At 43.1% G+C, this 72,089-nt stretch overlaps 1 protein-coding gene across 1 annotated transcript; it reads left to right on the plus strand.

Moving 5' to 3' along the window:
* Positions 1-31,936: 31,936 nt before the first annotated feature.
* On the plus strand, positions 31,937-55,819 carry RP1L1 (RP1 like 1). The gene is made up of 5 exons (XM_049865491.1): positions 31,937-32,545; positions 48,711-48,852; positions 50,502-52,091; positions 52,467-52,583; positions 52,776-55,819. The coding sequence occupies exons 1-5, from the start codon at positions 31,937-31,939 to the stop codon at positions 55,817-55,819; spliced, it is 5,502 nt and encodes a 1,833-aa protein (XP_049721448.1).
* The last annotated feature ends 16,270 nt before the right edge of the window (positions 55,820-72,089 follow it).

Here is a 72,089-nt window from a genome sequence, read left to right on the forward strand (position 1 = left end):
AGAAATTTATGGCATACTAATTGAGATGTTTTAACAAACTGTGCAGCACTGGAAGCCCTCACTGGTCTATGCCAAGAAATTTGGAAGATAGCTACCTGGCCAACTGACTGGAAGAGATCTATGTATATGCCTATTCCAAAGAAAGGTGATCCAATAGAATGCAGAAATTATTGAACAGTATCATTAAAATCACGCACAAGTAAAATATGCTGAAGATAATTAAAAAATGGATGCAGCAGTACATCAACAGGGAGCTGCTAGACATTCAAGCCAGATTCAAAAGAGGACATGGAACAAGGGATATTACTGCTGATGTCAAATGGATCTTGGATGAAAGCAGAGAATACCAGAAAGAGGTATAAATGTGTTTTATTGACTATGCAAAGGCACTCAGCTGTGTGGATCATAACAATTTATGGGTAACATGGTGAAGAATAGGAATTCCAGAACATTTAATTGTGTTCATGAAGAACCTGTACATAGGCCAAGAGGCAGTTGTTCAAACAGAACAAGGGGCGGTGCATGGTTTAAAATCAGGAAAGGTTTGGGTCAGGGTTTTATCCTTTCACCATACTCATTCAGTGTGTATGCTGAAAAAATAATCCAAGAAGCTGGACTATATGAAGAAGAATGTGGCATCAGGATTGGTGGAAGACTCATTAACAATCTTCGATGTGCAGATGACACATCCTTGCTTGCTGAAAGTGAAGAGGACTTGAAACTCATGCTGATTAAGATCCAAGACTACATGCTTCAGTATGGATTTCACTTCAACATAAAACAAAAATCCTCACAACTGGACCAGTAAGCAACATAATGATAAATGGAGAAAATATTGAAGTTGTCAAGGACTTCATTTTACTTGGATCCATAATCAATGCCCATGGAAGCAGCAGTCAAGAAGTCAAATGACAAGTTGCATTTGGCAAATCTGCAGCAAAGTTGGAAAGCAAAGATGTCACTTTAAGGATTATGGTGTGCCTGACCCTAGCCATGATATTTTTAATCACCTAATATGCATGTGAAAGCTGGACAATGAATAAGGAAGACTGAAGAAGAATTGATGCATTTGAATTATGGTGTTGGTAAAGAATATTGACTATACCATGGACTGTCAGAAGAATGAAGACATCTGTCTTGTAAGAAGTATGGCTAGAATGCTCATTAGAAGCAAGTGTGGCAAGACTACATCTCACTTACTTTGGACGTATTATCAGGAGGGACCAGTCCCTAGAGAAGGATATCTTCCTTGGTAAAGTAGAGGGCCAGCCGAAAAGAGGAAGACCCTCAACGATATGGATTGACACAGTGGTTGCAACAATGGGCTCAAACATAGCAATGATTGTTAGGATGGGGTAGGACACGGCAGTCTCTTTTGTTCTTTTGGACATAGGGTCATTATGAGTTGGAATCGACTTGAGGGTACCCAACAACAACAGGGATCCAGGCTGCTGTAATGTCTTGACTCTGCCCTCCCAACCTGAAACCTCCCTATTCCCTGGTCACCTGGCCCCACCTAACTTCAAGGGACTCAAAAGTGTGGTCTTTCATGTACCCGTGAAGGAGGACTATGGCACAGGATTTAGTGAGCCATGGCGTTAGATCTGCTCCATACTGTTTGAAAAATGTTGAATTCTACTATTATAGTTTAATATCATAGCATAAAAGGGACCTGCTTGGCTGCTAATGGAATGGTTGGTGGTTAAAACCCACCCAGTGGCTCTAGTAGTGAAAAGACCTGATGATCTGCTCCCATAAAGATTATAGCCTAGAAATTCCTATGGGATAGTCCTACTCTTTTATGTGGAGTCACTATGAGTCAGAATTGACTTGATGGCACTCAACAACAACCACATTATAGCATAAACTCTTCTCTACTTCCTACAGACTTCAAAACAAATTTTAAAATGATTTGTAGCATAGAAAAAAATCTTGGTATTTTATGAAGTAAAATTTCCATTACTTGGAAAGTTCACGTATATAAAAAGGGCTCAATCTCCAACTACATGAGGTATATGAGTCCTGTGAGAATGGTATCATTGCTCTTATGAAAGATAAAAGGAGCAATCTGAGGCCAGCAGCTTTACCTCTTGGGCCATTGTAAGGTTCCTGTTAGTTTCACTCTAAAATCTTCCAGCCAGCTTCCATAATAGTACCTATGCTTTGCTTCTTTTTTTACAGCAAGTGTCATTTTGAAGTAGCTTTGTCTTTCTTTTTTTTTTTTTAGCTAAAACAAATAGAATGGGCACAATTGAAGAGCAAATTAAAAAAGATCTAGAAATTAAGGAAAGCAAAAACACAAAGTGTTGGGCAAGCGAGAGCTAATAATTACGAATTTTATCTAAAAACAAAACAAACATAAGTAGAACAAAAAGGCAAGCAAACAAAAAAACTTCTTTGGACCATTCAAAGCACGGAATAAATACATCCCACGCAACATTCTGCCAACACCATCTCCTGAAAGGAGAGAAATGCCACAGTGACTTTGCCCATGCTTTCTTCTAATTGAAATTCTTCTCATTCTTTTTTCTTGGCTTTAAAGAACTGAAATTTATTTTCTCATAGTTTAGGAGGCTAGAAATTCAAATTTAGGGCACAGGCTATAGGGGAAGGCTCTCTGTCTGTTGGTGTTAGGGGAAGACTGTTGTCTCATCTTTTGAGGCCCAGTATTCCTTGGTTCCTTGGCAATCTTCACGTGGCATCTATCTTCCCCCTATTTGTGCTTGTTAGTCTCTGAGTCTATACAGCTTTTTATAACTCAGAAGTGATTAGGTATAGGACACACCTTATTCTTATAAGGTCTCAATAACATAACAAAGAAAACCCCATTTCCAAATTAGATTATATCCAAGGGTATAGGGGTTAGGATCCCGACACATATTTTGGGTGGACACAATTCAACCCATAACAGGATCATTGACCAAAAATGAATTGAAAGACCCAGCCCTGTCTTTAAATTGCTTACAATTCACCTGGAGAAAGGTGATGAATTCTTTCTTTTTTAAAACATTTTATTGTTTTGGAGAAAAGTTGCATACCAAATTAACAATTTCTATACACGTTATTCAGTGACATCAGATACACAACGTGTCAGCATTCTCATTGTTTCCACTCTGGTTGCTCTGTTCCCATTAATTTACCATCCTCATCCCCCCTTACCATCTCATCTTTGGTCTAGAGTAAATGTTGACCGTTAGGTCTCATTCAGACGATTGTTTAGAGGAGCACAGTACTCACGGGTGATATTATTTATTTTATGAGCCACTCAGAGTTTTGGCTGATAAGGTGACACTTCTCATTCTTTTTTTTGCCAAGTTAAATGCCATTCACATTTCAGATTTGTTGTGTGGGCTACCTTATACGCAATGGTGGTCTCTAACTATTTACAATTCATTCAAGCTTTTCCTAGGGTCATGGAACAGAAAGCTTCGTAATAAATAAGATACTTAAACATGGTTTGTTACATAAATTTTAAACATCATCAAGAAGCAAAGGGAAAGAGTTGGGACAGATTAACTCATTTAGGGTAGAGCTGCATTAGCTGAATCCTGGGCTACACAATGCTCATATGTCCTATATCTCTCTGCTGGATCAGCCTTCCCCACTGATGATGGAGTTGTCATGACTAGAATTGAGGGTGATCAAAGCACCTCAGCAGAAGCCAATGCAAATTTGTGCTATCAAAGAACAAGGGCAAGAACACCAGCCCCAGCACCCAGCTGTAGCCCCTCAATTTGCTGAGCAGTTAATGGGTTCTATCTGTGTCCTTCGGCACTGGGATCTGGGTATCTTCGTCCTTATGTCTGATGAGCCCCTTTTTTTGTCCTTAGCTCTGGTCCCAATAATTCCAGCCCTTGAACAATTAGAGAAGAAATTTTAATCTAGTTTTCTGAGAAAAAAAAAATCAGGAGAATGAAGTATTGGAATTCTTCCTTCAATTTTTTCTTTTTTTCCAACGTGGAACAATCTCAAATTCCTGCTTCAGTCCCAGCAGCCATGGGGAGTTCCTATTTCATGCATCTGTTCTACTTTTACTGTCAAGGCTAAACAAATTGTTTTACTGTTTGGTTAGACGTTGGTGGGAATCACAAGTGCCTGTGAATAAATGAAAATGTGTTTGCATGTGTATTTAATTTGCCTGGGCAAGCTTAGCCAGTATTGTTGTGTTCACATATGTCACCAGCATAAGCCTGAGGAAATGTAAACAAAGCCAAGTGTTTTCCAATTGTTATCTCCTGCAGTGGACTCAGGGCTGTTGTGCTGGTCTGTGGCTGTCCCTTGTAAGCTGCTGCGGCCTCTTAGGCAACCAACCCCAGGGCTGTAAGCTCTCTCCTACTCTTGCTGCGGAGGACACAGCTCTCGGGCTGCAGGCGGGAAGGTGGGGCCATCTCCAAGGATTCTTCCTTATCAGGAGGATACAGAGTCCTGAAAATTGCCCCCCTTCCCCCCTCCCCAATGTGTGTTTCCTTTTGGATCTCCGAGCATCTTTTGATCTTGAAACTAATCCATTTCTTCCTCTCTCCTTTCCTATCCCCTACCCCCATCTCAACCAAATTAGGGAAATAAACTCCTATGTGGGAGAAAAGTTACCACAAATAACAGTAAATTAATTCTCTCTTTGCAGGAAAGTTCAGCTCAGTCAATATTAACTAGAGCATTTACGTCAAGCAAGTCAATCGACTATAAATGGAGAGTTCTTTTTACTATATTTTTATTGATACGTTTATTCCTCCATTTAATGCCAAAAAGGTGTTAGAGGTGTCTCTGCATGACATCACACAACAAAACAAAAAAATTCATTGCTGTCAAGTTGATTCCGACCCATAACAACCCTATTTGGTTAGCTTACACACAGTAGGTGCTTATTGGCACCACCCTCTGTCAGTTCATTAAGCTGTGGTGGCTTGCATGTTGCTATGATGCTGGAACCTATGCCACTGGTATCCCAAATACCAGCAGGATCACCCATGGTGGACAGGTTTCAGTGGAGCTTCCAGACTAAGACAGACTAGGAAGAAAAGCCTGGTGATTTACTTCCAAAAATCAGCCAATAAGAACTTTATGGACCACCACAGAACATTGTCAGATGTGGTACTGGAAGATGAGCCCCTCGGGTTGGAAGGCAGGCAACGATGGACTCAAACATACCAACCATCATGGAGATGGCAAGGACCCAGCAATGTTTGTACATAAGGTCTCCATAAGCCAGAGACTACTCGATGCCAACTAACAACAAGGTGCTCACTAAATTTATTGCTAGTTTGCCTAGTTTTGGTGATTTAGATAAACAGTGAGTTCTACTCAGGAGCAAGTGGGCCTCTGCCAGGCAGAGGATTCTGTGACTGAGACTGGAGGGTTGGGGAATGTGCAGGTGATGCTTCTGACCACTCAGGGGAGGGAGACTTGCTTCAAGCATTGACTTTGGGTCCAGACACCTGACTCAGAAGGCTCTGCTCTCTCCCTTGGTCTGCAGGCCCTGAGTGGGCCTTTCCCCTCTCTGGGCCTCATTTTCTTTTTCTCTAAGTACACCATCTATCTCCCTCACAAGGTTGCTATGTGGATCCACTGAGAGAGTGGGTGGAAGTGTTTTGTATACTGCCAAGAGCCATGTAGAGGCCTCTTTTTTTTTTTTGATGACTCAGGTCAGTCAAGGCTCTCAGACTGGGCAGGGCCTGGGCACTGTCTCAGGGAGCCCTGCAGTAGGCTGACCCTCACCCTGATAACTCCTGCTTCACCCAGGTGGTTTGGCAGCTTTCCAAGTGCCTCTGAGCCCAGGCAGCCTCAGCGGTAGTGAGGATGGAGCCAGTTCTGACCTGCTGCGGGCATCAGGCCCAGCTCTGAATGACCTAATCCCAGCTACAAGCATTTCTGATTGCTTGACCGCTGACCTCCTGCAGCTGGATTATCAGATGTGGCTTTGGGGAATATGCTTGTTTATAATGCCAGAGACAAAGGGAGGAAATGGAGAGCAGTTAAAACAACAGTACTTCCTGTTGCCCCAGTGCCTTTCATCCGAGAAGGCCGTTACAAAGCAGGGCTCCTTGGATTGACCTAGGCCTGGAGAATGGGGCAGCAGCCCTGAGGTGTGATTTGAGGGGAAAGGGGAAAAGGAAGGGCATCCACTCTACAGGAAGAACTCACTTAATCCCCATCACAACCTCGCAGTGCAGGTGTGGATGTCTCCATTTACAGAAGAGGAGTGACCAGGTTCAGAGAGGTTAATTAGTTTGCCAGTGTCTCACAGCAGCTAAATGATAGCACTGGGACTTGGAGTGAAGTCTTACTGACTCCAAACCTTGATGTCTTCTGTTTGCCTCATATTGCCATCTTCTTGCTGGACAAAGTAAGGGCTCCTACTCCAAATGCTCCCAGCACCCTTCTTCAAGGCTAAGACATTCAGTGTCCTGGAGTCCTTGTTACACACTCAGAAAATGTGAGCATTGGACAGACTCTTAAGTATCATTGAGTCCAAACAAATTGTTTTATAGATGGGGAAAATGCGGCCCAGAGAGGTGAAATGACTTGTCCATACCCACACAGCACTTAACATGGTACTTTGAAGAAGGTAGGTCATCAATACAGAGTAGCTTGGTAAGTGATGGAATTAATGGCACAGCTGAACATGAACACAAGCGCCATCTCTTCCAGTCTAGTCCACTTGGACCTGCGCTGGTCTTTTAGATGAGGATGGTCTTATCCATAGGTCAATGCCATAACTTGATCTGAGGGGCTTCTAGTATGCAGTGCCTCAAGGCAATCTGCTGCAGTGACTGCCAGCTGATCCTGAGTCCCCACTATTTGCGGTTTTGAAGTAACTTTTGTTTTGAAACAGTTCCTAGCCTCCTGGGAAGCTGCAAGAACAGTACAAAGAATTCCCACATGGTTTCAACTATTTCCACTGGCTCCACAAGCACTCCCCATTGCCCTTACCACCTTGCTTCCTTGGACACCAATAGCTCTGTGTCAGGAGGGGGAAGGGAAGGAAAGAGTAGAGAAGATGGGAAGCTCTATTAGTGTTGTTTAGATCAAGGGTTTTTCCTTTTCCCAATTTCATAGTTTCCTGGAAAGTAAACCATTAAAGAACTTCTCTGTCTTAATAAAGTTACCTAGTCTTCTTTCTTGACAGTGTTCAGTACTTAGTAAATATTCAATAGGTGTTTCTGAAATGGAGGGATGATTTGTCTTGTATCAAAAAAAATGAGTTTTATTAGTTATGTTCCTTCAGGATGCTCAAGACAGAACAAAAAGTATAAAAGGCATTGGGTCTGTTTTGGTTGGTTGGGAATAACAAGGCATGGAAGGATGAAGAAGAGCCAGGGAGTGATTTAGGGCATTGCTGGATGCCCATAAGAGTCTTTGTTGGAGGAGGTAACAGAATCATGGGTTACTGGGACTAAAAGCTCACTTGGAGAGCACCTGGGCCTCCATCTCCACCCTCATTTTCAGATGAGAAAACCAGGTCCCAGTGAGGTAAAAATGACTTCCTCAAGGAAGTGGTTCAGAAGCAGAATTAGGGTGAAGACCTGGGTCTTCTGACTTCCAGGCCTTTGCTTTTTTTTTTTCTCAGTTTAATTGCCTTATGCATTTGTTATTATTAGCCAGTATTAATATAGCAAAGAGGAGGCAAGAAGCTCACGAATAATCTATACATTTTTCCACAAGCTGTGTTGAAAGAAAAACGTGACTAAGAAGGCACAACATTATCCTAGGGACTTGGTGGATGCATTCCTGGAGGAGTTGGGCCTCTAATTCCTGGTGAAAAATATCTCATGGATACCAGAGAGGCCATGCCTACTGGTGTCTCTTGAGGAGGGGGAATTCCAGTTGGTGGGCTTATGGATGGTCTCATGTCAAGTAGAGGAGCCATAATAACTGGAGGTGGATTTTGTCTGTCCACAGGTAGAATGGAGTACCCTGGTCTGGTGGGTTTTTCTGTGGGGGCTCTGGTAATACTGGCAGTAGCAGTTGCCACAGGGGTTCGTCCCTGTACAGTTGTTTCCTGTTGGGATGTCCCACCAACCCCTTGGATAGAGGAACTGGTACTCTTCTTCAAGTTGTCCTGCCAAACCCAGAGCCTTCGGCAGCTCCAGCAAGCAGCACCCAAGCAACGCCAGCAACCTTGGGAGGTGGACCCTCCACAGTAATGGAAAATAAGTTGTATCCGTGCAGCAACACCAGACCAGCGCCCACATTTTTCAAGCTCTGGCTGTTTTACATTCTTTGTTTTGATATTTCTGAGCTCACCACAATTGCAAAGAGTCAGTTCATATGCTTGTCAAAAGCCTTAAAGATGCCAACGAAGGGTGCATTTCATAGATGAGCCTATTGTTTTGCCCAAAGTCACGGTTGCTACTCTACCAGCTCCAGTGTTCCATACTAAAATTTCTGGATCCTTGAGACCTGGTTTTCACTAGGAATCAGCTAACTCAATGCTCTGATACTTTTTTTTTTTTAATTTTTATTATGTTTTAAGTGAAAGTTTACAAATCAAGTAAGTCTCTCACACAAAAACTTATATACACCTTGCTACGTACTCCCAATTGCTCTCCCCCTAATGAGACAGCCCACTCCCTCCCTTCACTCTCTCTTTTTGTGTCGATTTCGCCAGCTTCTAGCCCTCTCTACACTCTTATCTCCCCTCCAGAGAAGAGATGCCAACATAGTCTCAAGTGTCCACCTGATCCAAGAAGCTCACTCCACACCATCATCCCTCTCTAACCTATTGCCCAGTCTAATCCCAGTCTGAAGAGTTGGCTTTGGGAATGATTCCTGTCCTGGGCCAACAGAAGGTCTGGGGGGCATGACCACCAGGGCCCTTCTAGTCTCAGGCAGACCATTAAGTCTGGTCTTTTTAGAGAATTTGGAGTCTGCATCCCATTGCTCAGGGGTTCTCTGTTGTGTTCCCTGTCAGGGCAGTCATAGGTTGTAGCCGGGCACCATCTAGCTCTTCTAGTCTCAGGCTAATGCAATCTCTGCTTTATGTGGCCATTTCTATCTCTTGGGCTCGTAATTACCTTGTGTCCTTGGTGTTCTTCATTCTCCTTTGATCCAGGTGGGCTGAGACCAATTGGTGCATCTTAGATGGCCACTTGCTAGTGTTTAAGACCCCAGATGCTACTCTCCAAAGTGGGATGCTGAAGGTTTTCTTAGTAGATTTTATTGTGCCAACTGATTAGATGTTCCCTGAAACCATGGTCCCCAAACCCCCGCCCCTGCTATGCTGGCCTTCGAAGCATTCAGTTTATTCAGGAAACTTCTTTGCTTTTGGTTTAGTCCTGTTGTGCTGACCTCGCCTGTATTGTGTGTTGTCTTTCGCGTCACCTAAAGTAGTTCTTATCTACTATCTAATTAATGAATACCCCTCTCCCCCCTACCCTCCCTCCTCATTCTCATAACCATCAAAGAATATTTTCTTCTCTGTTTAAATCATTTCTCGAGTTCTTATAGTAGTAGTCTTATACAATATTTGTCCTTTTGCAACTGACTAATTTCACTCAGCATAATGCCTTCCAGATTCCTCCATGTTATGACATGTTTCACAGATTCCTCACTGTTCTTTGTTGATGCATAGTATTCTACCATGTGACTATACCATAATTTATTTATCCATTTATCCATCGATGGGCACCATGGTTGCTTCCATCTTCTTGCTATTTTAAACAGTGCTGCAGTGAACATGGGTGTGCATATATCTGTTCCTGTAAAGGCTCTGATTTCTCTAGGATATATTCCAAGGAGTGGGATTCCTGGATCGTATGGTAGTTCTATTTCTAGCTTTTTAAAAAAAAAACGCCAAATCAATTTCCAAAGTGGTTGTACCACTTTACATTCCCACCAGCAGTATATAAGTGTTCCACTCTCTCCACAGCCTCTCCAACATTTATTGTTTTGTGTTTTTTGGATTAATGCTAGCCTTGTTGGAGTGAGATGAAATCTCATTGTAGTTTTGATTTGCATTTCTCTAATGGCTAATGACCGTGAGCATCTCCTACTGTATCTGTTAGCTACCTGAATGTCTCCTTTAGTGAAGTGTCTGTTCATATCTTTTGCCCATTTTTTAATTGGGCTATTTGCCTTTTTGTAGTCGAGTTTTTGCAGTATCATGTAGATTTTAGAGATCAGGTGCTGGTCGGAGATGTTGTAGCTAAATACTTTTTCCCAGTCTGTAGGTAATCTTTTTACTCTTTTGGTGAAGTCTTTAGATGAGCATAGGTGTTTGATTTTTAGGAGCTCCCAGTTATCTAGTTTTTCTTCTGCATTGTTAGTAATGTTTTGTATACTGATTATCCCATGTATTTGGGCTCCTAATGTAGTCCCTATTTTTTTCTTCCATGATCTTTATGGTTTTAGATGTTATATTTAGGTCTTTGATCCATTTTGAGCTCGTTTTTGTACATGGAGTAAGGTATGGGTCTTGTTTCATTTTTTTGCGGATGGATATCCAGTTATGCCAGCACCATTTGTTAAAAAGACTGTCTTTTCCCCATTTAACCGATGTGGGGCCTTTGTCAAATATCAGCTGCTCATATGTGGATGCATTTATGCCTGGATTCTCAGTTTTGTTCCATTGGTCTATGTATCTGTTGTTGTACCAGTACCAGGCTGTTTTGACTACTGTGGTGGTATAATAGGTTCTAAAATTAGGTAGAGTAAGTTCTCCCACTCTGTTCTTCTTTTTCAGTAATGCTTTACTTATCCCGGGCCTCTTTCCCTTCCATATGAAGTTGGTGATTTGTCTCTCCATCTCATTAAAGAATGTCGTCGGAATTGGAATCAGAATTGCATTAAATCTGTAGATTACTTTTGGTAGAATAGACACTTTTATAATGTGAAGTCTTCCTATCCATGAGCAAGATGTGTTTTTCCACTTGTGTAGGTCTCTTTTGTTTTCTTGCAGAAGCGTTTTGTAGTTTTCTTTGTATAAGTCTTTTATATCTCTGGTAAGATTTATTCCTAAGTATTTTATCTTCTTGGGGGCTACTGTAAATGGCATTGATTTGGTGATTTCCTCTTGGATGTTCTTTTTGTTCGAGTAGAGTAATCCAACTGATTTTTGTATGTTTATCTTGTATCCCAATACTCTGCTGAACTCTTCTATTAGTTTCAGTAGTTTTCTGGAGGATTCCTTAGGGTTTTCTGTGTATAAGATCATGTCATCTGTACATAGGGATAATTTTACTCCTTCCTTGCCAATCTGGATGCCCTTTATTTCTTTATCTAGCCTAATTGCTCTGGCTAGGACCTCCAGCACAATGTTGAATAACAGCAGTGATAAAAAGCATCCTTGTTTGGTTCCTGATCTCAAGGGAAATGCTTTCAGGCTCTCTCTGTTTAGGATGATGTTGGCTATTGGCTTTGTATAAATGGACTTTATTATGTTGAGGAATTTTCCTTCTATTTTGTTGAGAGTTTTTGTCATGAGTGAATGTTGAACTTTGTCAAATGCCTTTTCTGCATCAATTGATAAAATCATGTGATTCTTGTCTTTTGTGTTATTTATATGATGGATTACATTAATTGTTTTTCTTATGTTGAACCATCCCTGCATACCTGGTATGAATCCCACTTGGTCATGGTGAATTACTTTTTCATATATTGTTGAATTCTATTGGGTAAAATTTTGTTGAGGATTTTTGCATCTAAGTTCATGAGGGATATAGGTTTGTAATTCTCTTTTTCAGTGGTGTCTTTACCTGGTTTTGGTATCAGGGATAAGCTGGCTTCATAGAATGAGTTTGGGAGTATTCCATCCCTTTCTATGCTCTGAAATACCTTTAGTAGTGGTGGTGTTAACTCTTCTCTGAAAGTTTGGTAGAACTCTACAGTGAAGCCGTCCAGGTCTGGGCTTTTTTTTTGTTGGGAGTTTTTTGATTACCTTTTCAATCTCTTCTTTTGTTATGGGTCTATTTAGTTGTTCTACCTCCATTTGTGTTAGTTTTAGGTAGGTAGTATGTTTTTAGAAATTCATCCATTTCTTCTAGGTTTTCAAATTTGTTAGAGTACAATTTTTCATAGTAATCTGATATGATTCTTTTAATTTCAGTTGGGTCTGTTGTAATATCACCCATCTCATTTCTTATTTTGGTTATTTGCTTCCTCTCCTGTTTTCCAGTTTGTCAGTTTGGCCAATAATTTATCAATTTTTTGATTGTTTCAAAGAACCAACTTTTGGTCTTGTTAATTCTTTCAATTATTTTTCTGTTTTCTATTTCATTTAGTTCAGCTCTAATTTTCATTATTTGTTTTCTTCTGGTGCCTGAGGGTTTCTTTTGTTGCTCTGTATTTGTTCAAGTTATAGGGATAATTCTCTGATTTTGGCCCTTTCTCCTCCTGGTATGTGTGCATTTATTGCTGTAAATTTACCTCTGAGCACTGCTTTTGCTGTGTCCCAAAGTTTCTGATAGGAAGTGTTTTCATTCTCACTGGATTCTATGAATTTCTTTATTCCATCTTTAATGTCTTCTATAATCCAGTCTTTTTTTGAGCAGGGTATTGTTTAGTTTCCACGTGTTTGATTTTTTTCCGTGCTTTTTCTGTTGTTGATTTCCAGTTTTATGGCCTTATGGTCAGAGAAGATGCTTTGTAATATTTCTATGTTTTGGATTCTGCTAAGGCTTGCTTTATGACCTAATATGTGGTCTATTCTAGAGAATGTTCCATGTGCACTAGAAAAGAAAGTACACTTGGTTGCTGTTGGGTGGAGTGTTCTGTATATGTCTATGAGGTCAAGTTGGTTGATTGTGGCATTTAGATCTTCCATGTCTTTATTGAGCTTCTTTCTGGATTTCCTGTCCTTCACTGAAAGTGGTGTGTTGAAGTCTCTTACTATTATTGTGAAGGTGCCCTTCTCACTTTTCAATGCTGATAGAGTTTGTTTTCTGTATCTTGCAGCCATGTCATTGGGTGCATAAATACTTAATATGGTTATATCTTCTTGGTATATTGTCCCTTTAATCATTGCATAGTGTCCTTCCTGATCCTTTCTGATGGATTTAACTTTAAAGTCTATTTTGTTGACATTAATATTGCCACTCCTACTCTTTTTTGATTGTTGTTTGTTGGATATATTTTTTTCCATCCTTCGAGTTTTAATTTGTTTGTGTCTGTAAGTCTAAGGTGTGTCTCTTGTAGGCAGCATATAGATAAATCCTGTTTTTAATCCATTCTTCCACTCTCTGTCTCTTAATTGATGCATTTAGTCCCTTTACGTTCAGGGTAATTATGGGTAAGTATGAATTTAGTGCTATCATTTTGATGTCCTTTTTTGTGTACTGTTGACAGTTTTTTCCCACTTAATTTTATGTGCTGAGTAGATTATCTTTAAATATCATCCTTTCCTCATATTCGTTGTTTTTGATTTTGTTTCTGCTGAGTCTCTGTTTTTTTCTTTTATTTTATTTTGATGTGTAGGACAGTTTGTCTCCTTTGTTGTTACCTTATTATTTACCCCTATTTTTCTAAATTTAAACCTAACTTTTATTTCTTTGTATCACTTTATCTTCCTCTCCTTATGGAAGGTCTGTGACTACATTTCTTAGTCCCTCTTTATTGTTTTAATATTGTCTTCTTTTACATAATAACATCACTGTTTCCCTGTTTTGAGCATTTTTTCTTTTTTTAATCTTGCTTGTTTTATTTTTTATTTCCCTGTCTGGGTTTACTTCTGATTGCTCTGCCCAGTGTTCTAGTCTTGGGTTGGTACCTGATATTATTGATTTTCTAACCAAAGATCTCCCTTTAGTATTTCTTATAGTTTTGGTTTGTTTTTTTTGTATTCCCTAAACTTCTGTTTATCTGGGAATGTCCTAATTTCATGTTCATATTTGAGAGACAGTTTTGCTGGATATATGATTCTTGGCTGGCAATTTTTTTCCTTCCATTTTTTAAATATGTCATCCCATTGCCTTCTTGCCTGCATGGTTTCTGCCAAGTAGTCTGAGCTCATTGTTATTGGCTCTCCTTTGTAGGTGACTTTTTGTTTATCCTAGCATCTTTTAAAATTCTGTCTTTATCTTTGGTTTTGGCAGGTTTCATTATAATATGTCTTGGTGACTTTCTTTTAAGATCTACCTTATGTGGAGCTCGATAAGCAACTTGGATAGATATCTTCTCATCTTTCATGATATCAGAGAAGTTTTTCGCCAACAAATCTTCAACAATTCTCTCTGTATTTTCTGTTATTCCTCCCTGTTCTGGTACTCCAATCACTCATAGGTTATTTCTTTTGATAGAGTCCCACATGATTCTTAAGGTTTCTTCATTTTTTTTTTTTTAATTCTTTTATCTGATTTTCTTCATATATATTACTGCCAAGTGATTTATCTTCAAGTTCAGAAATTCTGGCTTCTACTTGCTCAATTCTGCTCCTCTGACTTTCTATTGAGTTGTCTACTGTAATTTTATTGTTAATCTGAAGTTCTGATTGCTGTTTGTGTATGGATTTTTCCAGCTTATTCAACTTCTCATTATGTTCCTGAACAATCTTTCTTATTTCTTCAGTTGCTTTATCTGTGTGTTCCTTGGCTTGCTCTGTGTATTGCCTCATTTCCTTCCTGATGTCTTGAAGGGTTCTGTGTATTAATCTTTTGTATTCTGCCTCTGGCAATTCAAGGAATGCACTTTCATCTAGAAGATCCCTTGATTCTTTGTTTTGTGAGCTTGTTGAGGTGATCATGGTGTGTTTGTTTATGTGACTTGATATTGACTGTTGTCTATAAGCCATCTATAAGTTGTTGTATTAGTTTATTTTATGCTTGCTTACTGTGTCATAGCTTCTTGCTTTGTTTTGTTTTGTTATGCCCAAATGGGTTTCTTGAGTGAGCTAGCTTGATTATTTTCACGTTTGGAGCTCTGATGTTCTGTTCCCAGATGGGTAGAGCTGTTATCAATTGTATCAGTCTAGGAGTCCATTCACTTTTATTGTATGAATTCAGCTCAGGTGTCCAGGTAGGTGATCATCAAGTGTGTGGTACAGGCTCTGTCCTACAGTCTTAGAGGGGCAGGTCTGATTGGTGTAGGTACCTGTATCTGGTCGCAGCAGGGGGTCACACTCTGAACAAGGCACAGGGCTGAGAATCGTCCCCCATGTGTCTCTGAAGAGAGTGTGTCCCTGCTCCCTAAAGTATACAAGTGGGTGGGTTCTGCAGACGGACCATAGGCACCCAATGTTTTTGGTTGTAAGGACTGGGAGGTACAAGTTTTCCTTGGACCCCTGTCACAGGTGGCTGGGTGACCCAAGTAGAGCTACCAGTCCTTAGGCTCCTGATGTGGGTAGGTGAAAACCCTGTTTAATAGGCAAAGCAATGTCAATCATCAAACACCCAACTCTCCGCCACACAGCTGAAACGGTTGGTGTCTGCCACCAAAGGCCTATTCTCCTGAAATAGGCCCACACATGTCCACGCAGAGGTGAAAGGTACTCAAAGTTCATGGACCATTTATGCCTGAACAGGAGTTGCTTCTGTCCTGAGCTCCCCCGGTTAGTGGAACTGCCAAATTATCTATTTCCCGAATTGCAAACTTTTTCCTTCTCCAAGGCCAGGAAGATGGCTCTAGGTGCTCAACAGGGCCTATCTCAGGCCCAGGGAATTCAGCCACTGAAGCCGGCTTGGGTGGTGGGGGGCATGGTAAAATATACGCAGGTACTTAGCTTTTGCCGAGAGTGCCGTTCTTCTCTGGCTCCAGAGGTGTGAGAAGGCTGTGTGGCTGGCTGCTTTTCCCTGATGAAACAGTGGCCAAAGGCTAGTACCAGCCCACCGACACTGCTCCTAGGAATCATGCCTGAGGGCTTCCAGTTATTCAGGTCCAGTAACTCCTCTCCCCTTCTGAACCGCCTCTTCCTCCTCCTGCCTCTCAGTTCATTTTCTAAGCTTGCCTTTGATGCTCAGGGCTCCAAGCTTGTCATAAATATACTAGTTTCAGTTATTTTTTCTGGCCTTTGTTGTAAAGAGGGCTCACCAGAAGTGTCTGTCTATTCCGCCATCTTGGCTTCTCCTCCCTTTTTCACTCTGATACTTTTTTAACCACCTCATGGTGGCTCAGCCAAGAATGCCTGTCTCATCTCTGCCTGGAAACCCATCACAGGTACCTCCTGCTTTGTTAATAATCACTTTGGCAATTAATGGAATTGTTGGTTGTTCTGCGAGGCAGTCCTTCTATGCTGGGTTTGACCTTCAGCCTTGAGTGTGTGCTGACACTCTCAGAGTGAAACTTGAGGCATGCATGAAAGCGTCTGCATGCATTGAGTTTCTGGGGTACCCAGCCAAACATAATGGATAAGCAAGGGCAGTGGCTGGGGACACCAAGCATTACAGCCTCAAGGCAGAGTGAGTAGAAATTGATGAATATGACTGACTGGCTCAACAGTCTCAAAAGGGCAGGTCATTCTTTTTTGTAGACAGTGTCAGAGCCATCAAATTGTTCTCAAAGTCTTTAAAAATCCTTACATTGACCCTCACTGACCCTGTATCAGGTCACCCTCAGACTGAAAATCATATAACTCACATGACATCCATTTATTTATTCAGTCAGTCAACAGACATATCTTGAGAATCTATAATGTGCAGGCACTGTGCTAGGCATTGGATACTCCAAAATAAATGGCCTAGTCCTAGCCCTTTACTATCTGCTAGCCCAGCAGGATAAATAAGGCATGCACACATATACATATACAAGCAGCAAGTCAGCATGTCATGAGACGGGCAGAGAGAGAGCGCTGCAGGATTTCAGGGAGAAAGAGGAAATCAAGGAAGCTACCTTAAGGTCGTAGTATCTATTTGGGTCTGGAGGGATGGGAATAATTCTGATATGCACAGATGAGACAGAGCATCTCTCTCCTGAATTCTAGGTGAAGGGAACCGCATGAGTTAATAAATTGGATTATATAACCAGGAACTTGTTGTTTAACAATGAGGTAAACCCAAAGGTAGACCCAATAAGTGCCTACTATGTGCCAGGTTTGGTTTTGGTTTCTTTGTATGTGCCAGGTGGAACCCTGGTGGCACAGTGCTTAAGAGCTCAGCTGCTAACCAACAAGTCAGCAGTTTGAATCCCTGAGCTGCTCTCTGAAAACCCTATGGGGCAATTGTACTCTGTCCTATAGGGTTGCTATGAGTTGGAATCAACTTGACAGCAATGGGTTTGATTTTTTGGTTTAATGTACCAGATGCTTCTTATCCATTATCTCAGCCATATCAGGTAACCACACAATTATCCAAACTCTCCTGATAAGAAAACTGAGCTTTGAAGGTTAGACAGCTTGCCCAGCAAATTCCAGTCAAACCAAGGTAAACTGCTTCTGTTCATTTTCCCAGGGAAGAAAAAGTTGAAGTAGAATGTTGTATCTTTCTCCATCTCAATTACATGTTATATGTTGTTGTTTTTGTAAGTTGCTGTTGAATTGATTCTGACTAATGGAGACCCCATGCGTTGCAGAGTGGAGTGGTTCCGTAGGATTTTCAAGACTGTGACCCTTTGGAAGCAATTCACCAGGCCTTCTTCTGAGGTGCCTTGGGTGAGTTCAAACTGCCAAACTTTTGGCTAGTAGTCAAGAGCTTAACCATTTGGGCACCCAGGGACTAGGTTCAGGGTTATATAGCAGAGTGTTATGCAGTTCTAACTAAACCCAAGTAGGGAAAAGTGAATTTCCTACTGTTCTTGCTCCCATGGTTGTCCCAGTTTGTTTTACATCATTTGTTAGAATCAACAGTATGACCATCAAAACAGAGAATATCACCAGCCTTCATTCCTGAGCTTCCTCTTTGGTCTAGGATCTGTGTCTCCATCTTTGCACATTCTCCCCTCTCAGTAGGACCTGTCCTCTGGTGGCCACCTCTCAGGCTCCCTCCCCCACTGTCTCCCGCTGTGTGAAGCATAATGGCAAAATGACAAAAACATTCTTAAGGAAAATAGCTGCTCTGCTAGTTTCTCTGTCAGAGAAAGCAGGTTTTTGACTTATTCATACTACTTTCATGGAATGATTCCAAATCTAATCTGTGCATGTTTCCCCCTTCCTGTTTTTGAATCCAGATACTTGCATTTGAAATATACTCTCTGTAGTCCAGAACCTTTAAGGGCCTATTGTCCTTGGTTTTTATTTTATCAGTAATGGGCTTCTCTTCTACCTCCAACTATCCCTCATCAACGGGTCGAGGCGGTGCTGGGGGAAAGAGAACACAGGGTTTACAGTCTGAAGCCTGGCTCAATCCTTGGCTGTCTCAGTCACGACAAATCATGGAGCTTTTCCCAGCTTCAGAGTCCTCATTTTCTCTGATTTCCCAGACTTCTTTCTTTGTAGTTTATACTGCGGAACAATATGTGTGTATGTGTTAATGTATATATTATGTATATATATGTGTGTGTATATGCCCTATGTGTATGTCTGTGTGTATATATATGCCCTGGTGGCACAACAGTTAAGTGCTCAGCTGCTAACTGAAAGGTTGAAGGTTCAAACTCACCCAGTGGCTCTGTGGGAGAAAGATCTGGCCATTTGCTCCTGTAAAGATTAAGGCTTAGAAAACCCTTTGGGGCAGTTCTACTCTGTCACATGGGTTTGCTATCAGTTGAAATCAACTTAATGGCACCGAACTACAAAAACAATGTATATATGTATGTGTGTGTATATATATGCACATACATGTACATAATATATATATTTATATACATATGTTGTTTTTGTTGTTAGGTATACACAGGTATATATATATGTGCATATATATGTATACACACACTCACTTTGTAAACTGAAAAGAGCTTTATACACATTGGTTTAAAAAGAAAGATTTAAAAAATAGGTTGTGACTTCTTGCTGTGCTGTTGTTACATATTCATCATGTGTTTTAAAGAAGTGTTCTTTTCCCATTGTGTGTGGATGTATGTGTGTGTGTCTGTGTGTGTTGTTGCCTTGACAACACACCCTGCCTGGGTATTACTCCTCACAGGCCCTTCTATCCATACTGCTGGTTAATCTTGAGTGATCTCCACTTTCACTGGGATTTCTCATACTGTGAAGCCATGAGACTTGAGGAAAGAAGTCCACAGTAAGGATAACAGGGCAGGGGGATGGAAGGAGCCTGGGACATCGATGGCATCGTGGAGTCCCCAGAGCAGCTGGGAATGTCTATCTCTAGACTTCTTTTATGTGAGAGAAAAATAAACTCCTATCTGATTTATGTCATTTTGTGGGAAGATCTCTGTTGATTGTGGCCAAAAGTAATTTCTGCATTTCGTATCCCATGCAGCCCAAGTCATCTTGGGACTACTCCAGTTGTTTAAAGATCATGTTTTAAGTTGAGCTGAGATCAGCCTCAGAGTTCTAGCAAATTCCTGGCCATTCTTAACTCCTAGTTCTGCCCTCTATGACCACCTCAAGGAAATCTAGTCCTTTTCTGTTTTCCAATTTCTTCCCATTTTCTTTTTCATCTTGACAGGCCCCCTTAGTTGCTTTTCTAGCTGCACAGGGCAATAAGGCAGCCTGAGGGTGCAATCCCTATCTATACACTTCGCAGACCCTTCACAGCTGCCTTCCACCCACGCGGCTAGTGGACTTGTGCTTTTCTTGGCTGTTCATATGTTCCCTTGTGCACTGGCCCATAAATTGGCCAAGAGAACTTTCCGCCTTTGGGCAACCTTTCCCTGATTTTATTATTATTTTATTCTTTGCCAAGCATCCTCTTTCACTTATTCTGCACACATGTACCAAGCACTTATGATGTACCAGGCACTGCCCTTGACACCAGGGACAAAGATGAACCAGTTGCACTCCATTCCTTCAAGGAGCTCAGACAAGGCTGCTTCTCACAGTTTGCATTTTAATCTCTATAAATCCAGGCCATCCCATGGGCCTACTCCCCTTGTTGATAAATTGTCTGAAAAATATTAGTGTGTGGGGGGCCAGGAAGATATCCTAATCCTTTTTTTTTTTTTTTTCAAAGACAGTTTCCAAGGATTTTAATTCCTGTCCTTGCAGATGGGAAAACTGACGCCCAGAGGGTGAAAGGGACAATAGATAGAAGGACAGTGGCACTCTGGGTGACCAGTATATACTGACGGCATGACTTGGAAAGAAGGAAAAAAAAGGTGTTTATAAATATAGGCCCTCTTGTTCACCCTGCGTTGTTGTTATTGTTAGCTGCTGCCAAGTAGGCCCCCTACTCATGGTGACCCCGTGTACAATGAGATAGGACCATTGTGATCCACATGGTTTTAACTGGTTGATTTTCAGCAGTAGATCCCCAGGGCTTTCTTCCTAGCCCATCTTAGTCCAGAAGTTCCACAGAAATCTGTTAGCGTCATAGCAAAATACAAGCCTCCTTTCTTAATTTCCTTCCTTCTTTCCTTCCTTCCTTCCTTCCTTCCTTCCTTCCTTCCTTCCTTCCTTCCTTCCTTCCTTCCTTCCTTCCTTCCTTCCTTCCTTCCTTCCTTCCTTCCTTCCTTCCTTCCTTCCTTCCTCCCTCCCTCCCTCCCTCCCTCCCTCCCTCCCTCCCTCCCTCCCTCCTTCCCTCCTTCCCTTCCTTCCTCCCTTCCTTCCTCCCTTCCTCCTTCCGTTCCTCCCTCCCTCCCTTCCTTCCTTCCTTCCTTCCTCCCTTCCTCCCTCCCTCCCTCCCTCCCTCCCTCCCTCCCTCCCTCCCTCCCTCCCTCCCTCCTTCCCTTCCTTCCTCCCTCCCTCCCTCCCTCCCTTCCTTCTGTCTTTTTTTCTTATTGGCTCCTAAAATAATGGTGCTCCTTACAACCTGGGAGTCCCTGCGTGGTGTAAACGGTTAATGAGCTCAGCTGCAAACCAAAAGGTTGAAGGTTCAAGTTTGTCCAGTGACTCTTTGGAAGAAAGTCCTGGTGATCTACTTCTGAAAAAATCAGCCACTAAAAACCCTATGGAGCACAGTTCTACTCTGACACCCATGGGATCACCATGAGTCAGAGTCGACTTGAGGGCAACTGGTTTCCTTACCAAACCGAGAACCAAACGTGTTGCCATCAAGTCGATACTGACTCATACAGAACAGAGTAGAACTGCCCCATAGGGTTTCCAAGCAGTGGCTGGTGGATTTGAACTGCTAACCTTTTGGTTATCAGCTGAGCTTTTAACCACTACACCACCAGGCCTCCTGTTTCCTTATAATCCAGTTTCCTTATAGTCCATGGCAAATCAGAGTCACTGAACAATTGTATTGAAAATGACAGCTAGACCCCTATGACAGGCTATGTAGACTCCCGTGGCTAGGCTAAATGGCAGCAGTCCTGGTCTCTCTGCAGGCTATGTGCTGTAAGCACTTTTCTCTGTGGACTTGTACTATTTATACCAACTTTCGCTTCTTTCAGTTGCTTATGAGTAATATCTTAGTCCTTCAAGGTTTCCATCAAAAGACTATATACCCCTCCTTCCTGCTCACTCCCTCTTAGGTCTAACTTTGATATTATTTTCACTTGCATTTTTTCTTCTGCAAAGCCCAGATTTTACCCTGCCTTTGCAGACTTCTTTCCCTCTATTCTCTTCCTGAACCCATCGTTCTTGCTGTTGGCCCAGTGGCCATCCCTCATTTTGGCTGAGTCCATTTCCAGGACCACCGGCAACAGCTTCCTTTCCTGCAGGCCTACCCTGTCCAGTGCCTCCACAGAAGCTGTCACCTCTCTGAGCATTTCCTGTGACTTCTATTTTTTTTTCTTTGCCCCTTAATCTGTTTTTCTCTGTCTCCTTCCCCCACTACCCACACACAGCTGGAATGCTTCCTCTGTTTTCTTTCCCAGCTTCCTCCTGAAATCCCCTCTCACTCCTTTCCCCTGTGCTGCCCTGAAACTAATAGCACAGTTGCTGGCCCCAGTCCCCCTCTGCCCCTGCGGGTTCGGCCTCCTCTTGGCTCTGATGGTGCTGTGGCCTGGGCCTGGCTGGGATCCATTCTGCCTGTCACAAAGGGTCTGTTCAATGGTCTCTTGCTCACTGAGACCACTCACCACTGATTTGCAGCCAGATTTAGCTCCTGCATGGTCCTGTCCACACCCCAAGGGCACCTAGGTTCTCAGGAAAACTGAACAGCACAGTTTCCTGCCAATATATTTGGGTCCAGCATACCTGCTGGGGTCTTGCCTGTGTGGGAGTTAAGGCTGCACAGGGGGAGTCCAAAAGGAGGCCTCCCTTTAGAACTTAGTCATGGAGGTCTGCTAGGCAAAAGCCTTCTGTCCTTGCGGTGTATCCCACCTTATCTAGATGCTTCTCCCCCTCCCCATTACTCCCCCACTTCACCTCAAGCTGGCTGTGGATTTTGTTGTGCTGGAAATGAGAACCCTGCCTTGTTTTTCTCCAGTTCTACACCTTTCTTCTCTTTGCCTTTTCTCCCCCAAAATTCCTTGCATCCAGAAGCATCAAGCTCCTTCTGTACTTCATGTCTTTCTCTTACTATCCTCATTTTCCCAAATGAGTGTTGGTAGTGGAAAGACCATCTTCTCTTTACTCTGAGAGAAGTTCTACGATCTTATGGCCAACCTGGCTCATGATATAATAAAAAGAAGCTCAGTGGGTTTACAGGACCCTTTCTCTGGCAGTGGGAATTCCAAAACACTTAATTACTCTCATGAGAAACCTGTACGTAGATCAAGAGGCAGTTGTTCAGATAGAGCAAGGGGATACTGTGTGGTTTAAAGTCATGAAATGTGTGTCAGGGTTGTATCCTTTCACCATACCTATTCAATCTGTATGCTGAGCAAATAATCTGAGAAGCTGGACTGTATGAAGAAGAACAGAACATCAGGATTGGAGAAAGACTCATTTACAACCTGTGTTATGCAGATGACACAACATTCCTTGCTGAAAGTGAAGAGGACTTGAAGCCCTTACTGATGAAGATCAAAGATCACAGCCTTCAGTGTGGATTACACTTCAACATAAAGAAAACAAAAATCTTCACAACTGGACCAATAAGCCATATCATGATAAATGGAGAAAAGATTGAAGTTGTCAAGGATTTCATTTTACTTGGATCCATAATCAATCAACACCCATGGAAGCAGCAGTCAAGAAATTAAAAGATGTGCTGCACTGGGCAAATCTGCTGCAACAGACCTCTTTAAAGTGTTGGAAAGCAAAGATGTCTCCTTGAAGACTAAGGTGTGCCTGACCCAAGCCATGGTATTGTCAATTGCACCATATGCATGTGAAAGCTGGACAATGAATAAGGAAGACCAAAGGAGAATTGACACCTTTGAATTGTGGTGTTGGTGAAGAATATTGAATACACCATGGACTGCCAAGAATGAACAAATATGTCTTGGAAGAAGTACAACCAGGATGCTCCTTAGAAGCAAGGATGGTGAGACTGAGTCTTACATACTTTGGACATGTTGTCAAGAGGGATCAATCCCTGGAGAAGAACATCATGCTTGTTAAAGTACAGGGTCAGCGGAAAAGAGGAAGACCCTCAATGAGATGGATAGACACAGTGGCTGAAAGAATGGGCTCAAGCGTAACAACGATTGTAAGAATGGTGCAAAACTGGGCAGTGTTTCATTCTGTGGTACATAGGGTCACGCTATGAGTCAGAACAGACTTGACAGCACCTAACAACAACAACAACTCTCTGGCAGGTCTGGTATCCTTCTTAGCTTGTTTTATTGAAGAGGTCAAATCCTCTTTCTCTCCTGCTTTCGAAAGGGAGGAGAAAGCAATGAGGAAAACCAGTGGTACACAGAACCTCATGCATCAGCTGATTGTTAATCCTTTGTCCCACATTTGAAGGCCTGTGTTACACTCTCTTCCTTTTTTGCTGTCACTGGGATGTAGGAATAAGATAGGTGTTCCCTACTGTCCATCACACAAAATGGGGGGCGAGGGGTGAACTGGCAGGGGCCTTGGGTCCTTCCCCTCCAGGTGCCTTCCTAACACAAAACATCCAACTTCTGAATCATTAGGTACTCTCCATTGCTCTCATTGGCTGGCCTGCCTCTCAACCAGGACTCTTTCTGTTTTAAGTGACAGAAACCCCAACTTAAATCCATTAAAGAAAGATGAGAATTACAGGCTTATGTAACTGAAAAGTCCAGGGGTAGTTTTGGTCTCAGACTCAACAATACCATCAGAACTTGGTTTCCCATCTATTGCAATGGTGTCTTTCTTCAGCTCCACATGGAGACCCCTGGAAGAAAGAACCATTCATCCTGGAGAACCTGCCCAAGCCCCACACCATGATCAACCTCTCCGAAGACAGCCAGATAGGGTAATCTACTGTCTTGTCAGCCTGAGACTGAGGGGTTTCCTGGGACATGGGGCTTTCAATGCTAAAACTGGGGCAGTCACAGGTAAACCTGGACAATTTGTCACCCTAACCTGTATGACATCTACTTCTTATTTATTTCTTCTCTGCTTTGCCAGTCTCTATTACCCTTCACCTCTTCTTTAGTTACCAACTCTTGGGTCCAATTTAGAAGCCCACTAAGTTTGCGCTCAGAAACTTTTAGCCACTCACACTTCAGTGGAGAAAGGTTTTTGGTTCCACTGTTGATGTACCTGGCACCAGAGCTAGTCTCATTGAGTTTGTGCTGTTTCATTCTGTTAGGGAAATCCATCATCTCTGTTAACAAAGTGATTCCAGGTTTACTAATATACCCTGAGCCTGCTTCTGGAGAAAGGATGTCTCTTCTCACTTCTCCCTCATCCCTTCTTCTAAATTGGCTCCTCCACCCGCACCCTCCTCTGGGCAAGCAGGGCCACCTTCTACCTGGTTCCCTGAGCCCAAGACCTGTGAGCCATCCTGGCCCTCATCCTCTTCCACAGCACCCCACAGCCCCTCAGTCACCACATCCTGCTGAGCCATCTTCTTAACCTCTTCTGGGTCAGCTCCTGGACTTCATTCCCCTGCAGTCACCCTCGTTCAAGCAATAACTCTTTCCTGCTCTCCCAGGCCCCATCCGGCTGCCAAAGGGGCCTTTCTAAGATGGTCAGGATGAAATCTAAGGCTGTTCATGACCTGGCATCTTTGGACCTGTCTCATTCCCTATCTGGCCCCTTCCCCACACACAGCTGTGTGACGGTTGTCCTGAATGTCCTTGCCCTCTTCCTCCCCTGTGGTTTTGCCCAATCTCCTTCTGCACACACTCCCCTCTCTGAACACCCCATGCAGGGTTGGCAAGTGCCTGGAAGCTGTGTAGCCCTGCTCTGCCCTGACTCTATGGCAGCACTGCTAACTGATCACAGCATACAGAAGGCCTCTGCACCTGTTCCTCACATCCTTCCAACCAAATAGCCCCACGGACACACAAAAAAAACAAACCAATTGCTGTGGAGTCGATTCCAAGTCATAGCGACCCTATAGGACCGAGTTGAACTGCCCCGTACGGTTTCCAAGGAACAACTGGTGGATTCGAACTGCCGACCTTGTGGTTAGCAGCTGTAGCTCTTAACAACTATGCTACTAGGGTTTCCCCACGGACACAGGCAATATCTATTTGCCATGTTTTTCCTAAGTTTTTCCTTCACTGGCTAATCCCTAAGTTGTTCTTTAGCCCTCAGCTCAGGAGACTCCACATCACCTTTTCCAGGAAGTCTTCCCTGATTTGCCATTCCTCTTAATCTGCTTTCAATCACACCCTGTGTATATCATCATTAGAACACTTATCATTAACATTTATTTTAATAATCTACTTGTCACTCTAGAATGTGAAGTTTTTGAAAGTGGGTTGTATGTCTTATTAATCTTTTTCTTCTCAGGACCCAGCATAGACCCTGATACACAGTTGTTGTTGTTATTAGCTGCTGTCAAGTCACTTCTGACTCATGGTCACCCTATGTACAACAGAACAAAACAGTGACTGGTCCTGCACTATTCACACAATTGTTATGCTTGAATCCATTGTTGCAGTCACTGTGTCAATCCATCTCCTTGAGGGTCTTCCTCTTTTTTGCTGACCCTCTACTTTACCAGGCATGATGTCCTCCAGGGACTGGTCCCTTCTGACAACATTTCCAAAGTATGTGAGACAAAGTCTCACCATCCTCCCTTCTAAGGAGTATTCTGGCTGTACTTCCTCCAAGACAGATTTGTTCATTCTTCTGGCATTCCATGGTATAGTCAATATTCTTTACCAACACGATAATTCAAAGGCAACAGTTCTTCTCAGTGTTCCTTATTCACTGTCCAGCTTTTGCATGCATATGAAGTGATTGAAAACACCATGGCTTGGGTCAGGTGCACCTTAGTCCTCAAGGTGACATCTTTGTTTTTGAACACTTTAAAGAGGTCTTTGGCAGCAGATTTACCCAAAGCAATTCATCATTTTATTTCTTGACTGCTGCTTCTGTGGGCCTTGATCGTGGATCCAAGTAAAATGAAATCCTTGGCAATTTCAATCTTTTCTCCATTTATCATGATGTTGCTTATTGGTCCAGTTGTGAGGATTTTTGTTTTCTTTATGTTGAAGTGCAATCCATCCTGAAGGCTGTAGTCTTTGGTCTTCATCAGTAAGAGCTTCAAGTCCTCTTCACTTTCAGCAAGTAAGGTTGTGTCATCTGCATAATGCAGGTTGTTTATACATCTTCCTCCAATCCTGATGCTCTGTTCTTCTTCATATAGTCCAGCTTCTTGGATTATTTGCTCAGCATACAGTTTGAATAGGTATGGTGAGAGGATACAACCCTGATGGACACTTTTCCTGACCTTAAACCACTCAGTATCCCCCTGTTCTGTTCAAATGACTGCCTCTTGGTCTAAGCACAGGTTCCTCATGAGCACAATTAAGGGTTGTGGAATTCCCATTCTTCACAATGTTACCCATAATTTGTTATGATCCACACAGCTGAATGCCTTTGCATAGTCAATAAAACACAAGTGTATATCTTTCTGGTATTCTCTGCTTTCAGCCAAAATCCATCTGACACCACCAATGATATCCCTCATTCCATGTCATTTTCTGAAGCCAGCTTGAACTTCTGGCAGTTCCCTGGCTCTATTGGTACACCGCAGATGTTCAGAAATCTTTGTTGGATACGTAAGTGAAGGAAGAAGTTATTTTTATTATTTTTCACTTTTTAATTGTGCTTTAGGTGAAAGTTTACAGAGCAAATTAGTTTCTCGTTAAACAGTTAATACACAGATTGTTTTGTGGCATTGGCTGCTAGCCCCGCAATGTGTCAATACTCTCCACTTCTCCACCCTGGGTTACCTGTTTCCGTTTGTCCAGTTTTCCTGTCCCTTCCTGTCTCCTCGTCTTTACTTTTGTGCTGGTGTGCCCATTAGTCTCATATACAGGATTGAACTACAAAGCCTGTTCCTCAAGTGTGTTATTGTTAGCCCTATAAAAAACAAACAAAAAACCATTGCTGTTGAGTTGATTCTGACTTATAGCTACCCTATAGGACAGAGTAGAACTGCCCCATAGGGTTTCAAAGGAGCAGCTGGTAGATTTGAACCGCAGACCTTTCGGTTAGCAGCCCAAGCTCTTAACCGCTACACCACCAGGCCCTATAGACCTGTCTAATCTTTGCCTGAAGGGTGAACTTCAAGAGCCACTTAAGTACTCAGTTAAAAGTCTATCCAGACGTCATACTCTCAGGTTTTCTCTAATCTCTGTCAGGCCAGCAAGCCTGTTTTTTGTTTTTCTTTGTGAATTTGACTTTTGTTCTACATTTTTCTCCCACTTTGTCCGGGACCCTCTATTGTGATCCCTGCCAGAGCAGTTGTTGGTGGTACCTGGGTACCATCTAGTTGTGCTGGACCCAGTCTGGTGGAGGATGTGGTAGTTGTGGAGGAGAAAATTATTGATTAATGAATACCCTAGTGGGGCCAGGTTATTTAGAAGGTGAAGTAATAGAAACTTTAGTAAGCTTCTTCAAAGGAGAAAATTAGTTTATTTCTCCCTTGCCTGTGGCTGCAAGAGAAGGTATTACTTATGATAACTCTTCATGACAGGGAGGTTCACCTATTTCTGGGTGTTCTGCTCTTGTTGAGTTTGGGGAACAGTTGCCTTATCTCCCAGCGATAAGCAGTGTGATGCTTGTAGCCTTATATTACCTCACCTTTCACACTTCCTAGGTCTGGACCATCCTTTCCCCTTCAGCTTGTTTTCATGGGTCCTAGATTTCAAGTCCTTGCAGGAAGTTATTAAACTTGGCTGTGTGTGTGTGTGTTTTTATGAGTGGACCACCTGAAATTATCCATGGAATCTTGTCAATTATACCAGTGCAAGTACATTTTTGCAGGGGAGATAATCACTAATTTTCATCAGCTACATCTTTATGAGGGCAGATTGCCAGTTTTTCCCCCTATAGAGCTGCTAGCTGAGTTTGAACCTCCAACCTCTTGGTTAGCAGCCAAGCACTCAACCATTGTGCCACATTAACAAGGACCCTGTTAGGGTTCTGAGTCACATGTAAGTGAAGGACAATTCCTCACTTGATTGTAATTGCTCAAGTATGAGCTTGTAGACAGACCTGGGTCTCTGTTATGAGGCTGTGTGAGATATAAGCATTATTAATTGGTATGTATTTACTGGGCCTTACTCTGTGCTGAGAGGCAGTGGCAGTTCAGTGGTAGAATTCTCACCTTTCATACAAGAGACCTGTATTTGATTCCTGGCCAGTATACTTCAAGCACAGTCACCACCTGTCTGTCAGTGGAGGTTTGTATGTTGCTATGATGCTGAAAGGTGTTTATCTGTGTTTTACTGGACTATGCAAAGGTATTCGGCTGTGTGGATCATAACGAATTATGGGTAACATTGCAAAGAATGGAAATTCCAGAACTCTTAATTGTGCTCATGAAGAACCTGTACTTAGACCAAGAGGCAGTCGTTCAAACGGAACGGGGGGATACTGAGTGGTTTAAAGTCAGGACAGATGTGTGTCAGGGTTGTATCCTCTCACCATACTTATTCAATCTGTATGCTGAACAAATAATCTGGGAACTAGGCTATATGAAGAAGAATGGGACATCAGGGCTGGAGGAAGACTTATTAACAACCTGTGATATGCAGATGACACAACCTTGCTTGCTGAAAGTGAAGAAGACTTGAAGCACTTACTGATGAAGATCAAAGACCACAGCCTTCAGTATGGATTATCCCTCAACATAAAGAAAACAAAAATCCTCACAACTGGACCAATAAACAACATCATGATAAATGGAGAAAAGATTGAAGTTGTGGAGGATTTCATTTTACTTGGATCCATAACCATGGAAGCGGCAGTCAAGAAATCAAATGATGCATTGCATTGGGCAAATCTGCTGCAAAGTATTTTAAGTGTTAAAAAGCAAAGATGTCACTTTAAGGATTAAAGTGTGCCTGACCCAGGTCATGGTGTTTTCAATTGCCTCATATGCATGTGAAAGATGGGCAATGAATGAGGAAGACCAAAGAAGAATAGATGCCTTTGAATTAGGATGTTAGCAAAGAATATTGAATATAACATGGACTGCCAGACGGACAAGCAAATAGGTCTTGGAAGAAGTACAACCAGAATGCTCATTGGAAGTGAGGATGGTGAAACTTTGTCTCACATACTTTGGACATGTCATAAGGAGGAACCATCCCCTAGAGAGGACATCATGCTTGGTAGAGCAGAACATCAGCGAAAAAGAGGAAGACCCTCAATGAGATGGATTGACACAGTGGCTGCAACAATGGACTTGAGCATAGCAATGTTTGTGAGGATGGCACGGAATTGGGCAATGTTTCATTCTGTTGTACATAGGATTGCTGTGAGTTCAGAACCAACTCAATGGTGCCTAGCAACAACAACAACAACATTATGCTGAATAGGTTTCAGCAGGGCTTCTGGAATATGACAGATCTACTCCCAAAAATCAGCCAAAGAAAACCTTGTGGATCACAGTGGTCCAATCCTCAACTCATGGGGATGCCGCAGGACTAGTCAATGTTTCATTCCATTGTGCATGGGCTCACCATGAGTCAGAAACCGACTCCACAGCAACTGACAACAACAACTCTGTGCCAAACACAAGGCTGAGCACCGAGGGGGAATACAAAGGTATGTGGACCAGGTTCTGTCTCCAAGGGCTGGGCTGTACTTGAGGAAGGACACAGGCATAGGATGTGGGAGATGTCAGGTGAGCTGTGCTGAAAGTGGAGGTCATCTCAGGCCAGGGAAGGCTCCACAAAGGAGGAGAAACCAAGGCTGGCTGCAAAGGATGGGGCCAGCCACGCAGGAAGACCTCAGAGTCAGGCCTGCTGATTGAAGTAGAGAACTTGTGAGAAGAAGCAGGAGGTAAGTTTAAAGGGGGTGGTGGGGAATGAATTGGAGAGGACCTTGAATGGTGGGATAAAGAACTTGACTTTTTCTGCAGACAGTGAGGAACCACTGAAAGTTTTAGAACATAGGAATGGAACATAGGAACCCAGTGAAAACAGGGTTTCAGGACAGCTAAGCTGGCAGGGTTGTATAACGGATTGGAACCCAGCGACTGGTGGCAAGAGGTCACTGTGAGGCAATAAAGCTTCACCAAGAATGGGGTAGTGGAAATAGAGGCAACTAGTTGAATGAATGGTCTTGATCCTACTACAGCAAGTCTCAGCCCCAAGTCTTGGGCAGGCAGGAGTACTCCCAGGTCTGTAGCAGTGGACTGGTATGAAGTTACCTAGTGCTGCCATAACAAAAAATACCATAAATGGGTGGCTTTAAAAAACAGATATTTATTGTCTCATGGTTTTAGAGTTTAGAAGTCAAAATCAGGGCATCAGCTCTAGGGGAAGGTCCTTCCTTGTTGGTATCCCTGGGTGTACCCTGGCTTATAGATGCATCTTCCTCCACAGTCACATGGCATCTATCCTTCCCCATGTCTGTGTGTCTGTACTCCCCTTTATAAGATACCACTCAGAAGGGATTAGGTTCAGGACCCACCCTACTCCGATATGCCTTAATTAACATAAAAAGAAAAGTATTTCCAAACAGGGTCACATTTATAAGCACAGGGATTATGACTTCATTTTGGCGGGGGGATACTCAAACCATAGTGTACATCTTCCAAAAATTTAGGAGGGGGCAAGGGTAAGAGGGGAATTTTTTTATATTAAAGCAGACACTGCTATGTAATGAAGATAAAATACATGGCATCAAGTGGTGGCATCCTTCTTGGGTTACAGGCCCAGAGCTCCAAGTTTCCTTCTCTGCTCCCTCATTTGTGAGGGACTGGAACAGATGGCTTCTACTTCAGCCCTCGCACCTGACAGCTACAGAGACCGAATCCAGAGAGGTGGGATAATGCAGCCAATCTAAGATTGAAGCATAGAATCCGGAATCCTGACTCCTAGCCTATGTTCTTACTTCTGTGTTACATAGTCTTCTGTTTATTTGCCTACCACTTAGGAGATAAACCAGGGAAACCCTGGTGGTGTAATGGTTAAGAACTATGGCTGCTAACCAAAAGGTCGGCAGTTTCACTCCACCAGGTGCTTCCTGGAAACTGTATGGGGCAGTTCTACTTTGTCCTACAGGGTCGCTATGAGTCAGAGTCGACTCAACAGCAGTGGATTTTTCTTTCTGTTTTTTTTTTTAGCAGATAAACTACTAAAGTATTAAAAAGAGTTCAGGGGTTAGTAGAAGAAGGTAAGAGAAACAGCAAGGGGAAGGAAAGGAATAAAGATTTATTGATGCTTGCTCTGTGCCAGATGCTTTATTTACATAAACTCATCTGATCATTATAACCACTATACAGAGTAAATATATCCCCATTTTACAGATGGGGTGCAGCAAAACACAGATTATGTTATTAACCACCTAGGTCACACAGCTGGTAAGTGATGGGTTTGAACTCCCTGACCTTCCTTCTAGTCTATCCAAACATATTAATTTTCTCTGCTTAGTTGAGTGTGCAGTAAACTTGGGTTGGGCAGGAAGCACCTCTATAAGGAAAGTAAGGGCAGGAAGTGCAAAATTCCATGAGTTGCTCTCTGACTCTCCTCTCACTTTCCTTGTTATAGCCACCTGTGCCGCTGAGCCATGAACAGCACCCCGCAGGATGCCCAGGCCCCGAGATACCATGAGTTCCTCCTCCCTTCTGTGGCTCGGACCTCCTCTATCACCCAGGTCACGCCAGCCAAGAAGATAACCTTCTTCAAGCGAGGGGATCCCCGATTTTCTGGGGTCCGGCTAGCAGTTCACCAGCGAGTCTTCAAGAATTTCAGCGCCCTGATGGATGAGCTTTCTCAGCGCATGCCTCTTTCCTTCGGGGTGCGCTCTGTCACCACGCCCCAGGGACTGCACTGCCTCAGCACCCTGGAGCAGCTAGAAGATGGCGGCTGCTACCTCTGCTCTGACAAGAAGCCGCCCCAAGCTCGCAGTGGGCCTGGCGGGCAACAAGGGACAGACCCCTCTGCTCAGCCATCAGGGGATTTGGAAGGCTGGTATGAGGTCCCAGGAACACCATCTTCCTGGAAGGGCCCTAAAGCCCCAAGGAGGATAATGCTGGTTAAGAACACGGACCCTAGATTCCAGCGGACAGTGGTTCTCAGTCATAGAAACACTAGGAGCCTTAAGGCCTTTATCAGCAAAGCCTCAGATCTTCTGCAATTTCCCGTGAAACAGGTGTTCACCATCAGTGGGAAAAAGGTAGGCTCTTGAGGTATATTTCCCTAAAAGAATTCTTTGGACTTTGGGTCAAAATACGTAGGTGATATCTTATTTTCCTAGAGCTGCTGTAACACACTGGCTTGCTTAAAATGCAGAAACATATTGTCTCACAGTTCTGGAGGCTAGGAGTCCGAAATCAGGGTGTTGGCCACGTTGATTCCTTCTAAGCGCTCTTTAGGAGAATTTGCTCCATGCCTCTCTCCTAATTTCTGAGGACAGCTGGCATCCTTGGAGTTTACTTGATTTGTGGCAGAATAATTCCAATCTCTGCCTCCATCTTCACATAGCTGTCTTGCTTTGTGTCTGCTTGTCTGTCTCTTCTCTTTTTATAAGGACACCAGGAGTATTGGATTAGGGTCATACTCCTCCAGTATGACCTCATGTTTAATAATTACATCTGCAAAGACACTATTTCCAAATAAGGTCACATTCACAGGTACTGGGGATTAGTATTTGAGCATATCATTTTAGGGGACAAAATTCAACTCATAACGGATGGAATGGGAAGATTATTCCTTAAAAGAGGTAATTGACTTCCCTGCTACTAACTAAAGGTAACTAGAGAAGAGACATTCAGTTAGTTAGTGACCATTTAGGGAGCACTAAGTGCCAGGTCCTGTGCTTTGTACCCTTTGGATTGTTTTCTCATCCAGTCCTCTTAACCTATTTCAGTGCAAGTTCAGTGAGGGAAACAGACACTACTCAAGATGTCTTAAGCAGAAAGCAATTTAATACAAGGCATTAGAAGCTTCCAAATTCTTGGAAAGCTGGAGAAGGGAACTCTATCTGGGCCTGCAGGAATGGCTCCCAGTATCCTTCAGGAAGCTGCTACCCCTGCGTGATGCTACTGTAATTCCTGAGCTCAAGAACACCTCTCTGCAAGCATTGAAAATTATAAACCTTGGATCGGGAAACTGCTGCAGCTGCTTCTTGACACCCAGGAACTCTGGAGCACTGAGTTTAGTCCCTTCAGCCTTAGCTGCCATCGTCTTCTGACACTCACACTCCTACTTGGCAGCAAATACTGCCAGTATCAAGAAAAGATAGTGTCTGCCTCATTTCTACCTTCCCAGTGTTGACCAGACATCTAGTTGATGGAGAACTTAATCTGCATCCAGCCCTAACTGTAAATAAGGCTAGTTAATATAATTTTTGCCTTTCCAGGTCCTGCAGAACATGAATGTACACCAAAGGTGGACAGGCAGAATAGAGATCTCCCCATAATCCAATCCTGTAGTTATTAACATCTGTGTACACCATTCTACTAGTACTTTAATTTCCAAACAGTAGCTATAGTAACATGTTCCCACCTAACAGTGTAGCTCTCTCTCACACGATCAAAAACATACTAACCTTCTTGCCTGTCTTAGGCTGGGTTCTCTAGAGAAGCAAAGCCAGTAAAACATATAAATATATATATTTATATAGAGAGATTTGTATCAAGGCTATGGCTCATGCGGTTGCAGAGGCTATAACATCCCAAGTCCATGGGTCAGGATAGAGGCTTCTCCTGATTCACGTAGCCCCAGGGGCTGGTGAACACAAGATCCGCAGTAGGAGAGCAGAGCTGTTGCTCACAGGCTCTGAAGACTGATGAATCCCAAGATGGGCAGGCAAGAGCACAGGTAAGCTGCTAGCTCAAGTCCCAAGAACCAGAGGTCAGATGAACGGGAGCCAGCTGCAGGATCCAGAATGATCAAAACTCCCAAGCCCTGCTGGAACATCTACCCCCACTCGATGCAGCCCACAAGCCCAAGGAAACTGCCCTTCAGCCAATTGGCTACTCACAACAGATCCCATCATGGGGGTGATCACACGTCAAATCTCAAAAAGGAAGTGACCACAATATCACACAACTGCCGAAACACTGAGAATCATGGCCTAGCCAAGTTGTCACACAATCTTAACCGTCACAGTCTACCCCTTATCAACTTGGCACCTGTACACATCTCCTTAAACCATGCGTGATCTCTGAATAAAGAATATTATAAGGTCATACCTGCACCTAACATGTTACAATGAACACACATACAACCAAAAAAGCGCTAGCCCTGTTTTTACATCTTATATTTTACAAGTGAAGAAAACAAAAAAAATTTTTGTGTTTTTTTTATTGTACTTTAGTTGAAGGTTTACAGAACAAACTAGTTTCTCATCAAACAGTTAGTACACACATTATGACATTGGTTAACAACCCCATGACATGTCAACACTCTCCCTTCTCAACCCTGGGTTCCCTATTACCAGCTTCCCTGCTCCCTCCTGCCTTCCAGTCCCTGCCCCAAGGTTGATGCGCCCCTTTCGTCTTGTTTTGTTCCATGGGACTGTTCAATCTTTGGCTGAAGGGTGAACCATAGGAGTGACCTCATTACTGAGCTAAAAGGGTGTCTGGGGGCAATACTCTCTAGGGTTTCTCCAGTCTCTGTTAGGCCAGCAAGTCTTGTCTTTCTTTCTGAGTTAGAATTTTGTTCTACATTTTTCTCCAGCTCTGTCCAGGACCCTCTATTGTGAACCCTGTCAGAGCAGTCAGTGATGGTAGCTGGGCATCATCTAGTTGTACTGGACTCAGGCTGGTGGAGGCCGTGGTAGATGTGATCCATTAGTCCTTTGGACTAATCTTTCCCTTGTATCTTTAGTTTCCCTAATTCTTCCTTGCTCCCGAAGGGGTGAAACCAGTGGAATATCCTAGATGGCCACTCACAGGCTTTTAAGAACCTGGACGCTACTCACTAAAGTAGAATGTAGAACATATTCTTTATAAACTATGTTATGCCAGTTGAACTAGATTTTCCCTGAGATCATGGTCCCCACAGCCCTCAGCCCAGTAATTCAGTCCCTCAGGGAGTTTGGATGTGTCTATGGAGCTACCATGACCTTGCCTTGGACAGATTGTGCCAACTTCCCCAGTATTGTGTACCGTCTTACCCTTCACCAAAGTTTCCACTTATCTATTGTCTATTAAGTATTTTTCCATCACCATCCCTCCCCTCCCTCGTAGCCATCAAAGACTGTTTCTTTTTGTATGTAAACCTTTTCATGAGTATTTACAGTAGTGGTCTCACACAATATTTGTCCTTTTGTAATTGACTTATTTCACTCAGCATAATGTCCTCCAGATTCATTCATGTTATGAGATGCTTCACAGATTCATTGTTGTTCTTTATTGTTGCATAATACTCCATTGTGTGTATGTACCACAGTTTGTTTATCCATTCATCTGTTGATGGGCATCTTGGTTGTTTCCATTTTTGCTATTGGGAACAATGCTGAAATGAACATGGGTGTACATATGTCTGTCCATATGACGACTATTATTTCTCTAGGATATATTCCTAAGAGTGGGATTGGTGGATCATATGGTATTTCCGTTTATAGCAGAAAACAAAAATATTTGATGCACACATACAAAGCAGAAATAGTCATAGCAGTTACAACCCTTGTTTCTGAAACAGGTCACATGGCCATAACTGGTATTTAGAACTACCTTCTTCCACCACCCATTCCATATTTCCTTTGGCTTCAGCAAGCCCCTCAGCTGGTCATGGTTCTTTGTCTGGTGGAGTGGCCCAAACCTTCATTCCTGAAGGATCTGGGCCATTAGTAGTCATGTCGGAATTGGATTCCTGTAGTTTTCCATTGACTTTAGTCACAAGGCATGGTAGTACTAAGAGATGCCCTAACGGTTCTCCTGCATTCCAGACATACTCTTCTTTACCCCCATTTAAAAAAAAAAAAATTGTCATTGAGTCAATTTCAACTCATAGCGACCCTATAGGACGGAGTGGAACTGCTCCATAGAGTTTCCAAGGAGTGCCTGGTGGATTTGAACTGCCAACTTTTTGGCTACCAGCTGTAGCACTTAACCACTATGCTACCAGGGTTTCCTTACCTTCATTATGTAATATCGATCTGATTTCCTCTTGGTAATCAGGATCGATCACACCAGTCAGTATGGTGACTCCCTTTTTTGCCTGTTGATCCAGAGGAATAAGGAACCCAAAGTGGCCAGGTGGCATTCTTAGCTTCCAGTTCAGTGGAATCAGTGACGTGTCTCCAGGAGGGAGCATTCCTCCCTTTCGAACTAAGACCTCTAGACCTGCAGAGCATAAGGTTGCGGGGAAAGGAAGCAAAAATCTTGAGAGGGGGTCACTAGGGGTAATAGTGCCATATTGAGGACTCAGTGTTTATCTGTGTTGCTGGCAGATTGAGCACTCAAGCAGTGGCTGTAGCCAAGGTGACCTTAGTGAGTGGAAGTCCATGTTGCTGGGCCCATGCATAACCTCCATCCCTGACACCATGGCCACTTTGTTCATGAGCCCATTGAGCAATGACAGGAGTAGCTGGGGAAAGAAAATGAATGGTTTCCACAAAACGCTCATCCTATCCACTTGATAGTTAACACCCTCTTCTGCTGAGCACCTCCAGTGAGCATTCACATGAGACACAAATATCTTTACTTCTTTGGCCCATTCAGAGATATCTACCCACATACCTCTTCCACATAAATCCTTGTCTCCAATTTTCCAATCATGTTCCTTTCAAGTCCCTGACCATCCAGCCAAACCATTGGCCATAGCCCATGAATCTGTTTACAATCACACATCTGGCCATTTCTCCTTCCAAAGTGGGTTACCAGGTTCATTGCTCAAAATTCTGCCCATTGGGTGGACTTCCCTTCACCACTGTCCTTCAGGGAGGTCCCAGAAAGGGGTGTAGTGCTACCATAGTCCACTCTCTAGTGGTGCCTGCATACCGTGCAGAGCCATCTGTAAACCAGGCACGAGTTTTCTCTTCTTCAGTCAACTGATCATAAGGGACTCACCATGAGGCCAGAGGTGCAGACTGGGATATGGAAGGTAATGTGACAGGAGTGGAGACCATGGTCATTTGGACCACTTCCTCATGCCTTCAGGTCCTGCTTGGGCCCGATCTCATATATACAATTTAATGATGGAGTGCTGCTATGCATGTCCAACTTTATGACTCTGTGGGTCAGACAACTCCCAGTTCATGATGGACAGCTCAGGCCACGTGGTGACTTGGTGTCCCATGGTTTAGTGCTCAGTCTGCTAAGGCCCAGTAATAAGCCAAAAGCTGTTTTTCAAAAGGAGAGCAGTTATCTGCAGAAGATGGCAGGGCTTTTCTCCAAAATCCTAAGAGTCTGCACTGTGATTCACCAAGAGGGGCCTGCCAAAGATTCCAAACAGCATATCTATCTGCCACGGACACTTTAAGTGCCACTGGATCAGCCGAATCATATGACCCAGTGGCAGAGCAGCTTGCAAGGCAGTCTGAACCTACTGCAAGGCCTTCTCTTGTTCTGGGCCCCACTTAAAACTATCAGCTTTTTGAGTCATTTGATAAATAGGCCAAGGTCACACACCCAAAGGAGGAATATGTTGCCTCTAAAATCCAAAGAGAACCTCAGGCATTGTGCCTCCTTTTTAGCTGTGGGAGGAGCCAAATACAATAACTTCCTTCACTTTAGAAGGAATATCTCAAAATGCCCCACACCACTGGACCCCTAGAAATTTCACTGAGGTGGAAGGCAGCTGGATTTTTGTGGGATTAATTTCCCACCCTCTAGAATGCAAATGTTTTACCAGTAAGTACAGAGTCATTGACACTTCTTCCTTACTAGGTCCAATCAACATAATGTCATCCATGTAATGGACCAGTGTGACATCTTGTGGAAGAGAAAGGTGATCAAGGTCCCTGTAGACTAAATTATGAAATGGGGTTGGAGGCTTAATGCCGGGCTGAGGTAGGCAACTGAAGGTGTATTGCTGGCCTTGCCAGCTAAAGGCAAACTGCTTCTGATGGTCCTCAGAGACAGGTATGGAAAAAAAGGCATTAGACAGATCAAGAGCTGCATACCAGGTACCAGGAGATGTATTAATTTACTCAAGCAACGAGACTACATCTGGAACAGCAACTGCAGTTCGAGTCACCACCTGCTTAAGTTTTCAATAATCCACTGTCATTCTCCAAGATCCATCTGGTCTTCACACAGGCCAAATAGGCAAGTTGAAAGGGGATGTGGTGGAAATTACCACCCCTATATCATTCAAGTCCTTGATGGTGGTAGTAATCTCTGCAATCCCTCCAGGGTTGAGGTATTGCTTTTGGTTTACTATTTTTCTACATGGGGCGGAAACCCTGATGGTGTAGTGGTTAAGAGCTATGGCTGTTAACCAAAAGGTCAGCAGTTCGAATCTACCAGGCGCTCCCTCGAAACTCAATGGGGCAGTACTACTCTGTCCTATAGGGTTGCTATGAGTTGGAATTGACTCAACTGCAATGGGTTTTTGGGTTAGGTAGGTTCTAAAGGCTTCCACTTGGCTTTTCCTGCCAAATAGCCCTTACTCCATTTGTCAGAGATCCAATATGGGGATTCTGCCAGTTGCTGAGTATATCTCTTCCAATTATACATTCTGGAACTGGGGAAATCACTGCAGGATGGGTTCAGGGACTCACTGGACCTACTGTAAGAGTGACATGAGCTAAGACTCTATTAATAACCTGATGTCCATATGCCCCCACTCTGGTGGAACACAGTGACATTTTGGGTCTCCTGGAATTAGTGTCAGCTCAGAGCCAGTATCTAGTAATCCCCCAAAAGTCTGATTATTTCCTTTTCCCCAATGAATAGTCACTCTCATTGGGGAAGGCTGGGAGAAAGGCTGACAGCTTAAGTTTATGGCAGTGTATTGGAGTCCTTTCTCAAGGGGATTTGGCCTTCTCTTCAATCAAGGGGTTGTGGGTCTTTAAACTCGCTCAAGTCTGGGAATTTATTGAGGGGCTGTGACTCTATTCTGGTGATTAGAGTTAGATTGCTGTTCACCTGAACTAGAATTCATCCATTTGTATGGATCAAGTAAATATTTAGTAAATTTCGTATCTATTTCACTCCTAGGGACACCATGACTAAGTAGCCAATGCCATAAGTCGATAGGAGTCAGACTATTCTGATTCCTGCTTTAACTCTGCTGTCCATTACAGAAACGACACCCTCCTTGTCTTGTTGGTTGAATGCTGCCACTTGGCCCTACCACCATGGACTCCAATCAGCCCCATTGCAGTTAGGTGTCTTAATTCAGTTAATTCTTTCCTGCCCTCTAGTCCTTGTCCCTGTCAAATCTGATTTACATAAAATAGCAATCACAGCAGCCTTCAAGGATGCTGGGGCTCCCTTCATAAATTTGTTCCTCACTGTCGTGGTAAATGGTATGTCCTCTGGGCACTCCATGTGTGGATCTGTGGGTCTAACCAGATAAATCCACTCTAGCATGCCAATTTCCCTAAGCCTTCTATATTATACCAAGAGAGGTCTGATATTTCAACTTGATTTAGTGTAGGCCACTGCATAATCCATGCTTCAGCAACCCAACCAAATAAATGATTAGATTCTTTCCTAACTTCTCGAGCTGAAACATTGAATGAAGAATCTATGCTTAGTTAGCCCATATCAATAAACTCAGACTGATCCATCTTTATGTTCCTTGCACCATTATCCCACACCCTTATTAGCCATTTCCACACATATTCCCCAGGTTTCTGTTTGTACCTATTAGAAAAGTCAAGCAGTTCTTTCAGAATGTAGCATACCTCTTCCTGGGTTACACTTTGTACTTCATCTTTTGGGGTTTGCTGGGACTTAAGTCTAGTTATAGGTCTAGAAGCCAAAATTTATGGGGAAATGTTTTGAGACAATTCAGCATTGTCTTGTAAAACATCTGCCTCAAGCAATGTCCTAGGCAATGATTCAGATAAAGGCACTTTAGATACAGCTGGGTTAATCTCATTAGACGGGAGTGTAGGTGCTAGTGTTTTTACTAGGCAGGGTGGTTTAGCAGACAAACATGGAGTAATCTCTTCAGATGGGAATGAATGGGCAATGAGCAGAAGCGATCCAATGGAATTTAGGGGCTCAGTGTCACCAGCTTCCTGATTACCTGCCCTTATGTTCCCATCCCAGGTTTCAGGGTCCCACTTATTCCCTATCAATGTCCTCACTTTAACTTCAGACACCTCTCGAGGTTGGCAGTTGAGTTGGCATTGTAATTCAGCCACTCTTATAATAAGACTCTGAGTTAGGTTTTTGGCAATATCAGGTGTTACTACAAGAAATAAGGCTTTCTTTCAAGGCACAAGTAGAAACTTTGAGGTCATTTGTATGGTGCTTCAGCTTTGACTCTGAAGCCTGAGCTCATCTCTTTCTTTCACCAGTGTGTCTAAAGAAAGTAGGACCAACCAGCCAGCTTCCTTATATTTCTCAAGACAAGATTGTAGAAAGGTATCATACATGCAGTCACTCAGAGCCTTGTCTTTCACCAATACATGATCTATTGGTGGTGATATTTTGAGTATATGAATTGCCACCTCATGCCATGGATTAGCAGTGCCCTCTTTACTACTGGAAGCAGAGTCACCAACATCTTTAAGAGTAACCAGACTTGAAAACCAAATTAATCCTTATGATTTTGTTTCTCTAGAACCGTTCTTGGTACCAAATGTTTTAGGCTGGGTCCTCTAGATAGCAAAACCAGTAAAGCATATAAATACATATATACAGAGAGATTTATATCAAGGAAATGGCTCAGGCAGTTGTAGAGGTCATAATGTCCCAAGTCCATGGGTCAGGATGGAGGCTTCTCCTGGCTCAAGTAACTGCAGGGTCTGCTGAAGCCAAGGTCACAGGTCAGAGAGCAGAGTTCTTACTCACAGGCTGTGAATATCAATGAATCCCAAGACTGGCAAGCAAGACCACAGGTAAGCTGATAGCTCAAGTCCCAAGAACTGGAGATCAGATGAACAGGAGCCAGCTGCAGGATCCAAAACAATCAAAAGTCCCCAAGACCTGCCAGAATATCCACCCACACTAAATACAGGTGCCAAGCCCAAGGAAACTTCCCTTCACTTGATTGGCTACTCACAGCAGATCCCATCATGTGATCACATATCAGATCTCAACAGGGAAGTGACCACAACATCACACAACTGCCAAAACACTGAGAATCATGGCCCAGGCAAGTTGATACACAATCTTAACAATCACATTCCCCAAGTTCTCATCAATTGCTGTATCCCCCTTATAGCTCAGTCACAGTTCCATCTGTTTTTTTTTTTAATGTACTTTAGATGAAGGTTTATAGAACAAACTAGTTTCTCATTAAACAATTAGTACACGTATTGTTTTATGATATTGGTTAACAACCCCATGACATGTCAACACTCCCTTCTTGAACTTGGGTTCCCTATTACCAACTTTGCTGTTCCCTCCTGCCCTCTAGTCCTTGTCCGTGGGCTGGTGTGCCCCTTTGGTCTCATTTTGTTTTATGGGCCTGTCCACTCTTTGGCTGAAAGGTGAACCTCAGGAGCGGCCTCATTACTGAGCTGAAAGCGTGTCCAAGTCCATACTCTCAGGATTTCTCCAGATTCTGTCAGGCCAGCAAGTCTGGTCTTTCTTTTGTAGTTAGAATTTTGTTCTACATTTTTCCCCAGCTCTGTTCAGGACCCTCTGTTGTGATCCCTGTCAGAGCAGTCAGTGGTGGTAGCTGGGCACCATCTAGTTGTACTGGACTCAGTCTGGTGGAGGCTGTGGTAGATGTGGTCCATTAGTTCTTTGGACTAATCTTTCCCTTGTATCTTTAGTTTTCTTCATTCTTCCTTGCTCCCAAAGGGGTGAGACCATTGGAGTATCCTAGATGGCCGCTCACAGTCTTTTAAGACCCCAGACACTACTCACCAAAGTAGAATGTAGAACATGTTCTTTATAAAGTATGTTATGCCAATTGAGCTAGATGTTCCTGGAGACCATGGTCCCCGCAGCCCACAGCCTAGCAATTTTGTCCCTCTGGGAGTTTGGATGTGTCTATGGAGCTACCATGACTTTGCCTTGTACAAGTTGTGCTGGCTTCCCCTTCTTACCCTTCACTAAAGTTACCACTTATATATTGTCTATTTACTGGTTTTCCATCCCCATCCCTCCCCTCCCTCATAACCATCAAAGATTGTTTCTTTTTGTGTGTAAACCTTTTCATGAGTTTTTACAATAGTGGTCTCATACAATATTTGTCCATATGTGATTGATTTATTTTACTCAGCATAATGCCCTCCAGGTTCATTCATGTTATAAGATGCTTCACAAATTCATCGTTGTTCTTTATTGTTGCATAATGCTCCATTGTGTGTATGTACCACAGTTTGTTTATCCATTCATTTGTTTCCATCTTTTTGCTATTGTGAACAATGCTGTATACAGTTCCATCTTGATATCCTGTATCTGAAGGTATAATTATCAAGTTCACCACTGCCAAAACATATTATATAAAATAATACACGGAATAAGAGCAAAAAATAGAAAGTTGTTTAATATGTATATATGCAGCAGAGCTGTGAAAAAAATTAGACTACCATGAAGCCATTATTGGTACTTAAATTTTCCTTCTGCTCTCTATTCCATACTCCCTTTGCCCTAAGCCATCACCCCAGCTAATTGTGGTCATGTTCCTGGTGGGGTGACTGAACCAGCATTCTTGAGAGGTCTGAACCCTTGGTGGTTCTCCTTATATTGTGTTACTGTGGTCTTGTATTAACTTTTACCCACTGGAAATGGTGACACTAGAGGGCACCTTAAAAGCTTCTGTGGGCAATAAATTTCTTCTTCCCTTTCCTCATTGCAACTCTATTCCTCTTGATAATCAGAATCAAATATCTCATACAACACAGAAGTCCTCCTTTTGCTTATTAGTTCAATGTCATAAAGGGCTCCATATGGCCAGGAGATTGTCTCAACTTCCAGATCCATTGAACCACTGTTGTGCCTCCTGGAGGGAATATCCTCCCCTGGGCTCCGAGACCTCTAAGCAAGTAGAGTCCAAAGTTGCTGGTACAGGAGGCAAAATGTTTGAAGCTAGGTCCTTAGGCGTAATAGTGAAAGGGGCCACTCTCATTCTTGTTCTTTAATTCCCAAGTATCCTTTGCCTATGTAGAAACAGCACTATGTACTGGTTGCTATTTTGGAGCACATATCACACATTGTGTAAGACAATACCTCAACATCATAAAGTGATGTTTTCCAGATGGTGCCAAAATTGAGTCTTCCAAAGGATATTTTATTGTTCTATAAGTATGGTTGCTTTTGGGTGATGGGGTATATGGTTACGCAGTGAATTCTATGGGCGTTATCCTAGTGTTTCACTTCTTTTGCTATAAAATAAATTCTTTGGATAGAAGTAATCTTCACATGCTCTGGCAATGATAAATAAGGCATTCAGTAAGTCCACGGATGGTGATACTGGCAGAAGGATGATGGCCAAGGAAGGAAGTCTATGTCCAAAATAAGTGTCTATTTCAATGAATACAAATTTCTGTCCCCCCTCCATGTTGAAGACATCCAATGTAATCAGTCTCCCACTGGCAGGTGGCTGATTCCCTCTAGGTATGGTGTAGAGCATAAGTTTGTCATTGGTTTCTGCTTTTGGCAGCTTGGGCCCTAAGCAGCAGTATCCAGATCAACATTAATGAGGTAGAGTTTACGTTGTTAGTTAATGCTACCTTGCCTCTTTGTTCAAGAGCTGATTGAGCATACCCTGGGTGATTGAAGAAGAGGATGACTGACACCCACTGAACAGTTCATCTGTCCACATGATTATTGAGAGTCTGTTCTGTAGTGCATGCCCTTTGGGGATATTCACATGAGACAGAAATATTATCACACTCTGAACCTATTCTGAGAGATCAGTTAACTATTTTTCTTATTGCCATCAATCCTCTAGTCTTGTTCTTTCCAATCCCTGATTATCAGATTGAGCCATTAACCACTACCATTGCTCCTTCCAAGAAAAAGAGTCAATCAAACAAAACTGTCCCCTAGATTTTTCTTTCCTGATTCCTCTGAGTTAGTCTGTAATATTGCATCAGTCAACTTTTTGCTAGTGTCAGCATAGCCTGTGAATTTATCTACAATCCAGAATCAAATATTTTCTTCTTCAGTTAACTGGTCATGGGAATTTCCCATGAAGTCATATGTATGTGTTAAGCAGAAGTAGCAATACGTTAAGGCTGGCAAACTTGAAGTGTGAGCCATCTGCTCATATAACTTGTATCTTCAGGACCTGCTTGCACCTGATCACTAGTACATGTCACCTCCACCAAAGGACCTAGTGTTATTTTAGCATACCTACTTTGTGGCTTGATGGATCATATAATACCCAGTTCAGTTGTATTTCAGCAACTAGCAGTAGAGTTGCTGTTACACAATGAGGACAGGGAGGGAAACATTTACTGCTCAGGGAAGATTTTGAGGTACCCTCCAGTGTTGCCATGTCCAGTGGGTAAAAGTTAATACAAGACCACACTAGCACAATATAAGGAGAACTAGTCATGTGCTACAGGAGATAAAAGACTCTTTTACAGAAGTCAGAGAAGTTCCCAGGTCCTCTGGACATCCTTGGACCAAGAATTTAAACCCTGAGCTTGCCATTTCCTTTAAGTTCTCTAGAGCAGTGAGAGGCATTCAGCTTACTTCACAGTCCTTGCATTTTTTATTCTCATTATAGTAGTCTCTCTTGGCAGCCAATGATCGGTCAAAGTCTTGCTTTGAGTGAGCACTGCGTTCTACTATCAAAGGTGATTATTTAAGAACTTATTTTGTCACTGTGTGTCATGGAATACCAGTATCCCATTGTAACCAGATTATCACTGCCTTCAAACCCAACTAGGTAGGATAACTAATGCCAGATTCCCATCCTTGAAGGTCTATTGCCTGTAACCATCTCTGATACCATAGACTGTATCAGTACAGGTTCAGCATAGGAACAGAAAACTCTCTACGAATCTTAAGCAGGAGGGAATTATATACAGAGACTTTGATGCTTAAAGATGCATTGAAAGGCTAGAGGAGTGTAGGCTGGGCTCCAAGAAATGAATCACAAAATTGATCTGTCAGGGTAGACACCTCTGACACAATTAAGAAAGTGGGGTATTGGCAGGTCATCACTGGAATTACTGAGTTCAGCATCACCCCATCATTGCTGTGTTCCAGAATAAGGAAGCTGACACCATCAAAACTGTCTTTGGACATGCAGAGAGCTGGTGACTCGAACAATGAGTGTGGCTTTGTTATCCCAGCTACAGATGCCTCTCAACATTTTGACCTTTTTTGCTTGTGGCAATAGTCAAAAGCAAAAGGAAGAAGCCTCTGCTTCACTATCGTTTTCCATATCTCATGCAATGCATCTACTTGGTGTAACCTTTTTTCACATTTAAAACCATAGCTGCAAGGGAGTTCAGGAAATGTGTTTATAGCTTTCTGAACTCTGCAGTACTGGATAACACAACAGAAAGAGCATGGAATAAATACTGACTAATTTTTTAATCTTGTGCAGAACTGAATACCAATTGAGATGTTTCAACAAACGATGCAAGGCTAGAAGTACTCATTTGTCTATGCCAAGAAATTTGGAAGGCAGCTACCTGGCCAAACTGACTGGAAGAGATCTATATTTGTGCCCATTTTAAAGAAAGGTGATCCAACAGAATGCAGAAATTATTGAAAAATATCATCAATATCACACACAAGTAAACTTTTGGTGAAGACAATTAAAAAACTGTTGTAGTGGTACATCAACAGGGAACTGCCAGAAACTCTAGCTGGATTCAGAAGAGGATGTGCAAGGAGCATTATTGCTAATATCAGATGGATCTTGGCTGCAAGCAGAGAATACCAGAAAGATATATACCTGTGTTTTATTGACTGTGGAAAGACATTTGACTGTGTGGATCATAACAAATTATAGACAACATTGTGAAGAATGGAAATTCCACAACCCTTAATTGTGCTCATGTGGAACCTGTACCAAGAGGCAGTCATTTGAACTGAACAAGGAGATACTGTGTGGTTTAAAATTTAGGAAAGGTGTGTGTCCGGATTGTATCCTTTCACCATGCTTATTCAATTTGTATGCTGAGCAAATAATCTGAAAACTAGACTATATAAAGAAAAATGGAACATCAGGATTGGAGGAAGACTCGTTAACATATTGTGGTATGCAGATGACACAACCTTTGCTTGATGAAAGTGAAGAGGACTTGAAGCACTTACTGATGAAAATCAAAGACTACAGCCCTCAATATGGATCACACCTCAACATAAAGGAAATAAAAATTCTCACAACTGGATCAATAAGCAACGTCATGATAAATGAAGAAAATGTTGAGGTTGTCAAGGATTTCACTTTATTTAGACCCACAAAGAATGCCCAAGGAAGTAGCAGTCAAGAAATCAAAGGACAACCTGCCTTGGGCAAGTCTGCTGCAAAAGACCTCTTTCAAGTGTTAAAAAGCAGAGATGTCATTTTGAGGACTAAGGTGTGCCAGACCCTATCTATGGTATTTTCTTTTTTTTTTTTTTGTTTACATGCATGCAAAAGCAGGACAATGAATAAGGAAGACTGAGGAGGAATTGATGCATTTGAGTTATGGTGTTGGTGAAGAATATTGAATATACCATGGACTGCCAGAAGAATGAACAAATCTGTGTTGGAAGAGGTACTAGCCAGAATACTCCTTAGAAGCAAAGATGGTGGGAGTTTGTCTTACACACTTTGGGCATATGCAATAATGCTTCTGAATAATTCCACAACCACCATGTACTAAGCATGTACTACATACACAGTATACAGACAAATAGGGCTATGTTCTTTCTTTCAGTTAGCTCACAGGTTAGTGAGTGTGGTGAGAGGGAGAGCAGGTACAGTGAATTCTAGAAAGAGATATTAAGGTTCTCAGCTCATTGTTCATATAGACTGACTGAAGGACTATTAGATGTTCTGCAAACACAATAATCTCATTGCTTTCCAGAAAAGGCTGTGTAATGATTATCAGTTTTCAGGACCTCTATTGGATGAGCACCCTCAATAATGCTTTCTATCATGGATCTTCTACATCTTCCAATTTTAGTGAAATACTACTTTACGATAAAAAATGGGAACATCACTTAGTTCTCAATTTCTTTTTCTTCCTGGAGAGTCTGATTCTCTAGAAGCATGGCTGTGTCTACACATTGATATACTTGGATTCTGTTTGGTTGTTATGATGGATTAAGATCTAAATCAACAAAAGTTACCTGGCAGCTTAAAACAAACTTATAATAAATATGTTGAAAGATCTTCTGGTGTACAACAAACTTATATACCATGTTTTGGGAAAAGGATGTTAAGAGGTTTTTTTTTTTTTTTTTTTTTTTTTAATGTCCTTGTTAATGAGCACACCCTCTTAACTCGAGAAAATGAAAAAGAACATGCTCTGTACTTTAAAGATGGAAATAACCCTTACCCAACACTGTTAACTACAGTGTAATGCTATAAATAGTGCAAACCCTCAAATATGCAGGGGCATCTTGGGCCAGGTGAGATTTTCTAAAAGCAGGTACCTTTTCCCTGGCATGGAATCCAGCACTGGTGTTGCCTACTCTACTCCTATCCCAGGAGCGGGCACGTGGATATCCTGTTCGGGAAGGCAGGGGAAGTGAGTGGGTGGGTGGGGAATGGCACAAGGGTCTGTGCAGGAGCCTAAAGAACTATTATAGGAGCCAGAGAGGGAAGGACTACCTAGAGAGACAATAGTGCCTGCTCCTCCCTGCCTCAATAAGGGCGGAAATAGAGGCAATGGACTGGGATTAGCCTAGAAAACATAGATTAGACACAAGAGAGGACTCTCTGCATTGGAAAAGGGTGAGATAGCGAATCAGATCTCTATATGGAAGCTGGAAGGCTTCCTTCTCTGGTTGCTTCAATATTATGGAGGGTGTAAGTGTAGGCAGGTAAGCAGGCTAACGGGCTTCTTAAAGTCTTTTCCACCTGAGGCACCCAGAGTAACTTCCAAATCACAGGCCTGATATCTGGTGGAGGGAGGGATGTAGTTAGAGAGAAAGATGATTGTCGTATGACCTTAGTCCTCAGCTAATGATGGAGGCGTCATGGGGATTGAGTGGGATTCTTCCCTTGGATCAGGAATCTGGGGTGAAATGTGCAAAAATCAGGAAGGGGCTGGAGGGAGTTGGTTCCTCACCCACTTGTATTTTCTGGGAAGGAGGTGGTTCTGGAGATCAGAACTCCTAACTCCACACTCTCCTCATCAGGTGGACTCCCTGCAGAGTTTGCTACACAGCCCCTTAGTGCTGGTATGTGCTGGTCATGAGTCCTTCAGACCACCTGCAATGGAAGAATCTAGAAGAAATGGTACTGAAACTTTACCTGGGCTGACTTCAAGGAATAAAAATGGTGAGTTAGTTTTGTTTTTTCACCAATCTTATTTGCACTGGATGGTGGTCCAGTAGGGCTGGGCAGATAATACTTCCAGATAATTCAGGAAACCTGACTTTGCCCCAATTCTTGGTTATCCCAGTTGCTTTTGGGTCTCTCTTGTCTGTTCATCCTCCTTTTCATTGCCATCAACCTTAACTGGGTTGGACATCTGACTGGGATATGAGAGAGTGTAGTATGGTATGTAAAGGAAATTAGGATATCTTTAGCTCTAAGTTTGTAGGTTCTAAAATAACCTTTATTAATAACCATGGTGAACATAACATTATGTAGGCAATGGACCATGGGTACATGACATTGCATGGCTGGGGTACAGACTTGAATGTCAGAACCTGATATTGTGTGTCTAAGTCCTTTAAGAGTCAGTATTCTCTTAGGTAACAGTGAGGGCCTACAGACAGATCAAAAGGACTAAAACTAATGATAACCATTGGTCATCCATACATCCAACCAAAACACCCACTATGTGCCAGACTCTAGATATATATAGTATAATATAAAATAATAATTAATAGAAACGAATAGAATAGAATATACATTATAACCAAATCTAGACACACACACAAATACCAAAAATGCAGAATAAAAATTTAAGCAAAATTACTGGAATTACTGGAGTGGCAATGGGCATTTTGGTAAGTGAACAAAGTAATATCCTTTGTAAAAAGGGCTTAAGCAAACCACAATAACAACAATAATTTCTGTGATTGCTGGAGGTACAAAGACACATTAGCCACAGTACCTTCTCTGGAGGGCCCCCCCATCTCGTTTGGTTCTTATGGAGGATCAGGGCTTGAAAAAGCCTTCTCCTACCCAGATGTACTCAGTGAGGGGTGGGGAGGGCTGTTCTTTTGGTAGCCACAGACTCAACCTTTCCATTTTGCCAAATGCTAGCTCAAGAGGTAAAATGAGAAAGCACAAAGTACTTCATTCTTTCTTAGGGTCACTTCTTTCTATTCCCAGGTACCCTCTTATGTTTTTCATAGGTTGGGGTGCAGGCTTGGATATCAGGACCTGATACTGTATATCCAGGTCCTTCCTTGCAATCATTTTTCAACTCAAGAGCTTAATGAGTGTTAATCATTGCAAAACATCCTATAGCCTACAATCAGGTTCATACGCAGCAGCTTATTGATTTCACCTCTTGCGCTGGGGTGGTGTGAGAAGAAATAAGAATTAGCTCTGGGTATTGCTGCTCTGCCTGTCATCTCTGCTGTCCATTGAGAGCCCACTGTGTGTTAGAAACTGCAGAAAATTTTACATACATCACTTTGCATCATCAAATCAAACCTACCAAACAGATATTATTATTCTTATTTTACAACTCAGAAAACAGGCTATGTCTAAAGCTACACAGCTACTAAGTGGCAGAGTTGGAATTGAATTCAGGCTTCATGTTCATCTCACTAATCTATGCTGGTTTACAAACTGGCAGCTCTATGGATATTCACTGTAGAGTGGGCTCTGCCCTCATTATGCTGTTTTGGAGATAGTGGTGGTGTTAGGTGGTGAAAGGCTCATGACCAGCCTTCATGCTTTTACCCAGGTTCTCCCCACAGTTGCTCACCATCTTTTTCTCTTTCCTCTTACTCTTCACTGCACGCCAGGGAGCTGGGGACTGAAGGCCAAGCAGAGCGTTATCCACTCAAGGTCCAAGTCAGATGGCAGGTTGCGGCAGTTCTCCTTGCTATCAGAGAGGTCTGGTATCAGTGACCCCCCTGTGTCCCCACATTGCACCTGGATGGGCCCTGCCCTTCACAGGCACCCTCAGAACACACCAGTCCACCTTTGCCCCTTGGTGGCTGATGATGACTTTGAGAAGAAGGTCCACATGAATGAAGATGGCAGCCTGTCTGTGGAGATGAAAGTCCGTTTCCACCTGCTCAGCAAGGACATGCTCCTGTGGTCCAGGGGCGCCAGGAAGGCCAGCACCCTCACAACACCCAGTGAGGAGTGCCCTGTCCTGGGGGAGGTGGATCCCCTACATTGCGTGTTGGAAGGCAGCCCTGGGGGCTTCTCAGAGCCTGGGGCACCAGGATTGAGGCATTGCGAGTCAGGGGGTGAGGAGGCTTTTAACCAAGGTCAGCAGGCAGGTCCTGGCTATCAGATCTGGACAAACCCCGTGTACAGGACCCAGGGAGAAGAAACAGATTCTTGGAGGAGGGCCCTGCTCACTAAGCACTGCCACTCCACAGCTTCCTGGAGCCAAGGAGTTGCCAGTGGGAAAAGGACCAGTAAGATCAGTGTTAGCTTGGCCTCCAATGACAGACCCACAGCAGGCTCTGAGGCAAACTCCTCTTACTGCCCCAGGACACCGGAAGGCAGCGTGGGCAGCTGCAGTGGGCATCAGGCTGCCAGGGCTGCCTCCAAGACAGAAGTTGAGCAGGAGGCTGGCTGCACCCACCAGGCTGGTGGGGACCCAAACCTGGGACCCAAACTATGTCAAAAAGGAGGAGGGGAGGGTGGCAGGGAACAAGAAGCCCAAGAGGAGGGAAGTAAAGAACAGCCTTCACTGGGCTGCCTGAAACCTGAGCCCTGCAGCCTGGAGGTTACTCTTCCTGATTTGTCAGCAAGTGCTAGTTTTCTCAAGAGGTCTGGTGAAACAGGTGAGCCATGCTGGGGCTGTGCAAGCAGTGAGGGAACCATGATTTCACAGCAGGAGCACACCCAGGAAGGCAGCACCAATTGCCCTCCTTTGAGTCCCTCATCTTTGAAGAATGGAGACCTACAGGCAAAAGAGTGTGGACAGGGCACTGGGGGCCATAAGGCCAGGGATGGGTCTGTGACAAGGCTGCCCGTGGCTTTGGACCATTCTAGCTCATGGTATGCTGGTGGGTGCTCTTCCCCACTTTCCTCCTGTACCTCAGCCCAGAGGAGGAGTAGAAAGCAGAAGAGCCAAGCTAGTGCGATGTCCTCACCCAACACTTCAGACTTTGGCAGCATTTCTCAGAGAAGCCACCACAGGCAGCACCACCACCAAAGGGTTGTCCCCTACTCATTGGACTTGCCCACAACCAAACAAGTATTGAGTCCTGCTAATACAGGAGGGTCCTGCTCAGGTGGCCCAGAACTAGGTTTTCCTGAAAGCTCATCTAGTGTCAGGAAACAGGCTTCCAAGGACCCAGGATCTCCCTCCTCTGGCTCTCTTTGTTCCCAGTCCACACCAGGGGTCAGCAGTGCTGCCATTATACTTGTTAGTAATTCAGATCCACAAAAAACAAACTGTGCTTCTCATTTCTACCACTCACACTTCACCTCTGCTGAGACTAAAGGGGATTCTGAACTCAGGGTGAGCTCACCCCCTACACCTTCCAACACATCAGACTCCTTCAGCTCTCATGTTAAGGTTGATCACCTGGATGAAAAGGCAGGAGGCAACAATCCCAAGCTCTCCTCACCCTTGGTTTGGGTAGTTAAATGGCCTGACGGAGTGAAATCAGGAGACCACCAAGGCAGTTGCTGCTCCCAGATTGATACATCCCTGGTCTGCAGGACCCATGGTGGTAAAATGCAGGCCCTGCAGGCTTCCCAGCCACAGGGTGGCCCTCGATCTATCTCTGGGGCCTGCTTAGTGTGCAGCAGGTACTGCCCCACACCCCCAAGGGGACAACCTTGCATCAAGAAACACTCTTCAAGCAGTAGCAGCAATAGCAATAGCAACCAAAGTGCCAACCGGGGGTCAGGTGGAGGTGAGCAGGGGGAAGAAAAACTCAGTGGACTGAGAACACTGCCCCTGATCTCAAAATCAGGGGTCACAGGGAAAGCAGTGAGAGCAACCACGAGGAGCAGCCCCAGCCCCTGCCCCAGCCCCAGCCCCAGCCCCAGCCCCAGCCCCAGCCCCAGCCCCAGAGGGATGTCACAGGGGAAGGTTGCTGGTGAAGGGGAAAGCCTTGAGGAGCAAGAGGAAGATGGTGGCATGATGCCTAGTGCTCTGCCCCACATTTCACCAGAAGCTGTCATCTGTGAATGGCTGAGCCACATCCCAGAAGAGCCCATACTCATGAAATATGAGATGATGGATGAGAGCCCAAATGTGGCTGGGGATGGCCCAGAAGGCACCCAGGAGGACCCTGTTGACAAACATTCTCTGGAAGGCCTTGGGGAGTTAGCTCGGGTCAGAGAGCAGCCCCTGGAAGGGGAGACCAGTGAGAAACCAGAACTAGATAGATCCTCAGTGACTGATGATGCTATTCCCAAATCAAAAGAGGCTTTTCCTCAAAGAGGAGCTTCCAGGGGTGTTTCAGATGCTTGTGAGAAGGACAGAGCCAGTGATAGAACCACTGTGGGCCGTGGTGTAAGTGAGGGTATCCTGCCTAGCAGGATACCTGCCTCCATACAGATCATGAAGGAATTAATCAGCTCAAAGCAGGGCAGGCCCAGCAGCCTGCCTGAAGTGTCTGGTGTGGTGGGGAGGAGGCTCAGCCACTCTGCCTGTGCTCTTGTCACATGTCTCACCAGGCTTCACTTCTTTGATGAACACCTTGGGTCTTCTGCCAGCAAAATGAGGTTCATAGACTCCCCTAAGTTCCAAGAGCTCCTGGTCACTCTCCAGTCCCTGTGGCCACAGTGTGACCTTGGGAAAGACAAGTTGGACTTGGGCCTTCAGGAACTTGGATCGTGCCAGGGTCTGCCAGGTTTCACATCCCATGCTGTGACCGAGGATTTCACTCCAACATCCTCCTCAGGAGTGGATGTCAGCAGTGGTTCCAGAGGGTCAAGGGAGGGCAGTGGGCCTTGCCCTGTGGACTGTGCCCTGAGCCCTGAGAGGATGGAGCTGCCCTTGAAAATGGTGACAAGCAGCATCTCTGATCAGAGGCCTGACTCTAGAGCTTCAGAGAACCCAGAGGATCCGAGAAACCAACACCTGAGCTGTTCCAAAGCCTCCTCAAACTCCCAAGCTTGGGCTTGTGCCACAAACCAGGATGAAGCAGGAGAAAACAGCAGGGAACAGATGTTGGGCAATAGCCTAGAACAGTTAGTTGAAAATACAATGCAGGAAGAGGGGATACAAGTAGAGAAAACACAAGAAGAAATAGAAAAAGAAGAAATGCAAGAAGAACATAATAAAGAGGAAGAGTTTCCAGAAACGGAAAGAGTCAATAAACAGGAATTGTCAGTGGACAGCACTGAGGATGGAGAGGGCACACAGGAAGATACAAGAATGCAGAAAGAGGAAACAGGAAGAGACCCTGACTCTGTAGGCCTGTGTCCTCCAGGAATGAGTGATAAACCAAAAGAGCTCTTCAGTAACCCCAGTGAGTGTGACTCTCATGCCAGTGAACATCAAAGTGGCCCCACGTTTGATTATGGTTTGAAAAAGCTGCCCAGAAATGCTGAGATGGCAGGTGGACAAACTCAGGTCAACTCTACTCAGGGGCCAGGGGTGAAAAGTAGCTCCAAGGCCCACAGAGGGTTCCTGGATCTTGACCCCATCTGGGTGTTCAAGTTGTTGAAAAAGATGGAGAAGGCCTTCATGACCCACTTTGTTAGTGCCACAGCCATGGTTCGAGCCCACTGGGGTCTGCAGAACAATGATTTGCTGGACCAGATGGTGGCAGAACTGGAGCAGAACGTGGGCTGGCGGCTCCAAGACAGCATTAAGAGGGAGCTCAGGAAGATCCAGATCAGGGCCAGAAGGAAAGCGGCCAGGCCACTGCGGTGGGAGATGTCGATGCAGACAGAACAGCGGAGACGCCGCCTCCAGGGCCTGCGCAACCTCTCTGCCTTCACGGAGCAGACCCGAGCCCATGGGCTCTTCTCCCTCACCCTGGAAGATGAGCCAACCGTTAGTGGTGCCCAGAGAAATGAGCTGGGTGGGAAGGCCAAGGGGGAGGAGTTTTGCCCCTGCAAGGCCTGCATGAGGAAGAAAGTGAGCCCCATACCCTCGAGGGACACAATGGGAGCAGGCAGCGCACCCATCAAAAAGGCCTTTGACCTGCAGCAGATTCTGCAGAAGAGGAAGGGAGGACCTATTAATGGGGAGGCAGTAGAGGAAGCTCCTGAGGAGGGAGGGATGGGGCTGCTTCAGGTGGCCTCCTTGAGGACCAGATCTGTCCAGGGAGTTTATGGAGAGCTGGAGCCAGGATTAGGCCTTAGTTCTGGGGCAGATGAGGGAGATGAGATCGAAGGGAAACAGAAACTCAGTGGAGATGAAGATCCTGAACTAGGAGAAGGAGAGGGGGCTAGTTATCAGGAGGGAGAGGAAGACACAGATACTCAGAAGAGAGACAGGAAAACAGGTATCAGTGTTGGCAACAACCTGGAGAAAGAAGAATGGGAGGAGCAGCATGTGGGTGAGCAGGAAGAAAACATGAATGAAGACTCTGGGAATGAGGATAATTTGAAGGACAAAGCATCAGGAAGAGGTAATCGAGGTCCAGGAGGAGATGTTGATGGTACAGATGCTATTAAGGCCCAGAAAGCTGAAGGAGAGGGACAGACAGAGTTGGGAGATGAGAAAGAAGGTAGCCCACCAGTTAGCCAAGGAGAGGTGCAGTTGGGTAAGGCTTCTGAAAACAGCTGTCCAGACCAAGAGGGGAAGCTTGCATCTCCTGCTGCCCCAAGTGGAGACACCCCCTACCAAAGATCAGCCTCCAAAACAGTCAACTCCTCCTCTAGCATGTCATCTTTAGGAAACTGCTCTCAGGTCTCTCAGAAAGGTTCAGAAGAAGAGCATCCCAATGGAGACACAAGGAGCATTGCAGATGAGCCCAAGGGAATCACTCATCAAGAAAGAAAAGTCACCAGGATGTACTTCAAAAGCTCCACCTCTGAGGGAGAAGGAGCCCCTTCAGGCCCAAGCACTCCAGACCAGGGGGCAGATGACGACCCTGACTTAGAAGATAGGAAGATAGTTAAAAGCCTCACTTTTACCAAGGTGGTAGACAGGGCAGATGAATTTGGCCAAGATGATTTAGATTTCTAGAGAAGATCAAGCTTCGGGATGATCATGAATCTTGTAACTCCGTTTTTATTAATATTTTGTCTATAAACCTGAGTGAAGCTAAGTCCCCTGGAAGAGTATAAAGAATGTGGGAGAAGATCAAAGGACTTGCCAAAGATACAGTATATACCACTCATTCTCTGGTTTCTACATTGTGAAGTTTCAGTGAGCCCTGTTATCCTGGCCCCTACACAGTGTGAAGGAGGGTTAGCCTCAGATCTGACCTGTTCTTGGAGGTCAGCTCTCCCTCATCCATTTGCCTCCTGAGTCCAGGGCAATGGACCAGATTGGAAGTGTTCCATTAGAGTTTTTGTGCTAGTAAGTGTTTCTCTTGTTCTTTTGCCTATTGATCTCCTGTTATTTTTCTTTGGCCTCTCTTGTCACTCACCTCATTTGACTTTGAGGTGCTTTTTTCAAGTCTGGAATATATTTGGTGATTTTGCAGATGTGAATATTTGAGAAATAAGGAGAAAATCAGGGTCAGTTAGTAAATTTTGTTCTTAGTCTAAAAGTCAAAGTGTATCTCCTTAATTCATATTTTGGTGATGGAAAAATTGGAAAATGCAAAAAAAAAAAAAAAAAAAAAACAGGAAGGAAGAAAAGAAGTCACCCCAATCCCTTTACTGAGACATTACTTCTGTTAGCAGTTTGATATATTTCCTTCCATTATTTTTCTAACCGTTTTATAGTTGAGCTCATCTTTTATATACAAATTTATATACTTTTTTAATTTAACAATAGAAATATTTCTCCCATTTATCACAAAATTTTTATAAAAATAATTTAAAATACCTGAATAATGTTCCATATGAGAATATAAAATACTTTGCCTTTTTCCTATTGTTGACAATTTAGATGGTTCCCATGATTTTGTTCTTAAAATCTTTTTTCTAAACTTCGGGTTATTTCCTTAGGATAAATTCCCAGGCATAGAATTACTGAGTCAAAGGCTATCAGCCTTTTTAAGGCTTTTCATATCTTGCTGCCAAATTGTTTTTCAAAACATCTGTATAATTTCCATCACCAGCAGCATGCAAGAGTGCCTGGCCCAGCACACTCTCATCAGTGTTTGATATTGTCATTAAATGCTAGAAATCTTTTGCTAATCTTACGGACAAAGAAATAGTACCTCATTTCAATGTGGTACTGTTTAGATTTATTTGATTGCAAATGAAATGAAAGATTTTCTAGGTTTTTAAAAACTACTTGCATATGAATTACACGGGTTTGACTTTTGCCCATTTATCTACTGGGATCCAGTATTTTTTTTTTTTTAATAAATTAATTGCATGGTCTCTTTATAACTTAAAAAATTTCTATTTTTTATTTTTGAGATTAAAAAATACCCTCCTTCTACATCCTTCTATAGCTGGCCTCAGATTTGGCCCTGTCTAGGTAGGGAGCTCTTTGATGGGGCAGAATTTCTTTGGTTTTTACTGGCTTCCTGCTCATACATGTTATTCTGTGATATGCAGATATATTAAAATGAAAATCTATGCTACAAGCAAAGGCATTTTCCCTTGTTTTTAAAATGTATCTACATAAAGGAAATGTTGGGTGTAAGTTGTATCTGCACACGTGTAGCAATTCTTAATAAAATTTCACGTTTTAAAAATTCTGTGACAGTTACTATTTGATGTTTTTGCATATATATACCATGGTGGTGGAGTGGTTAAGTTGTTGGCTAATAACCAAAAGATCGGTGGTTAGAACCCACCAGCCACTCTTCAGGAGAAGAGACCTGGTGATCTGGTCCTGTAAAGAATACAGCCTAGGAAACCTAGGGCAGTTCTAATCTAACTTATAGGGTCACAATGAGTTGGAATCGACTTGATGGCACACAGTGATAATGTACATACATATTTTATCTTTTATATATTTTGGGATAGAGTGTTGCTGGTTATTGGCTGAAGGGCTGATGAAGACTCTGAACTCATGAGTCACTTATCAAGTCAGAGCGAAGAACTTGGATCTTAGCCAGAAGCCCCAAATGGAACAGTGTGTAATGTGAGCTTGATTTAGATGTGGTCTATGGATTTCAAGAACTGTCCAACACTACTCAATGTTGGTGTACGTGGAGCATTCACCATGCATCTCTTCTATGATTTGAGGTCCCAGTCATTCCCTAAGAGATGTTCCAGCCTCTTTGTTTCCCTATCTTTTCTGCCTCCTAAATGTCAGAGTCAGCCAGCCCTGACACATACTGACCTGGCCCTTCATTAAAATGGGATCATCCATCTCTATCAACAGAGTGCACAGAAAAGAGTCTCTAGGCTCAAGCCCAATTGTATCACTCAAACATCCATTTCAACATCTGTGAATTGGGATAAACAATGCTTTTCTCACTGTATTGTTAAGGGAAGTAAATGAGATAACATATGAAACTGCATTACACATATTTTGGGAAAATATCAGTATTTTAAAATATTCATATTAATTATAACTACTACTTATTCAGTGCCTACTATGTGTCAGGTACCATATTAGACTCTTTACATAAATGATCCCATTTAATCTGCCCAACAAATCTGTGAAGTAGGCATTGTCATCCTCATTTCACAAACAAAGAAGCCAAGACTTAGAAGAGTTATATAAACTTTCTCAAGATCACATAGCTAGTTAGGGGCAGAGCCAGGATTTAGACTTAGGTAGTTCAGACTCTAAAATCCATGTTCCTTTCCATTGTATCATATTTCTTTTATTTCAATTCAGACCCCAGAAATAAATAACTTAGATAAAGGAAGTCAATACTTTGTTTAATTTACTGCAAAATAGTTGACTTAGGAAAGTAAATTAGATGGGATTTTTTTTTTTGCTCAACTGATTGCATTATGTCTTCAGTGATGTTCTACTTACATACAGATATCTGGAGCTGGAGATAACCTGGTTTTATAAAGCTGAGGGTTAAACTGAAAAGTTATCTGTACCCAGGATTCTCCCTTTAGTTACAAACTCACCTACTTTAAGCCCTCAACTGTTTCTGCCCTTTATATTAAAAATTTTCTGAGAGGCAGAGCCAAGATGGTGGAATAGACATACACTTCCTGCAAGCCCTCTTATAACAAAGACCCGAAAAAACAAGTGAAACGAGTATATTTATGACAAGCTAGGAGCCCTGAACATCAAACACAACATTAGAAAACGAACTGAGGGGCAGGGGGAGGAAGAGACAGTTCAGAAGCAGAGAGGAGTTACTGGACCTGAATTGCCAGGAGCCCTCAGGCACCACTAGTGGGAGTGGCTGCAGCAGGCTGGTAATAGCATTTGGCTGCAGTTCCGTCAGTGAGAAGCAGCCAGCCACACAGCCTACTCACACCTCTGAAACCAAAGAAGAACGGCGCTCTCGGCAAAAGCTAAGTACTTGCATATATTTTACGGTGCCCCCCTCACCCTCCCACTCCCAAGCCAGCTTCAGTGGCTGATTTCCCTGGGCCTGAGACGGGCCCTGTTGAGCACCTAGAGCCAACCTCCTGGCCTTGGAGAAGGAATAAATTTGCAATTGGGGGAAAAGATAATTTTCCAGTTCCACTAACCAGAGGAGTTCAGGACAGAAGCAGCTCCTGTTCAGGCATAAACGGTCCGTGATCTTTGAGTACCTTTCCCCTCTGCATGGCCATGTGTGGGCCTACTTCAAGAGAAAAGCCCTTGTTGGAAGACTACAACTCTTTCAACTGTGCAGTGGAGAGGTGAGTGTTTGATGTTTGACATTGCTTTGCCTATTAAACAGAGTCCTCACCTACCCACATTAGGGCCTAAGGACTGGTGGCACCACTCAGGCCACCCAGTCACCCACAACAGAGGTCCAAGGATAACTGCTACCTTCCAGTCCTTACAACCAAAAACATTGGGTGCCTATGGTCCGTCTGCAGAACCCATCCACATGTACGCTCTAGGGAACAAGGACACACTTTCCTCAGAGACACTTGAGGGACGACTCTCAGCCCCCTGCCTTGTTCAGAGCGTGACCCCCTGCTGCAATCAGATGCCAGTATATGTGCCAATCACCCCTGCCCCTGTAAGACTGTAGGACAGAGCCTGTACCACACACTTGATGATCAGCTACCTGGACACCTGAGCTGAACTCATACAACAAAAGTGAATGGACTCCTAGACTGATATACCTGATAACATCTCTAGCCATCTGGGGACAGGACATCAGAGCTCCAAAGGCAAAAATAATCAAGCTAGCTCACTCGAGCAACCCATTTGGGTATATCAAAACAAAACAAAGCAAGAAGCTACAACACAGTAAGCAAACAGAAAATGAACTAATACAATAACTTATGGATGGCTCAGAGACAACAGTCAATATCAAGTCACATAAAGAAACAGACCACAATAGCCTCAACAAGCTCTCAAAACAAACAAACAAAAAAATCAAGGGCTCTTCTAGATGAAAATGCCTTCCTGGAATTACTGGAGGTAGAATAAAAAAGATTAATATACAGAATGCTTCAAGACATTAGGAAGGAAATCAGGCAATACACAGAACAAGCCAAGGAACACACAGATAAAGCAGTTGAAGAAATTAAAAAGATTAGTCAGGAAAATAATGAAAAATTTAATAAGCTGGAAAAAAACCATAGACAGAGAGTGATCAGAAATTCAGAAGATTAACAATAAAATTACAGAAGTAGACAACCCAATAGAAAGTTAGAGGAGCAGAATTCAGCAAGTGGAAGGCAGAATTTGTGAAGTTGAAGGTACAGCACTTGGCAACAATATATTTGAAGAAAAATCAGATAAAAGAATTAAAAAAAATGAAGAAATCTTAAGAATCATGTGGGGCTGTATCAAGAGAAATAACCTACGAGTGATTGGAGTACTAGAAAAGGGAGGCATTACAGAAAATACAGAGAGAATTGTTGAAGATTTGTTGGCAGAAAACTTCCCTAATATCATGAAAGAGGAGAAAATATCTATCCAAGATGCTCATGGAACTCCATATAAGGTAGATTTTAAGAGAAACGCACCAAAACAAATTATAATGAAACTTGCCAAAACCAAAGATAAAGAGAGAATTTTAAGAGCAGCTAGAGATAAATGAAAAGTCACCTACAAAGGAGAGTCAATAAGAATAAGCTCAGACTACTCAGCAGAAACCATGCAGGCAAGAAGGCAGCGGGATGACTTATATAAAAAATTGAAGGAAAAAATTGCCAGCCAAGAATCATATGTCCAGAAAACTGTCTCTTAAATATGAAGGCAAAATCACGACATTTCCAGATAAACAGAAGTTTAGGGAATTCGTAAAAACCAAACCAAAACTATAAGAAATAATAAACGGCGTTCTTTGGTTAGAAAATCAATAATATCAGGTATCAACCCAAGACTAGAACACTGAGCAGAGCAATCAGAACTCAACCCAGACAGGGAAATCACAAAAATAAATCAAGATAAAAAATGCTCAAAACAGGGAAACAGCGATGTTATTATGTAAGAGAAGACAACATTAAACCAATAAAGAGGGACTAAGGAATGTGGTCATAGGTCTTTCATATGGACAGGAAAACAAGGTGATACAAAGAAATAAAATTAGGTTTAAGTTTAGAAAAATAAGGGTAAATAATAAGATAGCCACAAAGGAGACAAACTATCCTACGTATCAAAATAAAATACAAGAAAAAAATAAAGACTCAGCAGAAACAAAATCAACAACAACGAATACTAGGAAAGGACAATATATAAAGATAATCTACTCAGCACATAAAAGTAAGTGTGAAAAAGAAACTGTCAACAACTCACAAAAAAAGACATCAAAATGGTAGCACTAAATTCACACCTATCCATAATTACACTGAATGTAAATGGACTAAATACACCAATAAAGAGACAGAGAGTGGCAGAATGGATTAAAAAACAAGATCCGTCTATATGCTGCCTACAAGAGACACACCTTAGACTTAGAGACACAAACTAAAACTTAAAGGATGGAAAAAAATATATCAAGCACACACAACAATCAAAAAAGAGCAGGAGTGGCAATATTAATTTTTGACAAAATAGACTTTAAAGTTAAATCCATCATAAAGGATAAGGAAGGACACAATATAATGATTAAAGGGACAATATACCAAGAAGATATAACCATATTTAATATTTATGAACCCAAAGACAGGGCTTCAAGATACATAAAACAAACTCTATCAGCATTGAAAAATGAGATAGACAGCTCCACAACAATAGTAGGAGACTTCAACACACCACTTTCGGTGAAGGACAGGACATCCAGAAAGAAGCTCAATAAAGACATGGAAGATCTAAATGCCACAATCAAACAACTTGACCTCATAGACATACTCATACTCACAGACATACTCATAGACAAAGAACACTCCATCCAACAGCAGCCAAGTATACTTTCTTTTCTAGTGCACATGGAACATTCTGTAGAATACAGCACATACTACGTCATAAGGCAAGCCTTAGCAGAATCCAAAACACTGAAATATTACAAAGCATCCTCTTTAACCATGAGGCCATAAAAGTAGAAATCAAGAACAGGAAAAGCAGGGAAAGAAACCGAACACTTGGAAACTGAACAATACCCTGCTCAAAAAAGACTGGATTATAGAAGACATTAAGAATGGACTAAAGAAATTCATAGAATCCAATGAGAATGAAAACACTTCTTATCAGAACTTTTGGGACACAGGGAAAGCAGTGCTCAGAGGTCAATTTACATCAATAAATGCACACATCTAAAAAGAAGAAAGGGCCAAAATCATAGAATTACTCCTACCACTTGAACAAATAGAGAGCAACAAAAGAAACCCTCAGGCACCTGAAGAAAACAAAAAATAAAAATTAGAGCTGAACTGAATGAAATAGAAAACAGAAAAACAATTGAAAGAATTAACAAGACCAAAAGCTGGTTCTTTGAAAAAATTAACAAAATTGATAAACCATTGGCCAAACTGACAAAAGAAAAACAGAAGAGGAAGCAAATAATCTGAATAAGAAATGAGATGGGCGATATTACAGCAGACCCAAATGAAATTAAAAGAATCATATCAGATTACTATGAAAATTGTACTCTAACAAATTTGAAAACCTAGAAAAAATGGATGAATTCCTAGAAACAAACTACCTACCTAAACTAACACAAACAGAGGTGGAACAACTAAATAGACCTATAATGAAAGAAGAGATTGAAAAGGTAATCAAAAAACTCCCAACCAAAAAGAGCCCTGTTCCGGATGGCTTCACTGCAGAGTTCTACCAAACTTTCAGAGAAGAGTTAACACCACTACTACTAAAGATATTTCAGAGCATAGAATAGGATGGAATAGTACCAAACTCATTCTATGAAGCCAGCGTATCCCTGATACCAAAACCAGGTAAAGACACCACACAAAAAAGAAAATAACAGACCTATATATCCCTCATGAACTTAGATGCAAAAATCCTCAACAAAATTCTAGCCAATAGAATTCAACAAGATATCAAAAAAATAATTCACCATGACCAAGTGGGATTCATACCAGGTATGCAGGGATGGTCCAACATTAGGAAAACAATTAATGCAATCCATCATATAAATAAAACAAAAGACAAGAATCACATGATTTTATGAATTGATGCAGAAAAGGCATCATGATAAAAACTCTCAGCAAAATAGGAACAGAAGAAAAATTCCTCAACATAATAAAGGTCATTTATACAAAGCCAACAGCCAACATTATCCTAAAAGGAGAGAGCCTGAAAGCATTTGCCTTGAGATTAGGAACCAGACAAGGACGCCTTTTATCACCGCTCTTATTCAACATTGTGCTGGATGTCCTAGCCAGAGCCATTACGCTAGATAAAGAAATAAAGGGCATTTAGATTGGCAAGGAAGAAGTAAAAGTATCTCTATTTGCAGATGACATGATCTTATATACAGAAAACGCTAAGGAATCCTCCAGAAAACTACTGAAACTAATAGAAGAGTTCAGTAGTGTATCGGGGTACAAGATAAACATACAAAAATCAGTTGGATTCCTCCACACCAACAAAAAGAACATCCAAGAGGAAATCACCAAATCAATGCCATTTACAGTAGCCCCCAAGAAGATAAAGTACTTAGGAATAAATCTTACCAGAGATGTAAAAGGCTTATTGAAAGAAAACTACAAAACACTAATGCAAGAAACCAAAAGAGACCTGCATAAGTGGGAAAACATACCTTGCTCATGGATAGGAAGACTTAACATTATAAAAATGTCTATTCTACCAAAAGTGATCTACAGATTTAATTCTGATCCAAATTCCAACGACATTTTTAATGAGCTAGAGAAACAAATCACCAACTTCATATGGAAGGGAAAGAGGCCCCGGATACGTAAAGCATTACTGAAAAAGAAGAGTAAAGTGGGAGGCCTCACTCTACGTGATTTTAGAACCTATTATATATCGCCACAGTAGTCGAAACAGCCCGGTACTGGTACAACAACAGATACATAGACCAATGGAACAGAATTGAGAATGCAGACATAAATCCATCCACATATGAGCAGTTGATATTTGACAAAGGCCCCAAAACAGTTAAATGGGGAAAAGATAGTCTGTTTAACAAATGGTGTTGGCATAACTGGATATCCATCTGCAAAAAAATGAAACAAGACCCATACCTCACTCCATGCACAAAAACTAACTCAAAATGGATCAAAGACCTAAATATAAAATCTAAAATGATAAAGTTCATGGAAGAAAAATAGGGACAATGTCAGGAGCCCTGATATATGGCATAAACAGTATACAAAACATTACTAACAATGCAGAAGAAAAAGCAGATAACTGAGAGCTCCTAAAAATCAAACACTTATGCTTATCCAAAGGCTTCACCAAAAGAGTAAAAAGATTACTTACAGACTGGGAAAAAGTTCTTAGCTATAACATTTCCGATCAGCACCTGATCTCTAAAAACTGAACTTCAAAAATATCAATAACCCATTTAAAAAATGAGCATGAACAGACACTTCACTAAAGAAGACATTCAGGTAGCTAACAGATACATGAGGAAATGCTCATGATTATTAGCCATTCCAGAAATGCAAATCAAAACTACAATGAGATTCCATCTCACTCCAACAAGGCTGGCATTTTTCCAAAAAACATGAAATAATCAATGTTGGAGAGGTTATGGAGAGACTGGAAGACTTATATACTGCTGGTGGGAATGTAAAATGGTACAACCACTTTGGAAATTGATTTGACGCTTCCTTAAAAAGCTAGAAATAGAACTACCATATGATCTAGCAATCCCGCTCCTTGGAATACATCCTAGAGAAAGAAGAGACTTTACACAGATAAATGCACACCCATGTTCATTGCAGCACTGTTTACAGTAGCAAAAAGATGGAAGCAACCAAAGCGCCCATCAACAGATGAATGGATAAATTAGGGTACATTTACACAATGGAATACTACGCATCGATAAAGAACAGTGATGAATCTGTGAAACATTTCATAACAGGGAGGAATCTGGAAGGCATTATGCTGAGTGAAATTAGTTGCAAAAGGACAAATATTGTATAACACCACTGTTATAAGAACTCGAAAAATATTTTAAACAGAGAAGAAAATATTGTTTGATGGTTATGGGGGGGAGGGAGAGGGGTATTCACTAATTAGATAGTAGATGAGAACTATTTAGGTGACGGGAAAGACAACACACAATACAGCACGACTGGACTGAACCAAAAGCAAAGAAGTTTCCTGAATAAACTGAATGCTTCAAAGCCAGCATAGGAGGGGCGGGGTTTTGGGGACCAAGGTTTCAGGGGACATCTAAGTCAATTGGCGTAATAAAATCTATTAAGAAAACATTTTGCATCCTACTTTGGAGAGTGGTGTCTGGGGTCTTAAATGTTAGCAAGCAGCCATCTAAGATGCATCAATTGGTCTCAACCCACCTGGATCAAAAGAGAATGAAGAACACCAAGGACAGAAGGCAATTATGAGCCCAAGAGACAGAAAGCGCCACATAAAGCAGAGACTACATTAGCCTGAGACCAGAAGAGCTAGATAATGCCCGGCTACAAACGATGACTGCCCTGACAGGGAACACAACAGAGAACCCCTGAGGGAACAAGAGAGCAGTGGGATCAGACCCCAAATTCTCATAAAAAGACCAGACTTAATGGTCTGACTGAGACTAGAAGGACCCTGGTGGTCATTGTCCCCATACCTTCTGTTGGCCCGGGATAGGAACCATTCCTAAAGCCAACTCTTCAGATAGTGATTGGACTGGACGTTGGGTTGGAGAGGGATGCTTGTGAGGAGGGAGCTTCCTGGATCAGGTGGACACTTGAGACTATGTTGGCATCTCCTGCCTGGAGGGGAGATGAGAGGGTAGAGGGGGTTAGAAGCTGACGAAATGGACAGGAAAAGAGAGTGGAGGGAGAGAGCAGGCTGTCTCATTAAGGGGTGAGCAATTGGGAGTATTTTTTTAGCAAGGTGTATATAAGTTTTTGTGTGAGATACTGACTTGATTTGTAAACTTTCACTTAAAGCACAATAAAAATTAAAAAAAAAAATTCTGTTAATGCACAAATCTGTTTTCTTCTGATTTAGAGATAAAGAATATCAGGGTCATCAGCTAAGGTGGGGATTTTGTGTCTCCTCCTCCACCCTTTTTCTCTGTAGCAACCACACGGCACAGGCCTTTGAAAACTCTTGAAAATGTCAGTGTTCTTGTAGCTTCAGCCTATTCAATACTGGAGTCATCCTTCACACAAAGTGCTGCTAAAGTACTTAACAACCTATCTCAAAAGATCTTTAACCGGTAGGGTTTCTTCTTCAAGTAAGTGGGAGAAGGAAGTGAGTGGTAGGGAGAGGGAACAATTCATTCTCCCCTCTCTGTATTGCCCAGCTGAGGAGGCTCAGAGATCCCAGCTTGAAAGGTCCACCTTTCAATGTCCTTATCCATGGCTGCACATTAGAATCACCAGTTTCTAGAATCAGAGATTCTGGTTTTATTGGTTGGGGTTAGGGCCCCAGCACAACTATTTTTTAAAATTCCCCAGATGATTGTAATGTTCAGTCAAGTTGGTTGATCATTGACTTAGTGCAACATCCTTCTTTTCCAGGTGAGAAAACTGTGAACCAGCTTGAAAAAATGAGTTGTCTAAACCACAGCAAGTGTAAGTGGCCAAGCAGAGACCCAATACTAGGCATTTTTCCACATCACACATGACATCCCCCATCCCAGAGCTAAGAGAGGCAACCTAATCGTGTGCTCTTCTCACTTGCATGCCCACCCCAACCTTGCCTCTTACCAAAAGGCCTCAGCTCTGTGCTGGGCCTCTTGCTGAGATCCAAGCTTTGTCTTCAGAATGTGTGTGGGGGAGAAGGTAACCTACCCTAAGTCAGACGAAGCCCTCAATGCAAGTGTACACTTGGAAGAGGAGGCTTACTGAAGTTTCCAAAAAAAATCATAGACCTGTTTTATTTTATTTTTTCACTTTGATAAGCATGAAATCACTTAGAGAGCTTGATTAAAATGAAGAGTTCCATTCATATGAAATTCTGATTCAGTGTGTCTGAGGTAGGGTCCAGGAATCTGTATTTCACAAGCACCCAGATGAAAGCTGGCATACAACCTCCAGCTGCCTGCATTCTGTAGTGGACCTCCCTCCAGGACCGAAGTTCCTTGGGAAGGGTGACTGTCTGACTGTCTCTCACCAGCGCCACCCCACCCCACCCCACCCCACACACAGCTCCTACTACTCCATAGAAAAGATAAATCTCACCATGTGGTTGTTAGTTGCCATCGAGTTGATTCCAACTCATGGTGACCTCATGTGTGCAGAGTAGGACTGTGCTCCATAGGGTTTGCAAGGCTATGACCTTCTGAAGCAGATCATCAGAACTGTCTTCCAAAGTGCCTCTGGGTAAGTTCAGACCATCAACCTTTCGTCTTATTTGTACCACCGAAGTGCCAGCAGCTGCTTAACGTCCAGAATCAAGGCCAAGCTCCTTGCTTGATTTTGCTGAGTCTCATTCCTCCCTCCTTCTCTCTCTACCTCTTCCCTTATGTTCATCCCCCCTTTGCCCCTTCCCCTCCCTCTTTTCCTCAATCCTCTTCTCTCCCCTCCATCCTTTCTTCTCCCCTCTCATCTTTCTCTCCCTCCTCTCTGCCCCCTTCTTTTTCCTCTTTCCTTCTTCCCTCTCTCCCTTCCTTCCCTATGCTCTAGCCTGCAAGCACTGGAGATACAGCTGTCTGTCCTCAAGAAGCTCCCCTCTGGTGGAAACATCTGAGCTATAGGGTCTTTGCTCTGCAAACACTCTGTCCAACATTCACAGGCTAACACCACCATCTTGGTGGTCAGGGTTGCCCACTGCCACCCTTGCTTCTAACCTACCCACAATCTCCCCTGCACGTTACCAATTTATCTACCAAAGGCTGTTTGACAATGACTTGGAAAAAATCAGAAATTTTTACCAAAATATTTTGCTGAAACTTTGGGAAGAGGTCATTTTCTTCCTAATTATTTTTTTTTCCAGGATTGTAGTGTGAGCACGCCCTTGCCTGGACTCTTTGCTGGAAGTAGTGCCTATGAACTGACAGAGCATAGTGGTCAGAAGGGTGGATTCTGGTGCTGGACTGAGGGCTTCCAACTTCAGCTCCTCCATTAGCCACCATTTACTTAACTTCTGGGAACTCCTTCATCTGGAAAACGAGGGAAATAATAGTACCCATCACACTGAGTTGTTGAGATAGTTCAGAGATAATACAGAAAGCAATATGTGTGGTGCCTGGTTGTCAATACATATTATCATTTGTTGTCATTTTGTTCTTTTAGTGGAGTCAGATATGTCATTCAAAGAAGAGCAACCTGGGGCACTTTTATTTTTGGGGTGAAGAAGCTTCCTCTAAAACAGAGGCTGGTACAGTCCAGACAGAGGAGAGTACCGTGTGGATAAAACACTAGGAACACTCGAAATAGGAAGGGTCCCTTCCAGCTGAGTGACCTGGGAAAGCAATGTGTCAACATTTGACCCGGGTAAGATGAATTTTGATATGGGGAGACAAGAGGAAGGGTATTCCAGATGGTGAATTCAGAGCAAAGGAGCAAGAAACACAGGTAAAGCATGGGCCTATATGGTGACCAGTAAATAGTTTAGGTTGCTGGAGCCAAGGGTATACAAGTGAAGAGAGAGAGGACTGGGCATGAGCAGGGTCTGTTTGCATTCAGCCTATAGCTGAGGTCACTTGAGCCTTCAGCTCCAGGACAACCTGACCTTTGACCAGAGCTATTGAAACGGCTCTGGAATTAATTTAGCTTTGATCCAAGTCTGCATTCCAGTAACTTTCCCACTAACTTAGATCCTTATCTTGGGAACTCAGCTATGCCTGTGTCTCCCTTGAATGGAGGGTTTACCTTGCTCCTGAAGGTATCACTCTCCCTCACCCAATAAAACTTGTTTTCACTTATTAGCTCCTAATATGTATCAGAAAAAGGTTCTTATGAACACTGTCACCAGTAATCCTTGCCAGAGCCCTCTGACGTTGTCTTATCACCACCTCATGGTCTACGAACAGAAACAGATTCTGAATTGAGTCATCAAAGGTTGTACAGCTGGTAGATGCTGAATCAAGAATTTGAACCCAAACCCGACTGTCTCCCAAGCCTGGGCTCCCTCTTGCACATAGTTTGGTTCTGAGCCCCACGGTCCTGAAGCCAGATCCTGACCTATATGGAGAGTCTTCTGGCCTTGCACTCTTAGGGCTGGGCTCTGCCCACACCAGATTTCAAACTCCCTATTGGCCCTGAGAACCCCATTGCCAGTGGCTGGTGTGACTGTGGTCTGCTGGCTTGTACCTCTGGGCCACATTCACAACCTGCCCTTAGTTTGCTGGGCTGATCCTTCCTGGGTTCTCACATTTTATCTCTAGCTAGTGTCTGCCTCCTTCCCCAGGCCCCACTCTGCTCAGCAGTGTCCCTGATACCCCCACTGGCCTGTCTCTTATAAACAATAGTGGGCAGCCCCAAGTGATGAGTGTTTCTATTGTCACAACGACTAGGGGAGGGAAGAGAGAAGCACCTCTGATGTGTAGTGTGCAGGGGACAGGATGCTAAAAATCCTGTAACATGTGGGACAGCTGCTCATGTTGAATAGTCCCACCCTAAATGCTTCAGGTACCATTACTGCTCCCATTTCTAGCTGAGGAGACTGAAGTGAAAGGAGAATGGTGACTTCCCCAAAGCCTCATTGCTAGTGAGTGAACGAGCCATTCCTTGAGCTGTGCTCTCCTGATTTCTGACTATTCCCACTGTGTCCCAGAAAGAAGGGAATTGCTTCTCAACAATCCAGGCTGGTTTGAGAGCACCATGCCTCCAGGCAAAGAGATGAACAGGGCAAACTGTCAAAGCCCCATCCATCACAGTTGTTCTGGGAAAGGACAAACCTGGGACAGACACCAGCTGGGTGCAATCGATGGAAAGGTGGGAAGGATGAGAGGTTAGGAAAAGACTCATTTTCTTGGAATTGACTGAGCCCCACATTCTACTTTGTTCTGCTCCAGTACCATGAGCTGTTTTTTGCTTGTGAGAGACAGGCCTTGACAGGACAGGCAATTCCTGAAAATGTTGGGGACCCAAGAGTAAAGAGAATGCTTATGGCTCTTTTGTTTTGCTATCAGGTGGCATTTAGTTCTCTTCGCCTCTTTGACCTCAGCCTTCCAAGCACACCCAAGCCCCCTAAACGCATATCAGAATCAAACGTACAAACAGTTCGCTTATTGGAGGATGAAAGAGATGAGGGTGAGGGGAGGAAACATCTACAGGATAAACTGTGTCTATTCTTTCCTGTGTCCCAGGCTCTCACCCCATTATGAAGCTAGGTAGTACCAAGTTCATCCTGGCCTTGCAAATGGAGATTGTGATTTCTGCCATTGGGTTCATTGCAATCAGATGCCCCAGCAGCACTATGAAGCTCATTATGATAGGGTTTCCCCTGCATCGCTTGGACCTGCCTTTCAGGGAGCAAGGGACACCAAGATGCTGACATTTGTAAGCTCTTGCATCAAACACCTGTTGAGCAGTTGCTCTGTGCCAGGCAATGTGCCAGCTACTGAGGACAAAGAGATGAGGCCACTGCCCCTGCTATCCTGATACGGCCTTCCTCCTGCCCATGTGGCCCCTCCCTGGGTCAGAGATTCTGCTGTCCTGTCAGATGAGTGGAATGACAGACAGTGTTCCTAGTCAATGTGCTCATTGTCAGCCATGACAGCAGAAACCTAGGTGGTGGCTAAGAAAACAGGGAGGAGAAGTAGAAGTGGCCTCAATAGCAATTGTGGCAGAAGAAAAGGCCAGGAGGTGTAAGTTATTTTGAGTGGTGGCAGTGGTGGTCTGTGGATTCTCCAGGAGGAAGGACTGGATGGGATTAAGTGTGTCATAAGCTGAGGCTGAGTGTGAGGGGTTTGTAAGATGGAGGTGGGTCTGTGGGGAGTGGGCATAGGGCAGAGAGAGAGCTGAAAGTCACGGAAATGCTGTCTAGCTGAGGAAGGGGTTTCTGATAACCCACAGGTCAGTGACTTGAGAGATGCCAGTTCTGGAAAGCATGTGAGTTTTGGGGAAGGATGGGAGTGGGAATATGGAACCAACGACAGGCATGTTAAAAGACATACAACAGAAGCTTTGGTCAATGAGAGGGCAGGCCTGAAAGAGTACTGCTGAAGCCTCTTTCCTGCCTTAAGCAGGACAGGATTCAAATGCCCTAGCTGGAGCTCAATATTGGTCCCTGGGTCAAAGACCCACCCACACACCTGGTCCAAAGGCACAGACACAGAAAGAAGTGACAAGAATCTATAGGAGGTATGGGTTGCTTTATAGGGGAAGCAGCCTGTGTGAGTTAGAGAGAGCCCATAGCTGTCAGGATCCAGGGTTCCTGGGGCAGGGGGTCCTGGCTACCATGAAGGGTGTGGTCTTCTCTATTGCAGGTGTTTCCCTTTGAGGCCAGGTACTTTTCCAGTGAAGATGGCCTTCCTAGCTATACCAGCTCTGCCTCTAGCCAGCAGAATGACCTGGGGACACATCATGTCCTTGGAGGGTTCAGCAAACCCTCCCCAGCTCCAGGATCCAAGGACTGGTGAGCCCCAGCCCTGTGGTTAGCAGGCACAACAAAGGAGCCAAGATTAGAAATAATAATTTCCCATTTCACCCAGAAACATTGGGCTTCTAGGACCAGGTGGTAGTGAGCCACTGGAAAAGCAGTGCTCTTTTTCCGGTGCTCAGTATCATTGAAGCAATGGGCTTTTAAACCA

The sequence above is a fragment of the Elephas maximus genome, chromosome 22, assembly GCF_024166365.1.
Source record: "Elephas maximus indicus isolate mEleMax1 chromosome 22, mEleMax1 primary haplotype, whole genome shotgun sequence".
NCBI lineage: Eukaryota > Metazoa > Chordata > Mammalia > Proboscidea > Elephantidae > Elephas > Elephas maximus.

Coding starts and splice junctions, on each gene's coding strand:
- RP1L1 (XM_049865491.1), top strand. CDS start 31,937: ATGAACAGCACCCCGCAGGATGCCCAGGCCCCGAGATACCATGAGTTC. Junction 32,546..48,710: donor TCACCATCAGTGGGAAAAAG/GTAGGCTCTTGA, acceptor TCTCCTCATCAG/GTGGACTCCCTGCAGAGTTT. Junction 48,853..50,501: donor GACTTCAAGGAATAAAAATG/GTGAGTTAGTTT, acceptor ACTGCACGCCAG/GGAGCTGGGGACTGAAGGCC.